This window comes from Nuphar pumila, chromosome 1 (assembly GCF_984573655.1).
Source record: "Nuphar pumila chromosome 1, dmNupPumi1.hap1.1, whole genome shotgun sequence".
NCBI lineage: Eukaryota > Viridiplantae > Streptophyta > Magnoliopsida > Nymphaeales > Nymphaeaceae > Nuphar > Nuphar pumila.
Genome location: NC_143249.1, coordinates 42,535,182 through 42,595,638, shown reverse-complemented (window position 1 = coordinate 42,595,638; position 60,457 = coordinate 42,535,182). Strand labels below are relative to the sequence as shown.

Sequence of the window (60,457 nt, the reverse complement as noted above, 5' to 3'; positions counted from 1 at the left end):
GGGTCTAGCAGACCAGTCCCATTAGCGTGACCCTTGTCACTTGGTTACAACTGAAAAAAAAAAGATGTCAACCGGTTCAACGGATTGGAACTCAAACCTGGAACAGGTTTTGACTTGGGTCGCGAGATGGGTGTGGTGTTGCTGCACCCAAGTTTGAAGCTGACAGGGTGACTGGGTCTGGGCTCAGCAGAACCGAACCCAACTGTGATCTTGAGCAACCGGTTGTGAACAGGAAATGTGGATTGTCCACTTAACCTACCTGGCGCTGATGTTGGGACTCGTTCCAACGTCTATAGCAGTGGATTTGTGTGACTGTACATGTTCGGTGGCTGCCTGTGTGTTGGTGGTTGGTAAAACCGAGTCCAACAGTGACCAATGTCTTGTGTTGGCAAACTCACAGTGGTGAGTCAGCGGACCGAACCCACTGCTATTGGTACTACCATAGCAATCGGTTTGCCTGATCATGCCGGTTACGGTGGTTTCGATGAAGTGGATGGGTGGGGGTGCTATACAACCCATAGCTGCTGATATATATAATGGACCATCTTTTCCACCATATGTCGCACAAGGAAATACCCACTGTCGTATTATGCGGAAGGGGCTGGTAGTGGCCACTTCCCTAGTGTGAACCATGCACGTGGGTGAACCATGGTGGAATGCACATGGTTGTGAGAATCAAAGGAGCCGAAATGCTCGCCCACTCGGAAGGGGTCGTAGAGCATGACTTGAGTATGGTATAACTCGAGATAAAATTATATGTCAAAAGGGACATGTGAATCATGTAAGCTAACTGGCATAAGAAGACTTCGTCGAGTTAGCCGTACATAATATATATGATAAAATAAAAAAGAAAAGTTTTATGAGAACTGAGCATACCCGAAATGGGTATATGTTACTGGTTTCTCATGGGGTTTCTGGGTACACCACTGCAGTGTATGTTACTGGATTCTCGGGTTCTGGGTACACTGGGTCGCAGTGTATGTTACCAGACCTATGGTCTACTTTGGAGAGAGTGGATGGTACACACTCTGTGAGACATACTTGTGTTGTGAGAGCAAGGCGTCTCACCCGGTCCCCCGTCCTCGAAGTTAGGGGACCAGGACTACCAGTGAGTCCTAAGTGGTAGGTCTGAGTCTTCTGCAGAAGAGTTATGGGTGCATCCAATGTTAGTTCTCGCCAATTGGGGATCTCTCTCGATCGAGCATCGTGCCCATTTTGGGTATCTGTACGGCTAGTTATATAGGTTATAAATAATGAGCCCCCGTATAATCTCGGTCCTCTACGATGTCGAATGCCTATGTGTACCCACAGGGTAAATAATAAAGCGAATAACAATACTAATATAGATGGTAATGAACAATAAAAGGGTAGAAGCTCAAGTCAGACACAACTTAGAAACTGAAATCATAGGATCACTTATTCAGAAATCATATCAGACATGATCGCACCAGGAAGAAAAGTCCTTTTTCATAAGTATTAAATTAATGTCAAACCATAGCTCACACATACCTATTCACATGACACTGCACATATGTATTTAGCACTGTATCACTTACTCAGACAGTGGTAGTCTAATTCCTTTGTAGTTTACTGTTTTCAGGTGAAGCTATAAATGAACTATCAGAGTGAGGGTGGCGGCTTTGTCGGGCGATCATGGCACTACTACTTTTCGGTTTGATGTTTCTGGACATTTGAACTTGATGTAATAAACTTTGTTATGATGGAATAAGATTGAAGTTCTAAGTAGCTTCCCATTTGTTTAGTTGAATGTCTTTATGAAAAAAAATTCTGTTAAATTTACATTAAAAATAAATGGGCCATTACACGTTGACCTGCATTAGGTCAAACCACGTTATATCTAGCTCACTTGTGTGTGTGTGTGTGTGTGCTCGTATTACCTTTGACATAGAGCAAAGCACCTTAAGCCCACAAGGTCTCCTGCTCGTCCAGTGGGAGCAACTTGTGAACACTTAAAACCCATAAAAAGCATCTCTTGCTGCAAGGTCAAATGTGAGTGTACTCAGTGGAATGGGGTTGTTACTGCTTTATCACAGGTAGGGTAATGTGGGCTTGATGGTCGTGTCCTCAGCCCGGAGTTTTACCGTGCAGGAGGTGAGTCCATTAAGTGACCTAGTTCTTGGTGAAGGTTTTTCTTGGTTATAAAAAAAACACACACCAGCATGACTAACTGGGTGATTATGAGTATGCTGAGATGAAGACACCAGATCAAAGGTGGGCCACATAAGGCAAGGTGGTCTTAGAGCCTCACCTAGGGTTTTCCTTGCTTGGTAAGGGTTCTTCATAAAAAAAAAAAGACAAGAGAGATCCTAGTGCTTTGCCAACTGAAAACATTGCTAATGTGCAGTCACTGATGAAGAGTTTTCCTTTGGCCTAACAAAAAAGAAGAAAAAGTACAGCTTTGTGTTCTGTCCACCTAAACCAGGGGTGATCATTAAATGTGGTCCATAGGTAGCCAAGCACATAATTAATAATGCACCTAACTTATCAAAGATGACCCGGTCGGTCAGCACAAGATGTCCATTTGTCCACTGTACGCTTACGCTGGGCATTGCTTTGAACTATCTTTACCAAAGGCAGAGTCCTCAAAATATCTGGTAAAGGGGATAATCTGAGATATTGCATTGATGAACACATCACAATATGCCACTTTATCTTATTTATCTAAATATGGGTATGTCTAAACAAAATATACTTGGGTACGACTTTGGTTTCTAGCGAATAAGCAAGTATCCCTAATTTCAAAGTGATCGAGAATCCATATTTATTTATCTAAATATGGGTATGCCACTTTATCTTGTTTGCCCTTTGTCCTCACCTTAAGCATTGGCAATTTCATTTTACACTCAGGGAAGGTTAAAATGAAGGTAGAATGCCATGCAAAGATGCTAAAAGAAAACAAAGCATGAAGTCATAATATACATGGTAGGTAAGTAACTATCCCTTAGTAAAAAACTTTATATATATTGGCATATCAAATCCTTCTTATGTGATCTACATGTGTGGTTTAGTAGAAATCAGCCCTTGATTCTTCTTGTTCTTCTGGTGTGTAAGTCAAAATTTTTGGAGTTAAAAAAATTTAGCGCATTTTTAACCCTACAAAAAATCATAATTTTATATTGAAAAAAATTGTTTCAGGGGTTTATTCATACTATCTTGACCATGTTAAACAAATTCATACAGTTATATTTAGTTAAAACAACCTCCTCTATGAGTTTCAACTAAGAGGTTCCTTTTCTATTAGGATAGTAAATATTTTCCCTATACACATATGCCAAGTTATCAACCAACATTCTTGTTGCATTCCTCATTCACTATTTTTTTTTGGAAAGGCAAGCTTGGGTTAGGCAGATCCCACCAGTTACACAACATCCCATTGGGTTTTGAACCTGCAACATCCCAACACATGATGACGTGCACTAACAGCTCCTATCAAACAAGCCGACTCATTCACTATTATTGTTACCATATGTGTGCTTAGCATTGACTGTTAGTAGGGATGCACACAAGCCAGGTTAGAGCCGAGCTTGGGCTGACTGGGCTCGGCTTGAGTAGGAAAACTGGCTGTTCAAGCTCGGCTTGAGCTTGAACAGCCTATGCTCGGGATGGGCTCGAGCCGAACTCGAGCAAAGCTCAACTCTAGCTGAACACATTTATAAAAAATTTCAAAGCTTTTTTAAAATTTGTGTCAAAAGTATTTTTTGAAAGAAGTGTAATTGGTGGGATTTGAACCCAGGCCACTTTCAAAAGCATACAAAGGCTTACCCACTCAGGTAACATGTATTTTTGTGATGATGCAAGGAAAATATATAAAATCTAATTTTTTTATATAACTGTGAATTGAGCTTAATTGGGTTTATTGAGCCTAACCGAGCTGGACTACCTGTTCAAGCTCGGCTCATTTATTTTTAGAACAATCTCAAGCCGAGCTTAAACGAGTCGAGCCCGAGCTAGCTCGGCTTGCTGTGCATCCCTACTTGTCAGTCATGCCTAAAAAAGAAAAATAACATAAAGTTGGTTTGTAGATGTCACAATATTCTTTTTCTTGGTGCTGCCTTCGCCAGCTCTCATGTGCGAATGGAATTGGGTGCAGTTGGTTTTGACTTGTGGTAACTTTGAAATTTAGTTATCCCAACCCATAAATTGATGATTGGATATGAGTTTTCTCTCCTGTAAAATTTAGGTATTTCCTGTCTTCTCCATATTATGTAATATTCTGACATGATTGGTCTACTTTCAAACGTCTTGTTCTGCATAAAATAAGACTTGCACCAGCAGACAGGACACTCATAACTTGAAAAATTTAATCATTACAAAATTGTTTCGTCCATAATTTATCAGTGTATATGTTAGCAGCAGCAGCTTGTTAAGTGGTATGCTGTTCATTTGATATGACAAAAGACTGTTTTGCGTGTTTTCAGTGCATCAATTTGTGAATCTGAAAACTACAGAGATCAGGCTCCATTATTGTGTACTGTCATAAGCCATCTTGTACACACCTTGCAGAACTTATTTAATGTTGGGTTGGAAAGAAAAAATGCTTGCTTTATTTTGATGGTGCATTTAATTTTTGCAGTATCAATATGCAAATTATTGGAATCCAAATTAAAATACTTGGGAATGAAATGTTGAAACTTCAATTGATCAACCAGAGGGCCGACTTTTCCTTTGTGCTATTTTCAGGTGGAACCTCAAAAGTATGTTCTTGCTCTCCTATAGTTTTTATTTTCTTCTCTTTTTACTCTATATCTTAAGTTCTCCATTGTGAATGATGTGTTACTAATATTTTTTTCATCTAGTAGAAGATATCTACATGCTGTGCTACTGTCTCTATTCTGTCATAATTGTTCTATAAAATGCTGTCATTGACGTCGGTTTGTTGAAGAATAGTGTTTGTGGATAAGTGATTTCATTCTTATCATTTGTGAACATGATCCACAATTTTAGGTGAGAGTGCATGGCCTTGCACAGGTTGTGTAGATCTATCAATGACATGATTAGGGATGAAGATAAAAGGTCTCATGTGCTAAATTGCATGTTTTATTAGGGATGGCAGTGGACCGGGGGAAAACGGGCCCCGCCTCGCCCCGTTTGGACCGGGGATAGAGGACATGAAACAGTGATGGAGGCCGGGATGAAGGTTAAAATAAAAACCCGTACACTAATGGACTTACGCTTTTCCCCCCTCTACTCCGCCATACCCGCCCCACCCCAATCCCTATTACTAAAATAACTAAAATGCCTTTAGGGATGACAGTGGACCGAAACGAAACGGGCCCCACCCTGCCTCAGCTGGTTTTGATCGAGGATGGAGGACATGAAACGGGGATGGAGGTTAAAATCAAAACCCGTGTGGGGATGAAGGGTGGAATTTTGAGATGGGTCCGCCCGGGTCCACTGCCATCCGTACTTGCTGTAGAATACATTTAGAGCAGGATGAAGGGTGGAATTTTGAGATGGGTCCGCCCCGGTCCACTGCCATCCGTACTTGCTGTAGAATACATTTAGAGCAATTATAAGGATATTTTCACATTAATTATTTTTCTTATTTTTTAATCATTAACTAAGTCTAAGCTGTATGAGATATGTATTTGCATTTAACATCGCTTCTCTTGTTCACTGCCCACCCCTACCCACAATGGTTATTTTGGACCGCCATTTCCTTTGGAAAGTCTGGACCAGGACTCAAATACTTAGATCCGGTCCAAAATCCGACCCGATTCTAGGTCCAAATGTCAACTTTTCCTGTTCACTACGCGGTAAAAATTAAAATTAAAATTAAAATTATCCGTAGAACGATATCTTATCTTAATTAATCGAAAAAAAAAATCTTATCTTAAACCGAATTTGCTGAATATGCTCTTCTCAATTGATTGGTAGTTTCAGCAGTAAATCTTGTCACTGTCAATCACGGGTCTCTACTCTCTACAAAAGGATAATCCTCATCCATCTTACAGATTTCAACTCTTCAGTTGAATACTTTTATAAAGAATAAGAATTAGGATTCTCAGTTTTTCAATCTTTCTGGTAAGTTTCTAACTCTTTGGGCAGTTTTTCTAGAGTGGGAATGGAAGAAATTTGTCAAAGAGTCCATCGGTTTTGTTCTAGAGTTAGTTCTTGTTAATTAATGGGTACTTCTTTATTGTTTTCTTTTTCTGTGCTATGTGAAAACAAGAAGTTTTTGGGTGGTGGGATTCCTTTCTTTGTGCTTTTGATTGCATGCATGCTGAGAAAAAAGAGTATTGAATGCATTAGAGTTGAGAAAATTTGGGTGTATTTGCTTGTCTTTGATCGGTTAACCTATTTGGGTGTTGGATTTTTGGTATTCTTTTGCCTTGTATCGAATTTGTTTTTCTGATTTTGTTGTTGTTGTTGATCTTAGGTTCTAAGCATGATGGAGACGATCTGGAGATTACTTTTTTTGTTTTGCCTTGTGGGTTTTATGAATTTTATTGAGGCAAGGATGTCAGGAGAGCAGCCGCTTTCTAAAATTGCCATTCATAGGACTACTCTTACTCTACATGAGTCTGCCTTTATTGAAGCGTCTCCTCTTGTCCTTGGTTTGAAGGTAGTTCCTCCATTGTTGATGAAATTCTTTTAGCTAGTAGGAACCGTTCTGGATATTTATAAGTTGTTGTCTAACGGTGAAAAATTTGCGGTGTTCTATGCAATGATTCTCTACTATTTTTTTTGAGAAAAGGGACTGCTTCTTCTTCTATACAGAGCATAAATCTCACTCAGTACTAAAAGAAAGTGTTGAACAAACAATGGTCCCAGATACAAATCGGGTTCAGATTGTCTCCTTTAGAAATTTTTTGATTCAGCATCCACTAGACTGACTTGGTTTAACTTTCCTTTCATTGACAAGTTACTGATTCAGGTGTACCGAGTTTTGACGATGTTTTCTTAAGTTAGGTAAAGCCAGCCGAATCCTGAATCCAGAAATTGGTTCTTTTGTTGATCATATCAGTTTCCAAGTCAGACAAATTTTGTGCATGTTGCAAACATGCCGTGAGGATCATCTGCTTTTGGATGTAAAATTCTGTCATTGTTGTTGGTCCATATTGCTGAAATTGGTCATATTCATCCTAAGTGCATTTTGTTCTCATAGTAATTAAATCAAAGTACACCGTAACTATCAAAGTCACTTGGGTAAAATGGTGGTAAAAAATCAAAGCATAAATGTTACGGACAAGAGATGGACCTTTCAGCATTTTCAAAGTAGTGTTTAAAATTTTCATTGAGCGTGTGTGTGTATGACCTCCTGAATGTGCACCAGCATTCAAAACAAAGTTAAAATGCAGCCAGCGATGAGGATATGGCATGCTGTGTCAGTGCTTGGACCCTCATGCTTCAAGGGAGGAATACGGATAACCTAGCCTTAGGTACACAAGTGACTTGAAGTCAAATGGATCTGTTATCCACATTGGCCAAGTATTGAATTTTTTTTTCAAGAACTTTTTTGGTTAATAACCTCATTGTAGGTGTCAATTTGATCAATAATGATCTTATATACATTATAAGCACTATGTGTTGACATATCTTGTACTAACCTTTGGAAATGCTTGATTGCTTCAGGGTGAAAACATTGAATGGGTAACTTTGAAGTTTAGTTATCCCAACCCATCAATTGATGATTGGATAGGAGTTTTCTCTCCTGCAAAATTTAGGTATTTCCAATCTTCTCCATATTATGTAATATTCTGACATGATTGGTTTAGTTTCATTTTATTGCTATGGGTTTGTTATGTATATAATAAGTCTTTTGCTTAGAGTAGATCCATATTGCTAAGAGGAGACTGGGTTAAAATTAATCGTTACAAATTTGTTTCATCCATAATTTATCTGACTGCATATGTTAGCAGCTTGTTTAAGTGGTATCTTTTTCATTTGATATGACAAAAGGCTATGTTCTGCATATTTTCAGTGCATCAATTTGTGAACCTGAAAACAAGAGAGATCAGGCTCCACTATTGTGTACTGCTCCTATTAAGGTTTGTTGGAAGTCTTGTACAGATATCATGCATGTTGGGTTGGAAAGGAAAAATGTTTGCTTTATTTTGATAAGGCATTTATTTTTTGCAGTACCAATATGCAAATTACTCAAATCCAAACTACACTAATACCGGGAATGGAATATTGAAACTTCAATTGATCAACCAGAGGGCTGACTTTTCCTTCGCACTATTTTCAGGTGGCATCTCAAAAGTATGTTCTTACTTTCCTATAGTTTTTATTTGACGTTCTCTTTTACTCTATAGCTTCCCTATTGTGAATGATGTGTTATTGTTGTTTCTTTCTACTGGAAGATATCTGCATGTTGTACCGGTGTCTCTGTTCTGACACAGTTCTACAAAAATACTGTCATAATGTCAGTTTGATTAAGAATAGTGTCGTGGATCACAGTTTTATTTTCTCAGTTGTGAACATGACCTGCAATTTTAGGTGAGAGTGACGGCTTTACACTGGCCACATAGATGTAAAATAATTAGGGATGAAGAGAAAAGGTCTCAGCATGGTAGTTTGTATGCTTTATGTAGAATCTGTTTAAAGCAAATTTAAGAATATTGAACCAAGTCTAAGCTGTATGATACAATGAAAAAATAGCATCAATGTGATGCTAAAGTACAAATAGGCAGGTGGCTTCTAGTCAGGTATTTTGAATTAACCATCACACTACTTTACTTCTCTTGTTCTATCAATGTTTGATGTTTTACTTATAATATCATGGCCTGAGGTGTCATTTGATAAATGAGCAAGTTTACAGCTCATGATTCTAGCCTTTCTTTATTATGCTTACCATTTAAAAAATGTAAGGCCATCCCCTTTGATATCTTTGGGAGTGGTTGATTTAGTCTAGGGGAATGATTTTGATGCAGTAGCACAGTCAATTTCAAGAGCCTCTAACATATGTGCACACCTACTGCTTTATTATTTCTGTTTGGAGGCTCTTTTCACATTTTTATGGATGCCTCAATATTTATGGTTATAAAAGCCCTCCATACCGCATCTATATAAAAATATGTTTTTGAGGAGTTTATTTATTTTATCTGGTCTGACTTTTGCACAATTACGTGGAAGCTTTGTGCATTTGTTGTGCTGCAGTACTCATTTCTGTGTTGATCTATTTGCACTAATATTTATCAACATGAGCTTTCATTTTTATTATGTAAGATTGAAAGATGTAGCCAGTAGCCTGTTTCCATCCTGTAAGTTATTTCTGAATGCTGTTATTTATTTTTAGACTTGGAATACAGGCATGCTTGTATCTTTTTCTTAGGCATTGTCAATGACTATTATTGTGGTGTGTTTTCTCTATCACCGTGATCTAACTGGAAGCTAAATTCTGGTTCTGGTTTTTAAACCACAGCCAAAGCTGGTTGCAATCTCAAATACAATAACTTTTGCAAATCCAAAGGCTCCTGTTTATCCACGCCTAGCTCAGGGGAAGTCATGGAATGAAGTAAGTATTTCTTTATAGTTTAGGCTTGGTCGGTAATGCAAGCATTCAAGAATTGCACATGCCCTGTGCTTTGCTTCATATATATCAAACCGGAAATTTTTTATTTCCTTTTTTTTTCTTATCTATATGTACAATTCATGTATTTGGCATCCTCAGATCTGTCAAATGTGAAAGTAATAGCTCTCCATCACATATATGTAGTTATGTTCATATTTCTGTCTATGATTATAACTCGTTTCCTTGCTCAAAGATTGTGTCACTCTGATAATTAGTTGATTTTTGCCAGTTTTTTTCTTTTTCCTTTTCTAAAATTTTGGAATTAGATACTCTTCTGGTTCATTTGAGGAGGCACGAGATGGAACATAATTAAAAGTTTTTACTTTTGTTTCTTTAAATGTACTTTTTGTTAAGATTAGCCCTCTAATATATATATATATATATATATATATATATATATATATATATATATATATATATATATATATATATATATATATATATAAACTGAAATACCCATCAAGGGCATTCCAGTCATTTTACATTGTAATAGGCATCAGCCCATTAGGGGCTGACTGTGTATTTTTATTTCTTTTTTATTTTTTGTTTTAACTTTTATGTAAATTATGTGATGTCTTGGGCTGCTCCCTTTGCCTCTTATGTATTATAAATAGGGCTTCAAGCCCATGTATATTCTAATGCCTTTAGAGCATTTCATTCAATACAAGAACATTTGTTTTGACCCTTGTGTCGGTAGTGTACCTTGATCAAGTGTTCTTTTTGGTTGTTTGTGTTGTTGTAAGTCCATAAGTGACATTTATTTACTTTCGTGTTATTTCATTACATGGTATCAAAGCTTTAGTGTTCTTGAGTTGTTATTAATTTGGAAAAGCCAAGAGAGGATCGTGAGATCGATGGAACATCGGTTTCTGGGGTCATTGCATCGGGAAGCGCACTATCAAAAAACTCCTCGCCGAATATATAAAAAAATGAAAAGAGTGGAGGATGTGTCATTTCAATTTATCAATAGTGTTGACATCAACAAATGCTCTAGCTTAGCAAAATTTGACTTCGCTAGTGATGCATGGAAGTATCTTAAAGATATGTATAGTGTCAAGGATATTACTTATGTATGCAATGTCCAAAATATAGTGTTAATTATGACTCAAGGAGAGATGAGCATTAGGAAATATTATAATACCCTCTCTCTTCTTTGGGATGAATTGACTCTTTTAAAGCCAAAATGACATTGCCCCCAAGATGTAGAACTTCGTAAAAAAATAAATTAGAACAAAACATTTCTATCAATTTGTTAATGGCTTAAACCCAAATTTGAAGCGACCAAGTCGGCCCTTCTTCATAGAGGAGATGTACCTACCATAGTTGAAACTTTCGAAGAGTTAACTATGGAGGAAAATAGTTTGAAAAAAACATCTGCTTCAAAGGATGAAGAATCTGTGCTTTCTATGTCAAAGCCCGAAAATCACACTAGGAGTTAGAAACCTCCTTACTTTGTAAAAAATAATGAGAATGAAAGAAATTCCAATGACTATGGAAGAAGTCAAAGTGATAAAAGCAGTGATCATGAATACAAGAAGGGTGGCAATATGTTACTATTGCTATAAACCAAAACACATCAAACATTTTTGCCCCCAAAAAAAGAAAGAAGATCAAAGAGATGATAAAAGGGTGGCAAAATAATATGTTACCATTGCTATGAACTGGGACACATTAAGCATTTTTGCCCCCAAAAAAGGAAAGAAGATCAAAGAGATGATAAAAGGGTCGCATCGGTGGGACCATCCTTTGAAAGAAATGGTGTAGACAACTCCAAATGCATCGGCTCATTATTTTGGCACAACTCATGGAGGCACTACAACCAATGTTAAAAAATTAAGCTTCTTCCTTCTCGGGGGCGGTCGTGTCCACAAGTGGTGACCCTGGTAAAACTTCTTGGATCCTTGACTCCGGTGCTTCTTTCCATATGACTCCAAATGAATTCATATTATCCGAATGTCATGCAAACCCTAATAATTCTTATGTTTCAACCGCCAATGGAACTTTCTTAAAAATTAAAAGTTTTGGGTTTTTTTAAAAAACAACAAACTTTCTTTATACCAAATATTAGAGTAGTACTAAAATTGAATTTAAATCTCTTATCTGTTTCTTAAATTACGGTTCATGGATGTAAAATTTTGTTTTCATCTAATGATTATTTAATACAAGATCTCCAGTTCGGGAAGCCGATTGGGCGAGACCATAGAAGAGGAGATCTCTATGTTATGTACAATCTTGAGTTATCAAAACATAACTTTTGTAATTTTGTGGAAAAGAAAGATATAGAAAATTGGCACTAAAAACTAGGACATTATTAGTATGTCTAAATTACATTTGTTTTCATTTCTTACATGCTATAAAGAAAGAGATTTTGTTTGTGAAGATTCCATCCTTGGTAAAATGAAATCTTTACCCTTTGGGCTTAGACATTTTATATCTAAAAATCTATTTGAGTTGGTACATTCAGATGCATGGGGACCAGCTCCGGTTGTATTCAAAGGAGGAGTATCTTATTATGTTGTGTTTGTAGATGATTATAGTAGACACTCTTGAATATATTTTCTTAAACACAAATCCGAAGTATTTGATTGTTTTAAAAAATTTCATTGCTATACAAAGACTTAATTTAGAACCAATATTTAAATCTTTAGAACTGATTTCGGAGGAGAATTTGTGTCAAAAAGTTCAAAAATTATCTTGACTTACGTGAGATTATTCATAAAAAATCCTGTCCTTGTACTCCTCAACAAAATTGACTAGCTGAAAGGAAGCATAGACATATTGTTAAGATCGCTAAAACACTTCTTATATCAAGAAATGTTCTAAAAATGTTTTGGGCCGAAGCCGCTCTTACAGCAGTTTATTTGATAAATAGAATGCCTTCGAAAAACATTAAAAACATTTCTCCTATTGAAAAATTATTTAAAAGATCTCTCGATTATAAAAGGCAAGTTTTTGGTTGTAACTGTTTTGTCCTTACCAACAAAAATGACAAACTTTTCTTAAAACCAATTCCTTGTGTTTTTTTAGGTTATATCGAAAATCAAAAGGGATATAGATGTTATGAGACTAAAAAGAACAAATTATATGTTTCAAGAAATGTTACTTTTCTTGAAAACAAAAATGGGTTTGGTAAAAAGAAAATCCAAGAGCACTGTAACTATTCATTTCTTTTCAACCTTGCCAATAAATATGAAAGATGTGATAACATTCATGATGTGCATGATAGTGACAACGAGGACACTCATGTGATCTATGTCACATGGGTGCGGGTGCGACACGGGTGCGGCACAATTTAAAAATTTTTGGACACGGAGACTCTGCTATATATATATATATATATAATTGGACTCGGGTCCGGACCCGACCCGGATCCGGACCGGGTTACCGTTCCGACCGGGACCCGATCCGGGTACTTTTAATACCCCCTCCCCGTGCTTATTTAAAGCACGTAGGGGAGGGTTTGCATTACACAAAACCCTCCGGATGCTCTTTCTCTCTCCCCATTGCCCGACCTTCCCCCCTCTCGCCGCTCGCTCTCCCTCTCCGTTACCCTCTCCTCCCCCTGTGCCCTCGTCGGAAGAGCCTTCCCGGAGCTCTCTCCCTCTCTGCCTCCCTCTTCTCTCTCGAACCCACCCTCTCCCGAGCCCTCGTCGGAGTCCTGTCTCACCGGCAAGCTCAGTTCAGCGAGCACCTCTCACCTCCCACCTCCCGTCTCTCCCGTTCTCTCCCATTCTCTCCCCGAGCAACCCCGATTTCCTCTCTCTATCCCCCTGTTTGTTTCCCCCCCTGTGCGCACCTCGTCTGTTGGAGACCTATCTTCCCCGGCAACCTCGCGCCGACGACCACCCTCTTCCACGACGACGACCCCCCTTTCACCGACTCCTTTTTTAGGTAATCCCCAATCCCTCTCTTCTTCTCCTGTTGTTTTCTTCTGCTTCTGTTTTCTTCTTTTCTTCATCTGTCTTCATCTTCATGGCAGGACGACAGGGGTTTTGCCCCTGTCGCCTGTTACTTCTAACTGGCGGGGGCAAATCCCCTGCCGCCTTTGCATTTTTGGTTGGCAGGGTACAAACCTCTACCCCTACCTCTCTATCTCCCTCTTCTTTTTTGCAGTGGAGGGGTCGAGCCCCTCCCTGCCACCTATGTTAAGTCGGTTGGCATGGGCTTTGGCCCCTGCCTCTTGCTTTCCTGCAGGCCGGCAGGGGCAATGCCCCCTGCCTCCTGTGCTTAGACGATCAACAAATTTCTTCTTCTCCTTCCCTCGCCCTCTTCTGTTCGCCGGCGGCCTGGCTCCCCTCTGGTAAATCCTGACACCCCCCCCCCCCTCCTCGTCTCTCAGCTCGCCAGAGACACCGGCAAGAGGTCGCTGACCTCCTGCCTCCCCTCTTTCAGGTGCGTTGATCGAGTCTATAAAGTGGATGGACTCGGCCCAGGTGCATTGACCGAGTCCGACAGTTGTTGACCGAGTTCGCTTTGTATCCGAAGCCGCACCCGTGTCTGCACCCATGTCGGGGCGTGTCGACGCGGGTGCGTCGATCCCCTAGCCAAGTCCGTGTGACATAGCTCATGATACACATGGGAATGTGAATGAGGGTCTTAATGGTATAAACCTATCTCATAATGAAATTCAAACCTATACTCGACGTACCGACGACCATCTACCATATGCTTTAGAAAGATATTCTCAAAATCAAGATATAGATTCTTCTACTGTTAAAAAATCCATGAGAATTTCAAAAACTCCTTTTAGATTTGTATCCTATGATTCATTTGAACCTGAGTATAGATCTTGTCTAATGGCTATAGACTCTTATTTAAAACCAACATCTTACCATGATGCTAAAAATCATCAAGAATGTATTAAGGCGATGAATGATGAATTAGGAGCTTAAGAAAAGACAAAAACTTGAGAAATTCTAACATTATCTAAAAGAAGAAAAACTATAGGACGTAGATGGGTATATAAGATAAAAACTAAAAGTGATGAGACATTAGAAAGATATAAAGCTAGGTTAGTAGCCAAGGAATACAATCAAGAATATGAGATAGATTATGACGAGACATTTGCTTCAGTCGCTCGAATGACTACTGTCAGAACCCTTATTTCTATAGCATCAATTAAAAAATGGTCAATCTTTCAAATGGATGTAAAAAATGCTTTTTTAAATGATAATCTCAATAAGGAAGTTTATATGGATTCTCCACTAGGTTTAAGTTTAGCACATGAAAAAATTCTTCGGTTACGAAAAGCATTGTATGGTTTAAAGCAAACTTCCAAGGCTTGGTATGATCGATTCAATAGTGTGATGACACAACTTTACTTTAAATCTTGTTATACTGACACTACATTATTTGTTAAGTCTTCTAATGGAAGAATGATAATATTACTTCTTTACATTGATGATATAATTATTACAGGAGGTGACAAGCAAGAAGTTAATCATATCAAAGATCCACTTAAAGATAATTTTGATATGACAAATCTTGGTTTTTTATAATATTTTTTTTGAATAGAAGTGGTTTACTCACCTCGTGGTTATTTTTTGTCACAGACTAAGTATGCAACAAAGATCATAGAACGATCATGACTCTCATATGAAAAACAAGTTGATACTCTAAAGGTTATAAATGCAAAAACGAGGAAAGATGATTGAAAACCTCCGAAAGATCCAACTCTATATAGACAAATGATTGAAGCTTTGTCTTATCTCTCTATTACTCGTCCTGATATTTCTCATGCTATTCATTTTGTTAGTCAATTTCAGCATGCTCCCACTACAGTACATATGAGTGTTGTAATGAGAATTATTAGATATGTTAAAAATTCTATTAATTATGGGTTATTTCTTTCATCCTTTTCCTCATTAGAAGTTATTATATATTCTAATTCTGACTAGGGGAGATGTGAATGATAGACGCTCAACCACTAGTTCTTATGTTTTTGTAGGTGATTTTCTAATTTCATGGTGATGCAAGAAGCAGCAGAAGGTGTCCTTCTCTTCTACTGAATAAGAATATCATGCCATGGCAACAACTACGTCTGAGTTAATATGGTTAAGACAATTATTAAAGGATTTGAAAGTTCACATTGCAGAACCCTAACGATTATGTTATGACAAGATCACATTATACATTGCAATCCATCATACATTCCATGAAAGGACCAAACACATTGAAATGGATTGCCACTACGTTCGTGAAGAATTTCTGAAGAAGTCCATCACGTTGCCTTATGTTCCATCTGAGTATCAATTGGCAGATTTCTTCACTAAAGCACTCCTGTCACCTAGGTTTCACTTCCTACTTGGCAAACTCTCGGTTGTTACACGTTAGTTTGAGGGGGGTGTTAAGATTAACCCTCTAATATATATATTTGTTGTTGAAAATAGGTGGTTCTTTGCTTAAGTTATTTTATATTAGAGGGTTTTTTGAATTTTTGTCCTCATAAGGACCTACGTGTAATTTCTCCTTTTTGCCTCTCTCTATTTAATATAGAGAGAAGCCCTAACTAATGGATGTAATCGAGTTCTATTCTCACAGCTGTCTCTCTCCTTCTCTCTCTCCTCTCTCTCTCTCTCTCTCTCTCTTCTTCTTCCTCTCTCTACCTAGGGTTCGGGTCATCCCTTCTCCTCTTCAACATGGTATCAGAGCTAGCGATCTCAGGAGCGTGATCGAGGAGCGTGATCGAGCTGATCTCAGGAGCGTGATCTACATCCTCGAACCAGGTGTCGATTAAAATTTTTTTAGATTTGATGACAGATCTGGCCTAGATCTGTTATCAGACCTAAAGAACAACATAGAGAACATCGTGGGAGTACTCAGGTCAGGCAGTCGTAAATTTTTTTTTCTTCACATCTGGTAACGCCTGGGTGTGGCAGCTGATAGCAGATCCTAGTGTCGTATGGCTATGTCTGCTGCCATGAGGTGTTTGTGGCTGTCGTGACTTACAACATCTGCAAATATGATTTCAGTAATTGTTGTCGTGACTTACAGCATCTGTCGTGATTTCAGCATCCACCGTGATCCTTTATGCTGTCGTTATTATTTTGTTTGTCGTGATTACATCTGTTGCCGTGACTTTAGCATCAAACCCACATCAGCCGTGATCCTTCATGATGTCGTGATTGTTTTTCCCATGCTGTCGTGATTAGTTTCAGCATCGGAAGCTCTGTAGTGGAAACAACCATTTTTTTGTGTTGAAAATCATCATGTTTATGTGAAAGTTGTTTTTGGTCGTTGGTTATAGCTGATGCGTGACTGTTATGTGTGTGGACTGCTGTTCAAGACTCATGTGTGTGGGCTGCTGTCCACTATTGTCGTGGAGATTGCAGGCTTAATTCCTGTGGTTATTTGGCTGCTGTTCACTATTGTCGTGGAGATTGCAGGCTTGATTCCTGTGGTGCTGGGGAATATTCTCCTCGTGTGACCTGCTGTTCCTTATTGTCGTGGTGTTTCTTTTGTGAACAGCTGGTAGGTTGCTTGAAATCTGTCCAGATTTTTTTTGAAACAGAAATATTTTGTTAGTATGGCTGAAACTTCAAAGTGTGATTCCAAATTGGAACACATTGGTGAATATAAAGCATTTGCCAACCCCTTCTCGTATGGCTCTTCCGTAAGGTTGAATGAAAACAACTATGCCAGATGGTCCAGAACTTTTATGATGTCGGTATCTGGACATCGTCGAAAACATATTTTGTTGGAAGGCGAACCCAATGAGAAATTGGGAAAATATGTGACTTGGGATGAAGATAATGACATAGTTATGTCATGGATCATGAATAGTGTCGAACCCCATATTGCAGATGGATTGATCTACTATAGTACAGCCAAACTGATGTGGGACAATCTTCGTGATACATATTCACAAGAAACGAATGTGAGTCGTATCCTGCAAGTCGAACAGGAAATATATAATTTGCAACAGGGAGATCAGACCTTGGCCCAGTACTATGCCTCGGTCAAAGCTGCATTTGAAAGACTTAATGCTCACAGGCCCCTATGTTGCTCAAAGCAAAAAGATCATCAAGAACAAACCATGGTTGCTCGTTTCCTTACAGGTCTTTCTTCAGATTTTTCCGTTGCAAAAGTTCAAATGTTAACTGGATCAGATGTTCCCACTCTTGCCGATGCTTACAATCGCCTGAGTAGATTTGCGATCTCTCTGCCACAATCTCAGTCTGTGACTCAGTCATCTGCTCTTGTTGTCCCATCTAGTTATGGGCGTGGAAATGTTCAGAATATCAGAGGACGAGGACATGGACGTGGTATGGGTGGCAGAGGAAAGCTTCAATGTACATTCTGCGGAAAATCTGGACATTTAGAAGATCGTTGCTGGGATAAGCATGGTCGGCCAACCTCTTCTTCATTAAAGTCATATACTCCTAAAGCAAATGTGACTACTATCGAGGCTACAAATGTACAAAAGAATATTGCTGAAAATGAGAGTAGTATCACTCTTAGTCGTGCCGAATATGATGAGCTCATAGCTCTTCGACCTTTGAGTTCCACTCCTCCTGTAGCTGGTGTTGCATATTCAACCGGAAATCATCTTCATCCGACTGATAGTAAGTGGGTTATTGACTCTGGTGCATCCAGACATTTGTGTGGCAATTCTCGTGTTTTTTCAGATCTAAAGGATATTAAAGCTCAGATTGGAGTCTCCTTAGCCGATGGGAGCTCCTCCCCGGTTGTTGGTCAGGGAAATATTTCAATATCCTCCTCATTACAGTTGAAAAATGCTCTTCATGCTCCAAATTTTCCTCAAAGTTTACTTTCTGTTAGTTGTCTTATAAAAGAACAAAACTGTAGAGTAATATTTGATCCAATGGGTTGTCATTTTCAGGATTTGCTGACGGGGAAGAAGATTGGTGGAGGCTATGAAGAAAATGGAATTTACTACCTACATCATCCAATGGGTACTGTCCATGCTGCAGTGGAACATTCATTCAATCCTGTTCAGTGGCATCGTCGTCTTGGTCATCCTTCTTTGTCAAAGCTTCGGTCGGTCTTTCCTTAGATTCCTTCCACCACATCATTTTAGTGTGAGGCATGTCAGTTGGGCAAGCATCATCGAAGTTCGTTTCCTTCGAGTCAGAGTCAGTCTAGTAATAAAGTTTTTGAACTTCTTCATGCAGATGTATGGGGTCCTAGTAAGATTCCTACTAGGACTCAGTGTCGTTACTTTCTTGTTATTGTTGATGATTTCTCTAAGTTGTCATGGGTATTTTTAATAAAAGAAAGATCTGAAGTTCCAAGTATTATCAAATCTCTAATTCTTGAAATAAAAACTCAGTTTGAATCTATTGTCAAGATTGTTCGCACTGATAATGCTCTCGAGTTCAAATCAAAAGGTCTGTTACAATTTTACTAAGATCATGGCATCCAACCTCAAACTTCCTGTGCCTATTCATCTCAACAAAATGGGGTGGCTGAGCGAAAACATCGACACCTCCTTGATGTTGCCAGGACCATTATGATTCAATCCAATGTTCCTACGTCATACTGGGGTGATGCGATTACCACTGCTTGCTATCTGATCAACCGCATGCCTTCGTCTTCTGTGGGTGATCAAATTCCATTACATATCCTAAAACCTAATGCTCCACTTTTCCCTTTATCACCAAAAATATTTGGATGTGTTTGTTTTGTACACAAACTTTGCCCTGACCGTGATAAATTAGCCTCTCAAGCTACAAAATGCATATTTATCGGTTATCCAAAAAATCAAAAGGGCTATCGATGTTATGATCCTATTTCTCTCCGAGAGTATGTCAGTGCGGATGTATCTTTCCTGGAATCCTCTCCATATTACTCTATTTCTAGTTCCTCGCTGCAGGTTTGTCCAGTTGAGTCTTTTCCATTACCTATACCTCCTTTTCCTTTGGAATCTGTGCCCCCATTACCGAATCAAACTTCATCCACTTCCAGATTTAATAATCCTCCATTGGTATATGTGCGTAGAGCTCCACTTCCGCAAGAGCCTTCATCTTCTTCTTCTCCTGAGGTAAGTTCTACTGACAATAGTGATCTCCAGGATGATGATAACAGGCCTATTGCTCTACGTAAGGGGACAAGACAATGTACCTTATATCCCATATCTCATTTTGTCTCTCATGCCAGAATTGGACAACAGTTGAAGTCATTTGTTTCAGCCCTGTCTGCTGAAACTATTCCTCTGAATTATCAACAGGCCGCACTTGATAATCGCTGGAAGCTGGCTATGCAAGAAGAAATGACAACTTTAGTATCTCAACATACCTGGGATCTCGTTGATTCCCCAGTAGATGCTGACATTGTTGGATGTAAATGGGTATATACAATAAAGTACAAATCTGATGGTTCTATTGAAAGGTACAAGGCCAGATTAGTCGCGAAAGGGTATACTCAGACATATGGAATTGACTTCTTTGAAACTTTTTCTCCTGTTGCACGGATGGGTACCATCCGTCTTGTTCTTTCAGTAGCTGTTCAGCATGGTTGGAGTTTATGCCAATTAGATGTGAAAAATGCATTTCTCTATGGGGATCTATCTGAGACCGTTTACATGCAACAACCTCCAGGCTTTGAGGTTGAGGGGGAGTGTCAGAAAGTGTGTAGATTGCGAAAGGCGATTTATGGCTTGAAACAAAGTCCTCGTGCATGGTTTCAAAAGTTATTTGAAGTAATGTCAAGCTTTGACTTTAATAGATCAGCAGCAGATCATACTCTTTTTATAAAGAAAACTAGCTCTGGCATAGTTGTTATGGTGGTATATGTGGATGACATTATTCTTACAGAAGATGATGTGAAAGCTATTGAAGCCACAAAGGCTCATCTTCAAAAACACTTTGTTACAAAAGATCTTGGTTCACTCAGGTATTTTCTGGGTATAGAAGTTGCTAGGAGCCGAGAAGGGATGGTGTTGTCTCAACGGAAGTATGTTCTTGACTTATTAAAGGAAACATGCATGTTGGGAGCTAAACCAGCAAATATTCCCATGGACCATAAAGTTCAGTTGTTTGAAGAAGGGTCAAAACCTGTTGATAGTAAAAGCTATCGCTCCCTAGTAGGGAAGTTATTATATGTAACTGTGACCAGGCCGGATATTGCTTTAGCAGTAAACAAAGTTAGCCAATTTATGGACAAACCAACTGAAGTACACTGGAATGCAGCCATAATGATTCTCAGATATCTAAAATCATCCCCTGGAAAAGGGTTATGGCTCAGGAAAGGTGGAACTCTGGAGATAGTAGCCTATTCAGATGCTGACTATGCTGGATCTGTAGTAGATAGAAAATCTACTACAGGATTCTGTGTGTTTCTGGGAGAAAACTTGATTTCATGGAGAAGTAAGAAACAAACTATGGTTTCCAGGTCAAGTGCTGAATCGGAATATCGGGCTATGGCCCAAACAGCTGCTGAATTGATGTGGGTTTGCACTGTTCTTCATGACCTCCAGGTGAAGGTTCTCTCTCCAATGACCATGATGTGCGATAACAAAGCGGCAACATATATAGCAAACAATCCTGTCTTTCATGAGAGAACAAAGCACATTGAGGTTGATTGCAACTATGTAAGAGATATGATTCAAGCTGGTCATATTACTACCAAATATCTAAAGTCGGAAGACCAAGTTGCAGATATGTTTACAAAGCCCCTTGCTAGGCCAAATTTTTCAAAGTGTTGTGACAAGCTGAGCATGATTGATATCTATGCTCCAGCTTGAGGGGGAGTGTTGAAAATAGGTGGTTCTTTGCTTAAGTTATTTTATATTAGAGGGTTTTTTGAATTTTTGTCCTCATAAGGACCTACATGTAATTTCTCCTTTTTGCCTCTCTCTATTTAATATAGAGAGAAGCCCTAACTAATGGATGTAATCGAGTTCTATTCTCACAGCCGTCTCTCTCCTTCTCTCTCTCTCTCTTCTCTCTCTCTCTCTCTCTCTTCTTCTTCCTCTCTCTACCTAGGGTTCGGGTCATCCCTTCTCCTCTTCAACATTTGTATGTATATATATGTAAACCGGAATACTCATCAAGGGCATTCCAATCATTTTACATTGTAATAGGCGTCAACCCATTAGGAGTTGACTCTGTATTTTTATTTTTTTTTATTTTTTGTTTTATGTAAATGATGTGATGTGATTGGGCAACTCCAACTAGCTGTTGGAGCTGCTTCCAATGGTCGGAGTTGCTTCCAAAGGTCGGAGCAGCCCAACGGCTACTTGGGCTGCTCCCTTTGCCTCTTATACATTATAAATAGGGCTTCAAGCCCATGTATATTCTAATGCCTTTAGAGCATTTCATTCAATACAAGAACATTTGTTTTGACCCTTGTGTGGGTAGTGTGGCTTGATCAAGTGTTCTTCTTGGTTGTTTATGTTCTTGGAAGTCCATAAGTGACATTTATTTACTTTTGTATTATTCCATTACACTTGTGTAATATTTTTTGGTTTGTTGGATTATCAAGTTAGCGGATGGTTTTGAAATGTTCAGTTTCCTTCCTCCAGTTTGCATGAAGCAAAGCCATTTTCAATGATACAATAAGAGAAAATTATGAGCTACTAAGCTAGTAATTTCCTTTTTCCTTTTTCTTTTTCACACTGCCAAAAATGACTCGAACAATGTAAGCACTAAAAAGATTCTAAAACAAGGACATAAAGAATAAACATCACTTGTCACCTTTACAGGTGCAAGTTTATGAAGAAATAGGCATTGTCTCATATTTAATAGAATAGTAACACTTTTGATTAATTTTGTTGATAATTTTTTTTTGGTATTTAAGTATTGCTTTTATTTTAATTGAACTATTTTCACCAAATTTACTTTTATCAAAGCAACATTTAGTAAGATCTCAAAAATATTATGGCAGAAAGGATTAATTGTATCATATAATTTTTATTGCAATATAAGTAAAATACATTATATAATAGTTTTTTGTTACAAGTTACAATGTTTCTTAGTTATGTCAGGAATTTTTTGTTTAAACAATAAAAGAATGTATCATACTAATGAACATGAACACGCATGTGCTCATGCACATATGAGGGGTTAATTTCTTGAGGTTACAAATCAACCTGATAAAAAGGCCTTGCTGGAATGTTAATATCACCTACCCACCTATGCACGCGTGCACACAAACATACATACAAAGAGAAAGCATGTATGCATAAACACACACATCTATACATTCACAGAGTTTTCGATGAAGGTTAGTGCCTATATGAATACAAGTTCTTTCCTTTTTTGACTTAATAATCTTGATAGAAATATGGTATTTTCTATCAGAACTGCCAGTAGAAACCAAGAAGAGGAGTGGGGAGAGAGAGAGAGAGAGAGAGACAGAGAGAGAGAGAGCAAAGGCTTCTTTGGTGAAATCGACAGCCTTTTCTTTTCTGTACAGCTGCACTAATACTTCATTAAGATAAATAGGGTTAGAGTACTTTTTACATGGACAAAACTGTCCTGTGTTAGTAAAACAAATTACATTAGAGTATAGAACATACACGATCCATATGGATCTCATACTGGATCCATATATGATCCATATTCTAATACCCTCCCTCAAGTTGTGCATGGGAGTGAGCCATGTGCAACTTGTTTTTCAGGTACCAAAAGCGGTTACTTGTGAAACCTTTTGTGAACATATCAACGACTTGGTCTTCTGAAGGCACATAAACCGGTTCAATCTCTTTGTCTGCTATCTTTTGTCTGATGAAATGTTGATCAACCTCAATATGCTTAGTCCGACTGTGATGAACCGGGTTTAACGCAATTTGTATAGCACTTCTATTATCACACATAAGAGTCAATCTTCAGATATCCTCTCGCATCTCTGTAAGTAGATGCCTAATCCAGGTCACTTCTGCTGTGGTAGCTGCCATAGATCTATACTCTGCCTCTGTGCTAGATCTTGCCACAGCCTTTTGTTTTCTGCTACTCCATGAGACAAGATTCCTTCCAATGAGAACACAGTATCCTGAAACAGACCTTCTTTCATCTGGATCTCCTGCCCAGTTTGCATCTGTATAGGCCAATATGTCATGTTTTGGTGTCCCCAAAGGAGATTGAGCATATACGAGTCCATCACCCACCGTGCCTTTTAGATAACGAAGAATACGTTTGACAACATCCATGTGACCAGTCTTCGGTTCATGCATGAACTGAGATATTTGATTTACAGAATATACAATATCTGATCTAGTAAAAGTAAGGTACTGTAACATGCCCACTAGGCTGCGATACTTGCTTGCATCAGGATATAACTCACCATCACAAATACTGAGCTTTTGATTGACAACACTGGGTGTAGGCACAGGTTTGCAATCCGTCATTCCTGCTTTGGCCAGAAGATCAAGAGTATATTTGTGTTAAGTTAATGACATTTTTCCATCCTGTCTGTCTACCTCTACACCAAGAAAATATCTCAGTTCTCCAAGATCTTTCATTTTGAACCGCATGCTTAATAAAGTTTTAACTCGTTGAATATGATCTGGAGCATTACCAGTGATCACTATATCATCAACATATATGAGTAAGAAAACCATAGTGGTTTCATCCCCGTATATGAATAGAGAATGATCTAGTTGGGAACGAATGAAACTGTGGTTCTGAATCTCTAAGGAGAAGCTCTCAAACCATGACCTAGAGGCTTGCTTTAAACCATACAATGCTCTGGTTAATTTGCATACATATTCTTTTGGGTCTCCCTCTGCATAGCCTTGAGGCTGTTCCATGTAAACTTCTTCTTTCAAATCCCCATGAAAGAATGCATTTTTAACATCAAGTTGACTAAGGGGCCACCCATGTTCAATTGCCAGGCCAAGAATCATACGAATAGTTTCCATTTTCACCACTGGGCTGAACGTCTCATCATAATCTTGACCGTATTCTTGAGTAAAACCTTTGGCAACAAGACGTGCCTTGTATCGTTCAATGCTACCGTCTGGTTTGTACTTAATCTTATACACTCATTTTGAGCCAACAACATTTTTATCGGGTGGACGACCAACTATCTCCCATGTTTGACACTCATGAAGTGCCTCGATCTCCTCATTCATTGCTTCAATCCATTTGTTAGATTGAACAGCTTGACAAAACCCAAGTGGTTCTTTGTGTTTTTCAATCTTGGATAGAAAGATTTGAAAATCCATAGAGAAGTTATCATAAGTCACCCATTTTTCAATAAGATGCCTTATCCTGCCTGATCTTCTTGGTGCCTCTTTATTACTGGACAATGCCACTTGTTCTCCAACAGGTACATCTGTTTGCTCTCTGGGTCTCCTGGTATAGACATTTCCTTTGTATCTCGGACATTCTGTTTCTGATACCTTATCTGAAGCTGTCTCATCATGTACGCTTTCAGGAACTAAAGTGGTATGTTCTGTAGTATGTGAAATAAGTTCAGCACTAAGCCATGGATCATACCAATTAGCAGTCGCGTCAATATGTTCACGATTGTGGTCTGCTTTATTTTCTAAAAAATTATTTTCATCAAAGACAACATTTCTGGAAATTCTGATCTTCTTATTGGCGGGGTCATAGCACCTGTAACCCTTGTGTTCATCTGCATAACCTACAAATTGGCATATAGAGGCTTTGTCCTGAAATTTAGTTCTCATCGATTTATCAATGTGTACATAACATCTGCATCCAAAAACTCGTAACTCATCATAATCAGGTTGTACACCAAAAAGAACATAATAGGGAGACTCATCTTCAAGGATAGGCATAGAAAGACGATTTATCACATGAGTGGCAGTGTGAAAAGCTTCTGTCCAAAGACTAATAGGCAAGTTACAACCATGCATCATACTCATTGCACTTTCCACAATATGTCTGTGTTTACGTTCAACAATTCCATTTTGTTGTGGAGTGTACGGGCAAGAAACTCTATGATGTATCCCATTTTCTTGGAGAAAATCTAAAAATTCTTTGGAGGAATACTCACCACCTCCATCACATTGGAGAATTTGAATATTTTGGGAGAATTGAGTTTTAACGTAGGCATGAAAGTAACGGAAAATAAGAAAAACCTTTGATTTGTGTTTCATAAAGAATATCCAGGTAAAGCGAGAGAAACTGTCAATAAAAGATACATAATATTTACTTCCAGAAGAGGAAAGATTGGGGGCTGGGCCCCAAACATCAGAACATATTATCTCAAAAGGCATGGAAGCTCTTTTATTTATTTGATAAAAAGGAAGTACATGACTTTTGCAGACCTGACAACTAGGACACATTTTATCCTTCAATGAAGGTGAAACAAACTTTGAAAGAAAACCATTGGACACTAACTTTTCAATAAAGACTTGACTACAATGACCAAGACGAGAATGTCAGAGATCTGACTTATTACATTTGGATAAACTTAGGACACTTTTAAAGACATGATCAAACTTGGGCTTCAGGACATTGGAGGCTGAATCTTCATTGAAGACATACATGTTTCCACGTCGCTCTCCTTTAGTGAACATCTCCTTCGTTTGAAGATCCTTGACAAAGACAGAAGTAGGAGTGAATTCCACAAATGAATTGGTAGAATCAACAAGCTTTGAAACAGAGATAATGTTTTTCTTTATATTTGGTGCATGAACAACATTAGATAAAGGAATGGAAGAAGACTCGGACAAAGGTATGAGAACATTGCCTACGTTTGAAATAGGGTGGTGAGTCCCATCTCCAGTTACAATATTAGATTTACCAAAATAGGGAATCAAAGTAGAGAACTTACCTGCATTGTCAGTGACATGAGCTGCTGCCCCAGAGTCTACATACCATATCCCATCATCACTCTGTTTCAGGTTCAAGTTGGCCATAGCAGACATCAGGAGATCCTTAGCATCATCACTGACTCGAAAGGTACCTGCAGTTCCTGATGTGCCAACATTTCTATTGCTTTGTATTCTATTACGATTTTGGGGGTTGTACCAACAGTTGGCTTTAATGTGACCACGTTTGCTGCACTGGTAGCATGTGGGAACATTTTTTGAAAAGCTGGCAGTGAAATTTGGTGTAGGTAACAGCTCACGTCCACCCTGGAGTTGTGCTCCTCTGCCTCTACCACGCCCTCCTCGTGCACGATCAACAATCATCCCTGTGGCAAGAACATCATGTGTAGATGGTTGTCCGGCCGAAGCATCCGACATGCCTTTTAAAGACATCTCGTACTGGAATAGTTTAGCGCGTAAATCTTCAAAACTGGGCAACGTCGGCAAACACAGTAAAGAAGTGACAAGAACATGATATTTTGAACCTAGGGCATTCAATGTCTGCTGCACTTTTTCTTTATCTGACACTGGATATCCAACAATGGCCAATTGATCTGTGATACTTTTGACTTGATTTAAAAATTCAATAATGGTCATTGCCCCTTTTTTCAAAAGTTGGAATTCACGTTTGAGAAATAACACCTTAGCCTCTGATATCTGAGAGTAGGTCTGAGCTAGAGTCTCCCACAATACTTTAGCTGTGCAATCATCAAGAATGAAAATTAATACTTCTTGCGACAATGTGGAAGTGATGTACGCAACGAGGGCCTGATCTCGCTTCATCCAAGCAACAAATGCAGGGTTGCGAATGATGTTTGGCAATCCTCCGTCCTCTTTGGCTTCTTGTGTGATAGATTCTGGAGGCGTTGGAATGGAGTCATCCAAGTGACCTGAAAGGTCTTGACTTCGAATGAAGGGAGTAATCTGCCTTTTCCAGGTCAGGTAGTTGTTTGTGTTTAACTTTTCGGAAACTAGTTGCCCCAGGAAATTAGAAGAAAGAACAGAGTTTGTTGAACTATCCATTTGCAGAAATTTATGGCAGAAATAGACTTTATGACAGAGAGATCAAGGATGGCTGAAATAAGACTGATATCGTAAAGGACTCAGAAATCTGCTTTATGATAGAAGAACCAGAGAACGTCACGACAGGATTTTAAAGAATGTCACAACAAGGTTTAGACAGCTGATCTGGGTATTGTTTCAATATTTGTGAGACAAATAACAAACCATGAACAGATCTGGGTTTAGACAGCTGATCTGGGTATTGTCTCAATATCTGTGAGACAAATAAGAAACCATGAGCAGATCTGAGTGTATTCAGATCTGTGAATGGAAAAACGAGCCTTGAATGGAGTTGTAGAGGTGTGTTAAATAAGGAGAATGTAACCAGAGCAGATCTGAGTGTACTCAGATTCTCGTGACCAAGAGAGGTCACGTGAAACAAGGACAACACAAACAGAAGAAAGGGGATAACTTGGCTGGATTGACCAGTCTATACAGAAGGAACTCGAAACAGAGGAACTCGACTGGGGTGACCAGTCCAGTCTAGACCAGATTTACGTGAGAGGACACGTGAAACAGGGGGAACTCGAAAATAAAAGAACTCGGCTGGGGTGAATGATCAGTCCAGATCAGATTCACGTGAAAGGATACGTGGAATCAGCCTTTCCAGAAATAACGAGGAGAAACAGGAATAACGAGGAGAGAAACGAAAAGAAAAAGGAAAAACAAATCGTGACCTGTCGAGGAGGAGAACACACCTTTTCCAGAAATGAAGCGTGACCTGACGAGAATGGGGATGCAGCTTTTCACGTCCCAGATGAAACTCGTTTTACTCTCAGTACTGTCGCTGCTCTGATACCATATCAGAACTGCCAGTAGAAACAGAGAGAGAGAGAGAGAGAGAGAGAGAGAGAGAGAGAGAGAGAGAGAGAGGCTTCTTTGGTGAAATCGGCAGCCTTTTCTTTTCTGTACAGCTGCACTAATACTTCATTAAGATAAATAGGGTTAGAGTACTTTTTACATGGACAAAACTGTCCTGTGTTAGTAAAACAAATTACATTAGAGTATAGAACATACACGATCCATATGGATCTCATACTGGATCCATATATGATCCATATTCTAATATTTTCTTGAGCTTGTAATATTTCATGTGTGTTGCTGACTTTGACTTATTTAATGTGCAGATGACAGTTACTTGGACAAGTGGTTACGATGTCAAGGAGGCTGTTCCTTTTGTTGCATGGGGTCCAAAAGGAGGACCTCAAACTCAGTCTCCTGCTGGAACTTTGACTTTCAGTCGTAGCAGCATGTGTGGTATGGTTTTGTATTTTACTTTGTGCATGGATTGGTAAAGTTTCTGGAAGTTGATTCGGGATATATGTTCCAGATATCCCCTTGTATTTTTTTTTTCTGCACTGTAGACCAAGCCAGAATTTAGCTTTATGACTTTCAGTCTGAGATGCTAATTTCTTAATGTTGAGCTGAGTCATTACCCAATGCTATTCCATTTCAAGCCGCTAAATATTTGAGACTGATATTTATGAATCTTTTTTAAAGGATGATATAGATATTTAAGACTTTCCATGTTTTAATAGTCTACCTCTAGATGTATTTGATGTTTTAAACTTCTAGAAGTTTTGAAGTTTCGATATCTTTTTTTTATTTTGTTATGGATCCGAAACACCTGTATTTTATATCCTTCTGGTACACTTTTTACAACAATGAGATAGATGATGTATACAAAGTAGGCAATATATTGAGTTTGTTTTGATTTTAGCATGATTTTCACATCACAAATTTATTATGATTAAATTGTAACAAATTTAAAACATTGCCAATATATGTGATAAGAATACCTTAGCCAAGAAAGAAAAATTCCAATGGATAAATAGGTAAATGACAATAAAATTGTTGCAGAGGACGTGCTTTCTGAAAGATAGATTGAAGCACATTTATTATGCATATTATGCAAGTCATCTCCAATAAATATAATAAGAATTAGATCTCCATTTTCAGATATATGAGCAAAGATAGTAAGGCCATTGAACTTACAAAAGATGTGTGTCCATACGTGGATACATGTGTGAAAATGTCTTCAAAGAGACTGTGCACAAAAGCCCTAAGTTCTTAACGTGTGATTGTGAAAGTGTCTTTAAAAGCGACACTATGATCAAGATACTAAGATCTTGATGAATGAAGTAAGCAAGAAAGCAAAATAAGAACTCTTAGAGCACTTATGCACAAAGGCACCACCCACAATGGTTCACAAATGCACAAAGGCATAAAAATAATATGGAAAAACTTTATTGAAGTGAATGGCTTTGACTCAAAGCCTTAAGCAAATACAAGGGGGATGCCCCTTTATATAGAGAAGAAGTGGCCTTGGAGGGGCTCCACTTCTAGTCGTTGGAGGGGCCCAACGACTAGAAGGTGGGCCCCCCAAGGTACACGGCATTCAATTTAAAAAGAAAAATAAATAAAAACAAGAGAATTACAATCATATTCAATAATATGAATATGCGCAAAATGAAGAAATAACTAAAATACCCCTACAGCTAGTACAAGAAAGAAATATATATTTTATATACATAAGTAGGTAGATACATGTAAATATATATGTATATGTATCTTCCTTTATATATATAAAATATATAGAGAGAGAATACAATGTTATGAATTACAATTTAACAGTGATGTGTGCACAAAGGCACAAGATGAACACTTGAAAAAGTGTGCACAAAGGTACAAGATGAACACTTACAAAAGATTACAAATGCACAAAGGCATAAACAAAAAGGAATCTTTATTGAATGTTGAGAGAGCTTTTTCTAAAAGCTTAAATAATTCAAAGGGGGTGAGACCCCTATATATACATTTGAGAACCCTTGGAGGGGCTCCACATATAGACCTTGGAGCCCCTCCAACGGTCATATTATGGACCGTTGGAGGGGCCCAATGTCTATAAGTGTGGGCCTCTCAATGGCTAAGAAATAAAAGAACAAAAAAAAGAAAGATAAGAAAAGGAAAAATGTAAAAAGAAAAGAAGCATATTCCAAATAAAATATGTGTGAAGGAGAACAAGACTATTTTACCCTTATCGGGTATTACACACACACACACACACACATATATATATATATATGTGTGTGTGTGTGTGGATTACATTTTAACATGTTCAAGGCTAGCTAATTGCCTTAGTGGTATAGATGATCAATATGATTTTGTAGTGAACAACCATTTGAAACTAACATTGTTTAAAAGTTGAACCTCTTGTTTTTTTGTCAAGAAACTTGGAATTTTGAATATTTTCAAATTGTTAGTACTTTTGAAATATAAAATCACATTTGAAAGATTATCTTTAAATCTGTTTTGCAGGTTCTCCAGCACGGACAGTAGGATGGCGTGACCCTGGTTTCATTCATACCAGCTTTCTGAAAGATTTATGGCCTAACTCAATGTACTAGATGCTTAATTCTGTCACCAGATATTGTTTGCTTTTATTTTCTAGTTTTGTCTTGAACTTCCATTAACCAAAAATCTTTCAATGGACTCCATGTCTGTTACAGTTACATATGAATCTATTGAACCATATTGACTATATGGATTTTTACATAGCCACCTTTAGTGTCTCAAGCATTCTTTTGCATTCTTGATACAGACATACCTACCAGCTGGGCCATAGATTATTTAATGGCTCATACATTTGGAGCCAAGTTTATCAATTTAGAGCATCTCCTTATCCTGGGCAGGACTCATTGCAGCGAGTTGTGATTTTTGGCGATATGGGAAAGGTTTTCCTTTGAAGTTCTCTTGGCAAGCTTTTGAATGCAAAGTTGAAATTATAATCTGACAGTCTTAATCTTGAGTTGCATGATGGTAGATAATTTTTAAATGATCAGCTATTTCTTGGTGCACTTTGATTTCCTATAATCTTTTCAGGCAGAGCGTGATGGTTCCAATGAATACAGCAATTACCAGCCTGGTTCTCTAAACACTACAGATCAGCTTATCAAGGACTTGGACAATATTGATATAGTCTTCCATATTGGTGATATATGCTACGCTAACGGGTACATATCACAATGGGATCAGTTTACTTCGCAGATTGAACCGGTTGCTTCAACTGTACCATATATGATTGGAAGGTTAGCTTAACTATTGCTTTTCTCTGCTTAGACATTGTTCACTAGACCTTATAAACATCTTGTGCCTACATGACATTTCATGCAGTGGAAACCATGAACGTGACTGGCCAGGAACAGGCTCCTTCTATACCAACATGGACTCAGGCGGAGAGTGTGGTGTGTTGGCTGAAACCATGTTTTATGTGCCTGCTGAGAACAGGGCAAAGTTCTGGTACATGCATTATTTTTCTATGTAATAACTTGTTTCCAATTTTATGTGCTTGCTGATGACATTTGGCTTAGTCACAAGCCAGAAATTTGCTCTGCCTTGGGTTGTGACCTAGCCTGGCAGTAAAAGGCTGTAAGCCTGCCTAAGTTGAAGTATGGAACCAGGCTGAACAACTCCTAGTTGGTTTTTTGCTTTTTATGCTTTCACAAACTAGCGTAGTTGATCAGCCAATAGACTCATTTAAAATCAGAATCAAGTCGCTTGCTGATTAAATTTTATTTGATTTTTTCATTAGTTTTTTTCTCTTGAAAAGCTTGCATATCTGTTTGATCCCTTATTTGTTTTCATGCTATCCATGTATATGCACAACTTCATATATCTAAGACATCTAGTTCTTGTTCAGGTATTCAACCGACTATGGCATGTTTCGTTTCTGTATGGCTGACTCGGAGCATGATTGGAGACCAGGGACCGCACAATACAAATTTATTGAGCATTGTTTAGCAACAGCTGATAGACAGAAGCAACCATGGTTGATCTTCATGGCACATCGTGTCTTGGGGTATTCCTCTAATTCATGGTATGCTCAAGAAGGATCTTTTGAGGAGCCTATGGGGAGAGAGAGCCTACAAGGGCTCTGGCAGAAGTACAAGGTTGACCTTGCTTTCTATGGCCATGTACACAATTATGAAAGAACATGTCCTATCTACGAGGTATGATGTCATTTTTAAATGATCAGCACATCTCTCCAGTTTCATGCCTATCTTCTGCTAAATCATAGTATGACTGTGAGGAACTTGTCATATTTCCTTCAGTTTTTATTTTCTTTTCATGCTTACAGCATCATCTTCATGTATAGATAGACCATTTTTAACTGTTAATATGGAATGCTAGTTTAACTTGTTGCACTTCTAGCTATAAAACAATGGTGCTATGCTGGTAGCCAGAGAAACATCTGACTAGCGTGAATCATTTTTCTTGGTCTAGCATAGAACATGACAATAAATGGGAAGTTTGTCTTCTATTGCAGACATGACTTTGAAGCTTAACTGACTGAATCAAGCACTTTTTTTTTTGTTGCAGAACATATGCATGAGCTCAGAGAAGTCTCACTATACAGGCCCACTGAATGGTACCATCCACATAGTTGCAGGTGGTGGAGGTGCCAACCTTGCTGAGTTCACCACCCTCCACACAAGTTGGAGTTTGTTCAGGGATTATGACTTTGGTTTTGTAAAACTCACAGCATTCAACCATTCATCTCTACTTTTTGAGTATAAGAAAAGCAGAGACGGTAATGTTTATGATTCCTTCACAATCAACCGGGATTACAGAGACATCCTGGCCTGCACCATTGACAGTTGCCCAACAACGACGATGACTTCTTAATTCAAGCTATCTGATTCTTCCAGTGAATATATCAACAAAGATGCAACTGTAAGAATTTGTCCATCACTTCGTGGAAAATGAAAGAATAGCTGAACTTATATTACACTGTCCATATTACAACCTCAATAATTATCTATTGTTTATAAAGTATCGTAGAAGAATTTGTTGAGTTCTCTTTTTGTCAATCTATTTCTCAATTAAATTTGCTAGAGTTTGTAACATAACTATTCTATCTGGTTATCCTTGGATGGAAGTGAGATCTTACATTTGTTTGTCACAGACAGGATGAACAATCACAGGAGGTCAGTCTTGTGATTAACTTTCACAAGATTGAAGAGGTGAGGCATTCTCAAGTGAGAATCACGTGCACAACTTGCACTTTCTCACGTTTCATTGAACTGGAGTAAGTGTTGTGATTGTGATTTGCAATCACAGAAAGCTGACAAAATCCAAGAATCACATGGCATTGTAAATGTGTTACTGATGAGAATAATCTCCACTAACTTTTCTTATGACTATTCACTGCCCCTGGCTACGTTTTCCAGCTTGTTTTTCCTGTGTATAACATCTTGTAGGTCAAGTCTTCATGCATGAATTGGTCGATGCTCGAGATGCTATGATTTAGAAAAGACTCAAGAGACCCTGAGTGAGTGTCAGAGTCCAACCTTATTCTGCAATCAAGCATTCAAAGCTAGTGCCCCAGAATTCTGCAATCAAGCATTCAATTGAACTCTTCTTTTCGTCATTGAAAAAGAAATTTATTCTACCATGGTCACTTGGAACATGCAAACATCAATTGTAGCTAAAGTCATGTGCGTGTGTAATTTGTGTTTGACACCTTCAGACCTTATCCTCGAATCTGAGGTGGCATGTGAGGGGTGCTGATGTGGCATGGGCTTGGCTCCAAGATCCGACATTTGTCAAACACTGGATCTCAAATCCGAGGCTACCTTGGATCTGAAATCCTTTGTGAGACAATATGGAGAGTGGAGAGGATCAGAGATCCAACCTGTTCACTAAAGAAAATTACATATTTAAAGTGAAACATTGAAACAAGTGATCAAAATTTAAAGTACATGCCATCCTTGGGAGCTGAGTTTAACTAGGATCATGTATAAATCTAAGTCTGTGTGCAGTTTAATGACATTCGGTTCAAACCCCAACCAAGTACTAGGTATGGGTGAACATAGATCGGGTCTGGTTTGGATATGCAATCCAGATCCAACATTTATTCCTTTTTAAAAATTCCCACTCCGATATAGGTTTTTAAGTTCTAAATGAGTATGCGGGTCAGATTGAAAGTTTATCAAATCAAACTTCAGTTGCATTGAAATTTGGATCTGTGTTTTCTGTTAGGTTTGTGTTTTTAAAATTGGACCACAGTATGTCAACCATTTGCACTCTTTCAACCATTTGCACTCTTTTTGTTTCCTGACATAAACCCTCAAAAACTGTGCCAGGTCTGGTAAGAAATTGAAATTTTTTTTATCCGGATTAAATTCCACATTTTTCTAATCTAAAAAAGGTACACATTTAAATTTGAATCTATGATTACAATTTGGATCTAGATCCAAATCAGTTGCCATCCAGCCTGTATCCAACTAGGAGTACTGCAAATGGATTGGGATTCAGTCATACCTCCAATCAAAATTTGGCAGACTGCTTTCAAACGTGGATCTCAAAAATAGAATCTGAATGCATTTTCAGATCAGGTTCGGAGTTACATGATTGTACTCTTTTTGGGTTTGGATTTGGTGAATTTATATTTGGAGTAGGATAAAATTCCATAATTGTGTTTTTAACTCGTGAAACATGCATTTTCCACCATTTTCTTTACCAGATAAGTAATACCATATAAAATTCAGTTCTAGACTGGATTCTACTTCATCAGATCCTAGATTGGATTTGGATACGGACTCAGACTTATAAGCTTAAAAATCAGACATAGATTCAGATCAACCATCCGGGTATTCAATCCACTTGCACCTTTATATCCAACTCATTTTCATTCGCAATTCTGTGTAATGAGTTGGATTATCTTTTTGATAATCAAAGTTGGGGTCACCCCACTATGGGATTCAAACCCAAGGCCCTTAGGTTAAGGAGTCCAGGCTGCATTACCTTTAGCTATCATCTTGCACAATCAGCCATCTATGTCATTGTTTTTCATAGGATTTTTTTGAAAAGCAGTGTCAGTCAATCTTTCTGCCTTTCAAAAACTGGCATGTCTACTTCTTTGTTATCAATTGAGCTTCGCATGCTTGACAACAAAGAGGGTTGTCGATAGACATGCAAATTCTAACCAAGTTATTTCATGTTAGGAGTCACATACTAAAGTCCAGTATTTTCGGTTTGTTTCACTCAAAAGTGTTAATGACACAACAATTGCTAACATTTTCAAAAGGCATGTCTCCACTCTTATCCTGTCCAACCCCTTTCCAAATTGGGAATGAAATATTCCAAGCCCAAAAATCTCTTTATAAAAATCAAACCCCTATCGTAGGCAACATGCTCTGAACGAATCTTAACTGTTCGTTCAAAACTTACCCATTAAGAGCTGTCCATCGCAATCTTGACTTGACCGAAAAAAATGAATCCTGGATATTCAAGAAACGTATCCAGATCCATCAAAAAACTATAAATAAGAGGCCACCCCCTATTTCGCTATCTTATATTTTCTCTGAAATCCAAGTCCTAGCACTAGCCCTACTTTATCAAAATCTCTACGTGCCTAGCTAGTCCACCTAAGCTAGCCGAACCTATCTAGCTTAGTCTAGAACTCAAATCCTCTATTTCACCATCTTTTCGAGCCCACATCTAGCTGAAGTGTTCTCCATGCTTCACTGCTCTCGTCAACAACGTAGAAAAGGTTACCTAAGCTTAAGGTGTGATTCAGTTTCTCATTTTATTATTTTGTCCATTTATTACGTTTTTCATAAGCATAAAAATCATTAACATTTGTATATTTGTTTTTTTTTGAGTTTTGGTGGCTTATACCATCGAGCTTGCTTACTTTATAGGAACCACGTATGAGGTACATACACTCATAAGCCACAACCCCAAAGGCAAAGATCTTGAGCTCATAGTGCGGCATATTCCTGCTTAATGGAGGAGAAAAGGCGCACAACCTTGCATAATAAACTCCACAAACTCTCAAATTCAAATTGGATTTTCGGACTTATTTTCTACAATTTCTCTTGAAAACCCTTTTTTTGTTTTAAAAAATTTGAGAATCCATAAGACCATGCTATCTTCTGCTTAACTTTTCTTCTCATCCCTTCATTTGGCCAGTCATGTAGATTTATCCATCTTATACATTGATACCTTTTGCTCTTAACTCTTCTTTTTAACATTTTTGAAAATAACTAAGTTGGTCATCTCATTGTATAAAGCAAAACCTACCCATTCAGGCCTTATCCTAAGGACTTTTTTATTTTTATGAAGAAGAGTATCAAGAAGAAGAAGAAAAAAAGTTCTCACAAAAAAAAATGTCAACATGTAAAAAAAGTGAGAAAATACTAAAAAAAGAAATTAGTTATGTCATCCCCTAGGCTTGGTAGTTTTTCTTAAAGTTATCACCTGGTCTTAGATCCTAGTGTTGATGAAAAAAAAAGGAAAAAGTATTATTAAAAAAAACATTTTATACAAAAAGAGGCATTATTGAAAGAAAAAAATGTGTAGTTTCAAAAGTTGCAATGCTTCATCTGTAATTGAAGATCTTATGCAAGAGATGCTCAGAATCCCTTATCCACTTGTTTTTCTTTACGCCTTAAGTTTAAGAATGTCATGTTCAACCTTTTCTGTTACCCCTTTTAAGCCTCATGATTTCCAAAGTTCAAAAAAAAATTTATTTACCTAAAAAAAATATCATTTCATCCCTTACCATTGTTATTACCATTTATTCTCATTATTCAAAGTTCAATAACCCATGTTTTATTGTTTCTTTCAAAGTCTTTAGAAAATGATTGGCTATTTAAAATTATTTAATATGGATAAGTTTGATGCAAGATTTGGAGTGAGGACATTAAAGTGCATCAAAATAGAAAGTCCTATGATTTTTATATGTTTTGAGCTCTCATTTTTAGGCCTAGATGACTAAGGAGTCTTGCTCAAAGTTTTTAGGGTCTCAATCTTTGTGAAATTAGATTGACAGCTATGAAAGCTTGAGCTTATACACACACTTCTATAACTATTTGATTTGATCTTTAAAGGTTAAACAAAAGATTTATTCTAGTGAAGAAGAGCAAGCTTATTTATTTTATAACTTTAATTAAAGAAAAAAATTGAAAAGTGAAGTTAAGTCAACATTGGCAAAGAATTAAATTGCTACTAAATAATGCAAGTTGCTCACATTCATTTTGCACTCACTTTTTTTATGTTTGTGATACTTTCTAAGGCAAGCATTCAATCATGTGATAAAAAATTTTGTTCTCAGCATTCACTTTAAATTTTTTAGCAAGGGGTAGTTCTTTTTCTTTTGAAAAAAAAAATAGAGCATCATTTTTTGGCTTAGGTCATCATTTACATTGTATTGCATAAGTTCCATTATGGCACACAATATTATGTCATGCACTCTTGTCAGTCATAAATGTCATCTTTATCGTATCATTTTTTTATCATAAAGTTCTTTAACATCATGATTTGATTGAACTGTCAATCATTTTTTTATCAAAGTTGTCAATATTGACTTCAAGCAAGTTAAGATCAAGTATTTTTTGTAATATTTTCTCAAAAAAGTTGATCTTTTATAAGTCAAAAAAATTGCCTTAAGAACTTGCTTTATGATTATCGTGATCAAGATAAGTTAAATCAAAGCATCTCACCATGCATCATGTCATATCATATGCATTTTTCTTAAGTTAATAATCAGTTTTCTTACATCTAACATAATTTTTAAGAACCCAATTGTCCTATTAGGTAAGCTTATACAATCCTATCTTAAGATTATCTTGACTTATTGACATACCAACTCTTCAACATGTGCATGTAGCAGAGGTCCATGAGATGATCTCCATCGGGAAAAAGCAAAAGTCCCACAACACAACAATAAAAAACCCTTAGCTTATGCTTCGTTGCGCTAGAACTGGTGGCTATGTGCAAGGCTGGAAGAAGGACTTCAAATCTTCAAGCAAAATGTGGAGATGGTGATTTTGTATATCCCAAAAAAGGTGATTTAGATTCTAGTGTGAGTGACCAAACAAAAAAGATAGAAGCTTACATGTATCCACAATGCCCTAGCTAACCATGAATCTGTCTAAATGGTGCCAGAAAGTAAACTAGCCCTAGAAGATTAATTGTCTTGTCAATAGTAATGGTCATCTCTCTAAAGGGATCCCAAAAAGTACTCATGTGAAGATTCTAACACTGCACGAGATCAGAGAGAAGAGCACCATTGATCAACATCCTTTGTAATCAGCATACATGATAAATGCCATAGGTCTTCAAGAAGGGGTGATGAACATTTCAAAATTCGGTATACCGGGGGAAGCGATCTCTCCTTCATATCTACAGTTGGTCTACAAAAATGGGCATATGAGATGAATCATAGTAAGAGGTAAGCATAAAGGAAAAAAAAGCTCTTACCAATCGCCCATGACAGATATAATAATGGGTGTGGACTTGGCAAGGGTTGACAAGGAAGACATGGTTCTTTTTTAGGGTGATTACCACTGCAGGTGAATCCATCGCAGAAAAAGGGGCACAAATCCAGCTCACCAAGAAGCAGAGAAGCCAGAGATTGGGAGTAAAAAATGGATGCACAAAGCATTTTTATAAGGAAAGAGTTCCAATTCGGCTATGAGTCGATTCCCACATGAAAATGATGCATCAGACGACAATCTGGGTTTTGCTATCCATCATGGGACATCCCATGTTTTATCATCCGACATTGGATGGAAACTCTGCTTAGCCATCCAGCCCCAGGTTGACATTCCTGCATTATCGTCCACTCAAGGACGACATTCCCCTCTGGGCTGTCTATCGTAATGATATTGAAGACCCATTGGTCATTTATTGCAAGAGCGAAAGATCATCGTTTTCGACAAGCATTGTCATTAGACACTTCCCCATGTTTTCAAAACTGGTCTGACCTTATTCAAAGCAGGTTATATGTCCCCCCCCCGAACAGGGCAGTTAGCTACATCTCATGCTCGGGGGTCCCAAAGAGCACCACGTATGTAAGCATGTGTGTCTCGTATCCCCATGTTTGTCTGCATTAATTAGCATTGGAGTTTGATGCAATTGCAAAGACTTAAGTACCCTCTCCTCCATTGGTGCAAAAAAAAAATGACGATTCTTGAAAAGGAGTGGTTGTAAAGACTTAAGTGCCCCGAAGATGATTATTTAAGACCCAGTCTCTGCACTGCAGGATTATCTGAGAAAGAAATCTCCCCTGGAGGAGGCCATGAACATCAACCCTCTCACACTCTCTCTCCCTTCTATTTTTGCTTCTATGCACATCCAACAGAAGATCTTACATTGCTCCATCAAGCACCGGCTGACATGCACATTGACTGTTGTGGAACCTGATTCAGAGTTTTTACCCTTACAGGAGGAGGGTTTGGGGGTTCATCCCAGCGTGGGTAGCATCATTCAACTAAATGAGTTGTAGATCCTGATTCAGAGTTTTTACCCTTATAGGAGAGGGGTCTGGGGGCTCCTCCCAACGTGGGTAGCATCATTCAACTTGAAGAGTTGTGGAGTCTGATTCAAAGTTTTTACCCTTACAGAAAAGGGGGGTCTGAGGGCTCCTCTCAGCGTGAGTAGCATCATTCAACTTGATGAGTTGCTTTCATCATGTTCAGTTGCTTTCTAAATTATACTTTGAATTCTGGTGCATTTTAGATCTATCGATTTGTATGTAACCAGAGATTATTTTAATCTGAATTTTTTACTGCAACTTCATGCATATGGCTTCATGCTCTCCACCAAAAATCAGATCATTCTGAGTTTTTTTGACCCACTTTAAAAATTGAGATTCAAAACCTGTTATTTTGCACCGTCAGGATTTTAGCAGAATTAGGACCAACTTGCGGGAGTGATTTCTCCCTAACCAGAGATGATCTTTCCGATCCGTAAAAATGGTTGTTTTCTAAATTGAATCTAGTTTGTCCATACCAAATTTCAGCGATTTCTATAGTGTTTTCATACCTGTTTTGGGTCGAAAACCATAACCCTGTCACCCTGTGTCATTTTAACGGCTCAGATTTTGATCCAGTTTATTGGAATTTTATTTCCCTAATGGGAGATCATTTTTCAATTATGTAAAAAGGGTTCTCTTCGTTTATGTGTCTAGTTCATCCCTGTAAATTTTCAGAATTTTTCATGGTCAATTATTATTTTATTTTGATTAAATACCAGAACCTTGTATCCAGATTTTATAAATGTTCTGATTTTGGCCCCTATATCATGACTGTTGTAGCACTTCTTCAATAAATCGTTATTTGATTGGCAATATTATTCAGCAAATTGTTGTTATGATTTTTTTGGGTCTCTAATGAGTCCCTACTATGATTTGTAGTATTTTTGGGTCTCCAACGAGCCTTACAATGATTTATAGCGTTGTTTGGTCTTTTAACTATGATTTATAGTGTTTTGGGGTCTCCAACGAGCCCCACAGCGATTTATAGTGTTTTTCGGTCTTTTAACTATGATTTATAGTGTTTTCGGGTCTCTAATGAGACCCACAGCGATTTATAGTGTTGCTGGACCTTGCTATAGCGATTTTTAGTGTTTCTCGCTAAACACTACAACGATTTGTGATACAAATCGTTATCCGAATTAGGACCAACTTGTTAGGGCCATATCTCCCTAACCAGAGATCAGATTTCAAATCTGTAAAAAGTGGTGTCTTTGTTATGAAGTCTAGTTTATTCTTGTAAATTTTCAGCGATTTCTATGGTAATTTGATACCCCATTTGGATTTAAAACCAGACCCCAATCAGTCTGCCTTATTTGACTGACATAGGTTTTTATTTCATTTTGTAAGAGTCATATCTCCCCAACGGAAGATCATTTTTCAAATCCGTAAAAAGGGTTTTCTTACTATATGTGTCTAGTTTATATATGGAAAGTTTTATAACTTTTTATGCTCATTTGATATTTCAAACCTGTTAAAAACTGAGATATATTATTATTCCGTTTTAAGTGAGTGGATGAAAGTTAATTATAACCCTTCTCGGTTTTTAACAGGTTTGAAATATCAAATGAGCATAAAAAGTTATAAAACTTTTTAGATATAAACTAGACACATAGAGGAAAAAAACCCTTTTTACGGATTTGGAAAATGATCTTCCGTTGGGGAGATATGACTCTTACAAAATGAAATAAAAACCTATCTCACTCAAATAAGGCAGACTGATAGGGGTCTAGTTTTAGATCCCAATGGAGTATCAAATAACCATAGAAATCGCTGAAAATTTACAGGAATAAACTAGACTTCATAACGAAGACACCATTTTTTACGGATTTGAAATCCGATCTCTGGTTAGGGAGATATGACCCTGACAAGTTGGTCCTGATTGAGATAGCGATTTGTATCACAAATCGCTGTAGTGTTTATCGAGAAACACTACAAATCGCTATAGCGAGGTCCAGCAACACTATAAATCGCTGTGGGTCTCGTTAGAGACCCAAAAATACTATAAATCATAGTTAAAAGACCGAAAAATACTACAAATCGCTGTGGGGCTCGTTGGAGACCCCAAAGCACTATAAATCATAGTTAAAAGACCGAACAACACTATAAATCATTGTAAGGCTCGTTGGAGACCCAAAAATACTACAAATCATAGTAGAAACTCATTAGAGACCCAAAAAAATTATAACAACAATTTGCTGAATAATATTGTCAATCAAATAACGATTTGTTGAAGAAGTGCTACAACAGTCATGATATGGGGGCCAAAATCAGAACATTTATAAAATCTGGATACAAGGTTCTGGTATTTAATCAAAATAAAATAGTAATTGACCATGAAAAATTTTGAAAATTTACAGGAATGAACTAGACACATAAGAAAAGAGAACCCGTTTTACAGAATTGAAAAATGATCTCCCATTAGGGAAATAAAATTCAAACAAAATGGATCAAAATCTGAGCCGTTAAAATGACACAGGGTGACAGGGTGACAGGGTTATGGTTTTGACCCAAAACTGGTATGAAAACACCATAGAAATCGCTGAAATTTGGTATGAACAAACTAGATTCAATTTAAAAACAACCCTTTTTACGGATCGGAAAGATCATCTCTGGTTAGGGAGAAATCACTCCCGCAAGTTGATCCTGATTCTGCTAAAATCCTGACGGTGCAAAATAACATGTTTTGAATCTCGATTTTTAAAGTGGGTCAAACAAACTCAAAATGATCTGATTTTTGGTGGAGAGCATGAAGACATATGCATGAAGATGTAGTAAAAAATTCAGATTAAAATGAGCTCTGGTTACATACAAATCGATAGATCTAAAATGCACCAGAATTCAAAGTTTAATCTAGAAAGCAACTGAACATGATGAAAGCAAACTGCACATGCGTGGATGTTCAAACATGAGATCTAATGCCTTAAAATATGAATGGGTAAAAACTTTGAATCAGACTCCACAACTCTTCAAGTTGAATGATGCTACCCACGCTGGGAGGAGCCCCCAAACCCCCCTCCTGTAAGGGCAAAAACTCTAAATCAGGCTCCACAACTCATCAAGTTGAACGATGCTACAGTTAGTGTGCAGGTCAGTCGGTGTTTGATGGAGAAATGTTGGATCGTTTGTTGGATGCGCACAGAAGTAGAGAAAGAAGGGAGAAAGAGTGAGATGAGGTTTTACCCCTCTCTTGTAAGGGTAAAAACTCTGAATCAGAATCTACAACTCATTTAGTTGAATGATGATACCCACGCTGGGAGGAGCCCCCAAACCCTCCTCCTATAAGGGTAAAAACTCTGAATTAGGCTCCACAAGAGTCAATGTGCAGGTCAGTCGGTGCTTGATGGAGCAATGTAGGATCTTCTGCTGGATGTGCACAGAAGCAGAAAGAGAAGAAAGTCAGAGGGTTGATGTTCATGGCCTCTTCCAGGGGAGATTTCTTTCTCGGATAATCCTGTAGTGCAAAGACTGGGTCGTAAATAATCATCTTTGGGGCACTTAAGTCTTTTCAAGAATCCTCCCTTGATTTCTTCTCTAGAGAGAGAGAGAGAGGGTTTTACAGTGTTTTACGGAGAAAGAAGAAGAAGAAGTCTTTGAAGAGTCAACATCATCTTCGACTTTCTGGATGGAGGACATGTTTGTCCTTTTTTTGAACTTTTTGTTTTTTCTTTTTTGAATAAAAGGCATTTTTGTCATTTTCTCAAACCATCACTTTATGAGAAGAATAGCAAGAAAGGGTACTTAAGTCTTTGCAACAACACCAGAGTCCGATGCAAAGTTATGTCAACATACACGGGAATACGAGCCCCATGTGCTTGTATACGTGGTGCTCATTCAAAGCCCCGAACACAGACGTGGGATTCAGTGAATCATCAGGGGGGAACATACACCACCCTCTCGACCTTATTCGGAAAGACCAAGCACAGTCTCCATAACCCATTTTTTTCTCACCTCGAAACACTAGCCATACCTCATTCAGTGGGACCCAAACAATTTTTATGAACCACTGATTTTCAAAATTGTCCCGACCTCGTTCGACGAGACCAATGACGGTCTCCACAACTCAAATGTTCTTTCAAAACACTGGCCTGACTTTGTTTGATGAGATTCAAATGGTCCTCATAATTCAGTGATTTTCATAACTGGCCTGACATTGTTCGACGAGACCAATCATGATCTCTACATCCCAGTTTTTCTTCTAAAATACTGTCTCAACCTTATTTGGTGAGACCACAATGGTCCCCATAATCCAATGTTTTTCAAAAGTGGCCCAACTTCATTTGGCCATATCCAAATGGTCCTGGCAACCCAGTTGTTTCAAAATTTGGGTATATATCTACTTCTTTGTCATAAATTGAATCACGTCGATTAATGACAAAGAAGGGCATCTGTAGACACCTAATTTTTCCGAAATTTTAAAATCTTGCACCCCTTGCCTTGGGATGACACTCCATGTGTCATCATCCCTATGCGGGATGGCCACTATGTCTAGTCGTCCTTTCTTGGGGAGGGCTCTTCATGTGGCCATCCCATGCTAGGGACGGTGCCATGCCTGGCCGTCCCTATTTGGGATGCCTCTCTCTGCCCCCATCGACTCTATTTGAGCTCTTGCCCGAGGACCACCACTCGTCTGATCGTTCCATCTTGGGACGGTGCTTGGTCTGGTCGTCTCACCTGCGGGATGACCAAACTGCTCTGTCATCTCATCACCCAAGCGAGAGGATAAGTCATTTGGCTTATCCTCACTCGATCTTATCTCAACCTCCTCCACTCTTGTGTGTTTTTCAAGAGAAAATGACTCTTCTAGATTGAGCTCTATCCCCATTTGGGATATACTCAGATTTATTTGGGCTGAATCTGAATCCAAAAAATTTGATGATCTATATCCAACTCGAAAACTTTTAAATAAGTGCCCAACCCTAGAAGCTGATCATCTAAATTTTTTCTATTCGAGCTTTGACCTTGGAGACAATGAGCCCAAGCCTTCTTATAACCCTCTCTATAGAGTTGTCATACCTACGCAGCGGTGTCGCTGTATCGATCTTTGTACTTGCGCAGGAGTGTTGTCCGGACCTAGGAAGAACCTAAAAGCTAAATGAACCTTCGAGTCTGAAAAAAGTGATTCTCCATATCATTTAATTAGATTCACTATTTCATTTCGATTTTTATTATTTTAGAATAAGTTACGCTTTTGATCTTCATTGCATATTCGAGTATCTCGAAGGTGCAATTCGTGCTACGAAGATTAGAGAACTTGTCTGGACCTTACCTTCACGTCAAGCAAAAGACGATCAAGACTCGTATACGGCGTCACTACATTTCTATAAAGGATTTTAGCGAATCCAGATAAGTCTTTCCCCCATTCAAAAATTTTTGTAAATAATTGTAAAATAAATAAAAAGTAGTGTCAAAACCTTGTGTATGAAATGAAAATGTTTTGGGTATTGACCCCATGCCATAATGGTACATATAGAAAATGATGATTTTGTAAAGATACGCAAAGTATTTAAATAATTATGATCCAGTCTTGAAACCCATGTTTTGAAAAAGGGTTTTAAAGGAAAAGCATTTTGTTGTGCTTGCCTTTGAAAAAAAATTAAATAAGTTAAAAAAATGGGTGAAAAAGAAAGATAAAGGTAGGGGAGGGGGCACATAAAAGATCATTGTCGGCACTGCCACCCTGGTCCTTCCTTCATGGGGTGACCTGAACCCACTTATTAAGGTATTTTTGTAGGTAAGTAATACCATATAAACTTCAGTTCTAGACTAAATTTTAGTCCATCAGATCTTGGTTGGATTTGGAAACGGACTCAAACTTGTAAACTTAAAATCAGACATAGATTCTGATGAACCATGATCCATTTGCACCTTTATATCCAACTCATTTTTACTCGTAATTCTGTCTCATGAGTTGGATTATCTTTTTGATAATCAAACTGGGGGTTTGGACCCCTTGTGGGATTTGAACTCGAGGCCATTGGGTTATAGATCCAAGCCTGAGTTGGATCAAGCGCCTCATCCTTAACAAGTTGGTATACTCAATTAAGAACTTACTCCAACAAAGCACCGTTTGGCTAGCCAACGCCCAACACGAGTTTGTGATTTTAAAAAAAAAATATGATGGCACGATTTTTTTTAAAATTTAATGAATTAAAATCATTTTTATTGAGCTTAAGAATGTTTTGCTCATCTGATAGGGGTAGGTGTTATACCAATAAGCTCGTGAATGATGTGGTTTTTCATACCAATAAGTTCTAAAAAAACTCATTTAATTGATATATATATATATATATATATATATATATATATATATATATATATATATATATATAAATTTTTTTTTATTAAAATACAACTAAAATTATAAATCTCATTTGCACAGTTAACCAAACCTGTGATTTGAAATCTCATGCAAATGAAAAATAGAATGTGATTTAAAATCATATTTTAAAGTAAATCTCGTGATTCCAAATTGCATGTTGAAATATGTGATTAAAAATCATATCAAACATGACCTAAATGCAAGTAATTATCGGATTTGTTTTCTTATTAACAACATTTATCATTTTTAGCATGTATATAATCATTACGTGTGATCCCGTCCATGCGACGTAGTGATACTCCATAATTGAAGGCAATAAAAATCCTGGTTGGTGTTTTCTTGGACAGCACAAGAAAAGGAGGAGGAGAAAATGAAAATGAAAAAGCGCCAAAAGGAATTAATGGATGGACCGCTTCCTTCCCTTGTTCCTGTCCTGCGTGTCTCCATCCCAGGTTTTATTCTCTTCCCCTCCTCTTTTTTCCCCTTCGTATAAATTGCAGATTATATAGCAAATGGGCATTCTTCGTCCACTAAATCCAACATACCATGTTCCTTCCTACTAACAAAAAAACGTCTCTCTCTCTCTCTCAGTGAACAAAATACACCCACGTCGCCTTCATTTCTTTTGAGTATTGATCTGTAGACGTTCTTGTTGGATGATTTGGTGAAGTGGGGGTTCAATAGAATTCTGTCTTTTTCTAGGTTTTCTGCTTATTGATCATTAGAATCGTTTGTTGGACATATGGATCGGGCCCAACCCATTGGGTGAGACCCGGTTTGACATTAAAAGTATAATGGGGTAGTGGGCACAGATCCAAAACCCGAACACCTGATGGGTTCAGATCATAACCCGGTTCAAATAGTTCTGGATCTTAACCCGATTCAATCGGATCGGATCAGACTCAGAACCAAATGGGTCTGGTTCTAATCCAATCGGGTCATAGCCATTTTTCACCGGTTCCTTTCAATTTTTCACCGGTTCCGAGATGCTAAGACCCTGTTTTCATTAATATATAAAGATATAAGGATTTTGGGATACAGTCATAGGGGTTTTATGAACTTTTGATCATATTTGGTACCGGTTCATAAAATTCAGAACCGATTCAGACCCTTTGATTACCGGTTCAGGGCCATTTTAGACCGATTTTGAGTGTTTTCAGACCGGTTCTTGCTTGAGGACCCCGAGTTTTACCCATATGAGCATGCTTTTGTTATTTTTTATACTTAAAGCGTTTATTGTATGAAAATCATGACTTATGCATGTTAATTAATGTGTTTTATGTTGGTTAAGTTATGCATGATGATTTTAAGCATGAATTATGACTAAATTTATGATATTTTATTATCAAAATTAGTTTATGCATATAAGTTGAAGCATGAACTTGTATTTTGACAATATAAAGTATATTTTGTCATGAATATACATGCATTAAAATGTGTGCATGTGTGCGCTTCATAATACAAATATATTTTCGGTAAAAGATCTTGATTGACCAATTCATGTAATTACCAAAGTGATCTGAATTGTGTTGATTAAGGATTCTTTAGACCACATTAAGATTCGTTATTATGATTGTGTGTGAATTTATGAAACATCGATTCTACCTAAAGGTAGGTCATTGTGTTCCAAATTCACACAGGATGTAATAGTAGATGTGTTTTTCAACCCATGAAGCATATTCGTACCCAAAGGTATAATACTGAATTGCCTCTGGTTACATGATATGTTAATTTCATCAACTGAACTTAATTCATTAAGAATTGAAGAGACAAAGTAACTATGAGTATTGTCGTTTCTATCAAAGTAGAATGATAATGGCTCAACTATGTTTGTCTCAGAAAAGGTAAATAATAAGGGGTCTTACATTTACCTTTTCAATATAAATCTCATATGGATCAATTTATCTCTCACTTATACAAAGAATAGAACAGTCATTCTAAAGGTTGTCTATGAGAAGTGTGAGCGCTCAAAAGAATGTCCATGAGAAGTGAGAGTGTTCAGATAATCTTAGCCTGTTTGTGATAATGAAGCAGTCATGTCATTTTCAAAAAACAACAAGAGCTCAACCTCGTGTGGACACATGAAGTTAAAATACTTTGTTCTTAAAAAAAAGACTGAGAATTATTTGGTATGTATTGATACAATTTGGACGAAGAAAATAACTGTGAATCCCCTTACAAAAGGGTTAGCTCCAGGAATGTATTCTCAACATGGAAAGAGAATGAGTCTTTTTTATTCCTTCTGATGTATGACAATACATTATGTGATCACATTTATATATATAAATTTGATTCTTTATGGCTTTGTGTATTATTGATTTTGCATACAGGATCTCTCATATGGGTTAGAGAGAATATCAGAATAATAATATTAAAGGACCAGTAGAATAGGTAAGAGACCAACCTGTTCATAAAAGTAATCTTAACATGCTAAAGCACTGAAGGTGAATTGTAGTGTAGTACATGAAAATATGACATTTCATAAAGAAGTGTTCATCTCCATGACTCATATGATTCATTATTGTGATAAAGGATAGCATGTGAACCCACATGAAGAACTAAATCGAGATAACAGTATAAACATCGATTTAATGCACTTTTAATGTCAATGAGTCAAGTGAGAGAATGTTGAACATATGGATTGGGTCCAACCCATTGTGTGACCCGGTTTGACATTAAAAGTATAATCGGGGTAGTGAGCATTATAGTGGAGGGCAGTTATTGTCATAAAGAAGGAGGTTACGTGAACGTGAAAGTGTACCTTCATTCCCTCTTCCACTAAATAAAGGGGTGACTGGCTGCAAAAGATGATGAGCGACATTGCATAGCCTTAACGTAGCCCAAGTCAAGTTTATTGGGTTTAGGGTCTTGTTCATCATCGACTTAAGGATTGGGTTCATCATGGGCATCGACCCGCTGAAGAGAACGTCGAGCACCCGCACTTGCACTCTATGTCGACTACATCTGCATTGTTTTTGCATGGGCATTCACTTTTTGATGGATTAATATATTTGGTAGCTGGGATCTCTTGAATTTTCTGACTAACGTTAGGAAATGTGATTCTTTTTGGAGATTCTGCAATGGGTTTCGAGGGATATTATTCTCCATCGTCTTAGTATTTAGTCATTTTGGGTGTTCTTGTTTTGTTGGGAATGGAGTGAAGGATGAGCCAAGATCCCGGTTTGTTGGGGGAACTGAGAAACGGACATGTTGGTGGCTGCAGCGGCAGCTGGGGCTGGACGCCTGGCTAAGTATTAGCAGGATGTTCTTACAGAGAAAGAAATAAAATCTGTAGCTCTCGGCGACGCCTTTGCTGAATCCAGGAGCTCGAAAGTTGAGAGTTCGAGCACAGTCAGAATAAGGTGGTTGATTGTGAAGAGAGATCCATGTTAAGTAGGCGTAGTCAAAGGCAGTTTGGTGATTCAAATGTGGAACCAGCAGAATTGTCCACCATAGATGTTCATCAACATTTGGGGACATTGAGTTTGCCTCCTGAGTTAGAGAAACCAGGTGATCGTTGGAATAGGAATGGTTATGATTATGGGGATGTTCGGGATCATGTATCGCAAGAATTAGCATCAACCAGTGGTGTGGATGGTGGATCCTCAACGATATTAGTGAGTCACAGATGACACAGGTCATCTACTTTGTCTCGATTACAGCCAAAGGATGGAGATGGACGTGAGGAAAATGTTGGCTACAATTCATTTGATTATGCAAATGAATATGGTAATGAGGCAGAGGATATGCTGTCACATGAGATTTCGCCCAGGATATATGATGGGGGTCATGGATTTGATAGGAGTAAAAGCTTACAGCATAGGAGATGATCTCATGAATATCCTACAAAGCCAATGACAACTCTTGAGAGCTGTCTGGTTGCTCGGCTGTACAAGGAACCAGCTGAAATGGAAGACTATATTTTCAACTCACCTCGATGACCAACTATGCAAACTTTCTGGCCAATTTCGGGCTCGCCTCGATCACCATCCATGCAAACTTTACAGCCAATTGTGAACTCACCTCGATCACCATCTATGCAAACTTTGCAGCAAATTTTCAACTCACCTCGATCACCCTCTACCCAAACTTTACGGCCAATTGTTGTAAGCAATAGGAATCGAATTATTAAAATAGCCAACGGTGCTGATCAGGAGCCAGGTCGGCAGGGTGGTGTACATGGGACTCATTATGGCAATGGATTTGATTTTCCGGACGACAGCCATAATTTACCTGGAATTCCACCTCTTGCAGCAGCAGCCTCGAAAGCTTTCCAAAGAAAAGAAAAGCATCAGAGAGGGAAGATTCTCCCTGGAAGATTGAATGTTTCAAGTAGAAGACATCCTGAAAAGGGCTCACATTCTCAAGTTACCATTGCTTGTTCAATTCCGGTTAATTCCTAGTTTATTGGTTTCTTCCTGCCTAGTTGTAACTTCGTCTCGTTATGGATTAGAACTCTCTTATACTATCTTAAAGATGCCTCTGTACACGTGCTCACCTGCATGTGCATGCATGCCCAAGTGCAGACGTGCATGCACGCACACACACACTTGGAAGCAATGAGAATGTATTCTACATATTCTCCACATAGGGCAACGGATTGAAAGTTGAAACTTAAGGAATAACATGGATAGCTTTCTCATGATCAACATGAGCATAACTCTTTTAAGTTTCAAGAAGTGTTGTTATGTTATTATCCAATCCCTCAATACAAAAAGCTAATACCAAATTGCGACTTACATTTTTTTAGAAGGATTGCGTCGGTCACGAGCTTATTTCCTTCAATGGGCCAGCGCAGCGCGACGATCATTCCTTACCGCTGCAAGCCTACTTGTCAGCTCGCTTGCCAGTCGCGAAAGCTTGTAATCAGAGAGCAAGAGAGGATAGAGGGAGAAGAATTGCAATCACAACGAGGGTGAACAAAAGAAAACTCAACGTATTTAATTCATTCACAATTTTGCCCGAGGGGTATTACAGTTCAAGCCAGTGTTGTGAAAGCCGTACACCTCAGTACTTGAAGCGTACACCTCACACGTGAGGCGCACACTCAAGGTACTGAGGCCCACACTCAGTACCTGAAGCGCTGCCTCCTCAACAATGATTTTGAGATTTTCTTTTTTTAACAGTCCTGGTCAGGTAAAAAATGATGAAGATATCGAGCAATTTACAACATTATGCCTAACTTATCATCTATTTACAAAAGGCCATTTGATTTTAGGGCTATTACATTAAACAACTTGTTTATTTATTTTTGTTAAGGTACTTTATCTGAATGCATTTTAATGGCAGCCTGAGGTATAAAATGGTCTTTTTTTCCAGTTTTTGTAGGACTTCCAGGCTTACATGTATAAGTTTTAATTAAACAAAAAAACTTCTGAGGGGCAGAGCAGGTCTGTCGGTGACCTCATGAATCTGCCGAAGACCTTTTTTATATATACATGGAAAAACTGCTCTCAAGATCAGATGTAGCTAGTGAGGGTTTGTCGGCGGCCTCATGATACAGACTACAGATCGTCGTCCTCCAATGCATAATTTGGTACACTCTCCTCCTCTTCCTCTTTGAGTACCACGGTGCGCGGTTTCTCATCGACGAGCAGTTCTTAGAAAAGGCAGCAAGCATCGTCTCATTCAAGGTCGATTCTGACGTTGCCTCCCTGTTTGGCTCCGATCAGTTAATGGCAAATGCAGAGATCAGTGATGAATCTTTATTTTATTTTCTTATGATTTTGTACTAAAATAATTAAAAGCAAATTAGTAGTGCTTATTTAAAATTTTTATTATTTTATTAATATTATATATTTTATTATTCTGATCATGAAGCTTACGCTTCAACGCCTCGAGGCTTATGCCTCGCTTTGCCTTGCTTCACCTCATCGCATTTAACAACCTTGGTTCAAGCATACGGGCTGCCCCTTTGGGGTATTGATTCACCTGAACCGGGCAACTTACATCAGACTCAATAAAAGCAAAACAGACTCTAAGCACAACTTTACAATGTAAGTCACAAGGGAACAAGCTTCTCCCTTCAAATCATGCATCGTCCTCGGTGCCATCTGTTTCATGGTAAGCCCTGACTTTAGTCGGGTAGCAGCTGTTCATTCGGAATGCAAGCTCCCACGTTGGTTTTGTTGTTTCCTTCCACTGTACTAGATATTTATTCGCTTTGCCCAAGTAGTTGACCTTGTGATGAAGGATCTTACTGAGGTGTTTCTCGGCTCGTTGTGCTGTCGTGGCCCTCTGCATGATGGGAGCGCGTTGTGGCACACTGCGTTCCAAATCTTCATCGTTTGGATGAAACTGCTTGAGGTTGCACACGTGGAACACTGGGTACACCTTGAAGTCTGTGGGCAACTCCAGCTTATACGTCAACTTGCCCACCTTCTTTGTGATGGTGAAGGGTCCTTCATACTTTCTGAGTAGTGTGCGATGCCACCCGCGGAAGATGCTGGTGCGTTCTAGATATAACTTCACCAACATTTGATCTCCAACTTGGAACCCAACGGGCTGACGATGCTTGTACACCCACTTCTTCATTATCTTTGTCGCCTTGTGTAAGAATGTCTTCGCCAACTCATTATGCTCGTGCTAGTCACGAACAAACTGATAGGCGAAGGATGACCTTCTCTTTTCTTATGCTGCAAGAGTGTGTGGGGTCAGTGGCTGCTGCCCCGTAGCTATTTCAAACGAGTTGTGGCTTGAAGATTTTCTCTTCTGCAGATTATAACAAAATTGTGCCACGTCGAAGAGCTTCACCCAATTTTTCTGATTGACACTAACAAAGTGCCTAAGGTACTGCTCAAGTATCCCGTTGATACGCTCTGTCTGCCCATCTGTTTTTGGATGGAAGCTTGTTGAAAATAGAAAATCAGAGCCAAGTAGCCGAAATACTTCACACCAGAACTTGCCCATGAAGCGAGCATCACGATCACTCACAATGCTCTTTGATATGCCCCAGTGCTTCACCACATGCTTTACGAACGACTCTGCAGTCTTCTCTGCATGATACTCCTTAGAAGCTGAGATGAAGGTGGCATACTTTGATAAACGATCCACCACAACCAAAATAGAACTGAGACCCTCTACCTTTGGCAGACTAACAATGAAGTCCATGGAGATGCTATCCCAAGAATGTTTTGGAATTGGTAGAGGCTCAAGGAGATCGACAACCTTCTGGCTTGTCCCCTTATCTTGCTGGCAGATGAGGCATGTCTGCACATACCCCTCAACGTCGTCTCTCATATGCGGCCAATAGTAGCCACACTCAAGGAGTGCTAAGGTCCGCTCCTGACCAGGATGGCTGACCCATAGTGTGCCATGGCACTCATTAAGCAGTTCTCGGTGGAGGCTTTCCCACTGTGGCACGAAAATGTGTCTCTCTTTTGTCATGAGGAGGCCATCTTGTAGCCAAAATCATCGAGTCTTCCCTGCCTACACCAGAGAAACAAGGTGTTGTGCTGTCAGATCCTGCTGGGTCCCTTCGCGTATGCAGATCAACAATGCGCCTTCCAAATACACTTCAGAAAGCTTCACATGCGCATCTGCCAGTTTAGCTCTGCAACTCAGGGCATCCGCAACAACATTAGTCTTTCCAACCTTTTACTCCAAGGCAAAGTCGAACTTAGCCAAAAACGTTTGCCACCGAGCTTGTTTGGGTGTCAACTTCTTCTGTGTCTGAAAATAGCTCATGACCATATTGTTCGTCTTGACGATGAACTCGACACCCAGAAGGTAGTGTTGCCAGGTCCTAAGGCAATACACGATGGCGGTCATCTCACATTCATGCATCGTGTAACGTCTCTCTGCATCATTCAGCTTTCGACTCTCATATGCAATCAGATGACCCTCCTGCATAATAACTCCGCCAATGGCAAAGTTTGAGGCGTCTGTGTGGACCTCAAAGGGTTTTGAGTGATCAGGCAATCACAACACTGTCTCCCTTACTAAGACTTTCTTTAAGCCATCGAAGGCATCTTGGCACGCTTCTGTCTAAAGCCATACCTGATTCTTCTTTAACAAATTTGTGAGGGGTGCAACAATGAAGGAATAGCCTTCGATGAAATGTCGATAGTAGTTTGTCAAACCAAGGAATGATCACAACTCTGATATTTTGCTTGGTAGAACCCATTCCTAAATAGCCCTTATCTTCTACCCATCCATGCGTAGCACACCATGCCCCACAACGTGGCCAAAGAAGCTAATCTTCTCATGCCCGAAGAGACACTTCTCTCGTTTGACATCGAGGTTATTCTCCTTCAACACCTGAAACATTGTTTGCAAGTGTCTGACATGTTTCTTCATGTTGTTGTAGATCACGATATCATCTAGGTAAACTACCATGAACTTGTCTAAGTAAGGGTAGAAGATCTGGTTTATTAAAGTCGTGAACATGGCTGGAACATTCGTTAACCCGAATGACATTACTAAAAATTTATAAGCACCATAACAGGTGGTGCAAGTTGTCTTCGGCTCATCACCTTCAGTAATCCTGATCTGCCAGTAACCCGATCGCAGATCTAACTTGAAAAAGATATGGGCACTGCCTAGCTGAACGAACAAGTCTGCTATCAATGACAATGGGTACTTGTTCTTTACCGTAACTTTGTTCAAAGCACGATAATCCATACGTAACCGTTTGAAGCCATCATGTTTCATCTGAAAGTGCCAAATGGGGCTTTCGATGGATGAACGATGCCTGCGTCCAACATCTCGTCTAGCTGCCTGCACAGTTCCTTCAGCTCAGCTAGTCCCATGAGGTATGAAACCATTGCGGGAGGCTTCGCTCTCGGGATCAACTCAATCTTGTGGTCGACCTCACATCTTGGTGGAAGACACTTTGGCAATTCTGGGCATATCATCCCCCGAAAATCCTTTAAAAGTGGGTCTAGGGTCAGCGGCACTACTGCTTCTACCTTCACTTCTTCTACATGCACAGCAACTAAAAATGTCTGCTCTTTATGCTTGACAACCTTCTTTAGCTGCATCGCCGATAACACTGAAGACTTGTCTTTCTGCGTAAGGCACTACACTGTGTGAGACAGATTTGGCCTCATAATCGTCAACATGTTAAACTTTGGCAACATCATAACATTCTGGCTCCGCAGAAACTCGATACCTAGAATCATCTTGAAATCGTCCAGAGGCACCACAGAGAAGTTGGCTTTGCCAACCCAACTCCCCACTTGGATAGCCACATCTCTTGCTTCACCAAGGATGGGCTTGGCCTCAAAGTTTACTATTTTGATGGTCCTCTTCTTTTACCCGAGCTTCAAGCCCAACCGCTCTGCCTCTTCCTGCGAGACAAAGTTGTGTGTGGCCCACCATAGCTAAAGTAGACTTTCCATTCGTAATGACTTCGAGATACATCAATTCTTTGCTAACTTGCATGTTCTCAACTGCGCAACTTCTAGCTGCAATTATCGACCGCATGACTCTCATCTGCAGTTGCATAACCTTAGTGTCGTTGTATTCAGCATTACTGCATTCCTCCTGTGTTGCATTGGCTTGCCCATCGTCCTTCACGAGGCACTTAGGGCACTGCCTAGCGATATGTCTATCGCCACAGAACCAACATGTCACAACCGCACCCTTGTTGTTGTTGTTATACTTTGGGTAATTTTGTTTCTTCTCGGATTGATGGTGTGTTGATGCCTCACCTTTGTCGTTGCGCTGCTCGTTCTTCTTGCTTTCGTGGTCAGGCTTCTTCCTGACTTTGGTTGATGGGGTGAAAGACTTGCGTTGAGTGTCAACTAAGCACTCAGCCGTCACATATGCATCTTCTAAAATATAGGGGTTGCTCCTTTCCACTTCAGATTGTGCCCATGGCTGAAGTCCCATAATGAACCAGTTGAGCTTGTCATCTTCTGGCATGTTAGGCACCTCCATCATGAACATCTGGAACGTTTTAACATAGTCTTGCAACAAACCAGTATGTTTAAGCTCACGAAACATCCGATACGCCTGCCTCTGTGCATTCTTTGGCATAAAGTAGTTGCGCAGCTCTATTTTGAAGTCGTCAAAGGTGTCTATCACGCATTGACCCCTCTTCATGTCACTACGCTTCCGCCTCCACCAGGCGATAACATCACCATCCAGTAATGTTGTTGCAACCTTTATCCTTAGATCTTCAAGTGTCACATTTTGAATATCCAAGTAGTCCTCTACTTGAAACAAAAAGTTCTTAATGGCCTTGCTGTCTCGAGAACCATTGAACTTTTCTAGTCTTGGCACATCAATCCTTGATGGTCTCTCACAATTTCTCCCATTTAGGGTCACTGACCGCTGTAATGTGCGATTTTTCAACTGAATCTCCCCTACTTCAGTCTGCAAGTTGGCCGTTGTTGTCGTCAACGAAGTAACATGCCCCATCAGTAAGTTCACCTGCTCTTGCAGGCTCGCCACTACATCATTCAGTCCACCGAATGATTCAGCTGCACATGAAATTATTTTCTCGTGCAAAGTTACATCTTCCACCAGCTTGTTGACAGTTGCAGTCATCTCTTCTTAGCCTTGAGGTGAACCCATCTCCTCAGCTTCGGCAACTGCATTTCCTTTGGGGTTGTGCAAGTTTTGATAAGGCGCCACAATGTCTTGCTCACAAATCGCAGCCTGTCGGCGTGTCTGTTGACACCGACTCCGGAGTTCCTTCCCCTGCACGAGAACGAGCTTTGATACCACTTGTCATGGGCCTATTTTTTTAATGAGCTAGCGTGGCGCGATGATCATTCCTTACCACCGCAAGCCTACTTGTCAGCTCGCTTGCCAGTCGTAGAACCTTGTAATCAGAGTGCAAGAGAGCAAGAGAGGATTGAGGGAGAAAAATTGCAATCACAAGAAACAATCACAACGAGGGTGAACAAAAGAAAGCTCAACACATTTAATTCATTCACAATTTTGCCTGAGGGCTATTATAATTCAAGCATACGGGCTGCCCCTTTGGGGTATTGATTCACTTGAACTGGGCAACTTATATCGGACTAAACAAAAGCAAAACAAACTTTAAGCGCAACTTTACAATGTAAGTCACAAGGGAACAACATCTTTCATTGATATAATTGTACATGCATCATATAAGCAAAAAGTCCTTATAGGCATTAGGCATACTTACAAATAATTAATTCATTGGTTCTTGCATTTATGGGAGTTTTTCATGGTTACTTTGTAAGAACTATAAAGTTCCTTTTTTTTCAACCTTGTGCTCTAAAGAATCTCTTTCTTGAAGTTCCTAAGGGGAGTTGTTCATTCTGAACGTTTAGGCTACGCACCCTCCTTTCAGTTGCAAGCCAATTCGTCAGTCACCTGTTTTGTTTATGTATCTTTCAATGCAACCTCCTCCAAGTACCCAATGCACGTCACAATTGTTCTTGTGGTATCCTACGTCACTCCCTTTATGATCCAACCCTGCTCATGATCTTGGTCTTAGATGCTATACATTTTTCAACCAAATCTCACCTACATTGAACCAACTACCTAGGTAGTGAATATTGTAAGTACAAAACTTTTGCATTCCCAGCCATTGGTGTCTCCAAGCATTTTTCCTCAGGCTAATTCCAGGTATCCTCTCAGCCATATATTGTCTGCAGTAATGGCATTTACAGTATTAACAGATTCCTTCATATGCTCATCAGTCTTGAAAAAATGGTGTTACATAGTTATCACAACGACAATCATCAAACCTAGACATGTTCCACCTGCATATATGCAAGTATAAATGATCATTGCATGTCTTAGTTCACATGACTACTCATCAAATCTGAAATCTGTGGAGTAATCTTCCTCTGGATATGATGCTCTTGCCCACTTCTTGCTATGAGGTACGAGTGCACATAAACCATGTGGAGTATTATGTAGAGGAGATATTGATGCATTCGTGGGCTTGCTATGCACAAAAGAGGCGTCACTCAAGTCCTAGGGCTATATTATAATCTTCCAACTTGTTTTTCTGTATGATGGCATTTGTTTCATCATCTCTATATGTAGAGCTATTTGGATCAGGATCTGTGTTTCCATGAGTAAGAAGAATGTGCTTGTGTGAGTGTGACACGTTCAGTGAGAAAGTGCTTGTCTGAAGACACACTAATGTCATTTGGTTTCACATGTATTAACTAAGGTCTACCATCAAATATTTAGCTATGACAATTACTTGTGATGTTTACCAACCATAGTTTATCCGGAAGTTAAATCCCTCACAACTTACAAGAATGCACAACTGGTTCAATTTTCCCAATCTGTTATACTGAAAGTATTTTTGGAGCATGTCTTCTCTGCTATAGCTCTAGCTTGTATAACCAATTTGATTTTGTTTTTTGGATTTATAACCAATCTGAATTGCTTTTCATTTCCATGAAATAAATTAGCTAAGTTATTAGTATGTTAAATGTTGGTACCTTTTTATATTTGGATTGTTTTAAATCACATAATTTATGGTTAAGCTATTTATGTATTTTCATAGGCATGCACAAAATGTAGTACGATAATGTGCCTTCTGCAGGCTGAGTACAGAATGCTGGCATAGCATTTTGGTCCATCATGCAACCTCATAATGGATTATCTAACAACATTTGCCTACCAGGATCAGTTGATGGTGTCCTCTTCTGTTTCGGGATTGGTGTTGGTGTGATGTCAACCATTTTTTCAAACAAACTTGAAGTAGATAAGCTCAATGAGTTGCTAAAGCAAACACAAAACTTGGTTCAGGATTTGCAAGAGGAGCTTGAGATGAAAGACTCACTAATAGTGAAAGAGCTGTCTAGTGAACCATGCATATCCCCATAAAGAAATTATGTGGATAATAACAAGAGATCTGTCAACTCTTCCCAGGGCAAAGAACCAGATGAATATCACTACAATAATGAAAAAGAACCTGAAACTCCAGAGGCTAGGACTAATTCTGAGTCTATAAGTAAAATTGAGGCAGAGCTTGAATTTGAATTGGAGAGACTAGAGCTGAATTTGTGCAATTACAGCCATAGAAGGCCTGGTCTCAGTGAGGTATGATTTCTACTGCTAGTTGTTTGTACAATGGCTATTAGATTATTTACTATTTGTGTACCATGAAACATGAGATGCTTCTTTTATAAAAAAATTCACAGAACTGTCTGCTTCATTATTAATGATAAATGATTGCATTCTTGCATGCTTAACTTTTGTTGCACTCATAGTTGTCTATCTATTTTTCCTATCATATTCAAGCTGATTGCTCTTTGCCATCTTTTGCCTCAAGCAATCTTGTTGTTTACAACTCCCTACTATGATTTCTCTCCCTTCCCAACAATCCATCCTTGCCATATGTTCAAGCATTGTATTAGGTATACGAGTTCATGCATACACATGTATATCACTGCGAGTTTGTGCTTCGATCAAAATGATTTTCACAAGATTGATACAATCATGTTGTTTCAACATTTATATAGATGCGTTGCCTGATTGAGTTATAGTATTTTTGAGCAAGTCAGTTCTAAGCCATGTCACACGGACACTTAGAATGTTTATCCCGTATCGACACAATAAAACACTCAGACACTTCATGAGCACAGTCAAACCAGTTTCACACAGTCAACATTGTGCCATTAACTTTATCTATTTTCTCTTTGATCTTATTTACTTATTTCATATTCACTTGATTTTTTTCTTTTAAAATTTGTCATCAATCACATTGCATTTCAATTTCAATTTACTTCCATTATTTGATGTTTCTAATTATAGGATTTAGAATTGTTGTTTTATACACACATACATGCATCTATGTGTGTGTACAGTCGTGTCCCTGTGTCCTAATTATTGAAAATTATCAAATCCAAGCGAATCCTTATTGTGTCCTGCTCCCACATCCATGTCCATGTGACAGGGTATAAGGTGATTCTGCATTCAACTTCGGACATGGATTATGCTGCCTCATGATCATGGGCAAGATTCTTCTGCTTTTTTCTATACTTGAAGCCTCATAAATCATTTACGGAGGACTGAACATGAGGCCATGATGGGTTCAGGGCAAAATGATGCCCATGGGAGCAAAATGGGGCCCTAGTCAGGTCCAGTCTGATCCCACCCAGAACTAGACCAAGTCCAGGACTATGTTTTGGCACTTGGAACATATTTCACCAGGATGGCCAGACTCCGGAAAAGAGTTTACATGTATGCCTCCATTTAGGACAAGATTTGGATACCCGAACATGGTCACATGCAACCCAATGGCCACTACCAATCAGTTGACAACCAGTCCTGATTGAGCTGCCAGCTATCATTACGGTTCATGAGAAAATCAAGTTGCAGGATGAAGTTCTTTTTTGCTTTCCTTTTGAACATACCAAAACTGTGTTTGTGATTCGTCACCAGTTCCTCCATGAACAGCTAATGTGCTGCCAAAGCTGTGTATCTTTGTGAACAGCTAACATTCTAAGTTTCTGCTACTTTATCTCTCTCTCTCTCTCTGACCATCAATGTTGCATTGCAGCTTGATCCTGACTGCATGAT

The 60,457-nt window shown here is 38.7% G+C and overlaps 1 protein-coding gene across 1 annotated transcript; it reads left to right on the top strand.

The window, feature by feature from the left end:
- The first annotated feature begins 5,974 nt into the window (after window positions 1–5,974).
- On the top strand, window positions 5,975–33,199 carry LOC149848820 (putative inactive purple acid phosphatase 1). Its single transcript, XM_089997623.1, has 13 exons — window positions 5,975–6,045; window positions 6,401–6,586; window positions 7,597–7,688; window positions 7,946–8,012; window positions 8,104–8,226; window positions 9,389–9,481; window positions 28,472–28,601; window positions 30,663–30,744; window positions 30,946–31,078; window positions 31,227–31,432; window positions 31,518–31,643; window positions 32,044–32,353; window positions 32,724–33,199. Exons 2-13 carry the CDS (start codon window positions 6,410–6,412, stop codon window positions 33,027–33,029), a joined length of 1,845 nt encoding a protein of 614 aa, XP_089853749.1. The 5' UTR covers window positions 5,975–6,045; window positions 6,401–6,409; the 3' UTR covers window positions 33,030–33,199.
- The last annotated feature ends 27,258 nt before the right edge of the window (window positions 33,200–60,457 follow it).

Excerpts from the sequence above, each read along its gene's own strand:
- LOC149848820 (XM_089997623.1), top strand. The coding sequence starts at position 6,410 with ATGATGGAGACGATCTGGAGATTACTTTTTTTGTTTTGCCTTGTGGGT. Across the intron at positions 28,602-30,662 it reads CAGTCGTAGCAGCATGTGTG|GTTCTCCAGCACGGACAGTA; the intron begins GTATGGTTTTGT and ends TCTGTTTTGCAG. Across the intron at positions 32,354-32,723 it reads GAACATGTCCTATCTACGAG|AACATATGCATGAGCTCAGA; the intron begins GTATGATGTCAT and ends TTTTTGTTGCAG.